Here is a 72,089-nt window from a genome sequence, read left to right on the forward strand (position 1 = left end):
GGGCGAGGACATAGGTTGTGTTGAAGCTGAAACTCGTAAAAATCCATGTGTTCTTCTTTCTCTTCTGTACTCTTTATTTTTCTTTTTACAAAAGATATAATCTGCGTGGTTGCTTTAAATTTAAATTCTGAATGTTTGGTTGTTAAATAGACTGGAAGGTAATTCGTTTTAAATAAATCAGCATTGATTGCGGAAATCGAAAGGGACTACGTTGGTCGATTATCCTTGACCTATTAATCTGAAAGTTTATTTAAAAACTGAACATTAAGAAGAAGAATAATTGTGATACAGGGCTTATACTGAGTTCAACAAATTTTCACTTATATATATACAGGTTTATTATTACATAAATTGAGTGTTTATTCTTGCTGTGTTGATTGTGATTGTTTCTAAGTTTTACAACTTAAAAGAACTAATCCTAAAGGGGCTAAATTTTTTAAAAATTCAATTCACCCCCCTCTTGGGAAGCTATTCCAATTTCAGTAATGTATGAACTGCCAAATTGTGTGAAGTGAGTGGTAATGCAGTGTAAATATATGTTATATGTATGAGATGAAGGCTATGTAAGAAATGCATTGATAATGAAATATTATAAGGATTATGTTGACCTTGTAGGTCGCACCCGTTTTGATAATGACAAATACTCAGGTATTTGACGATTGTCAAGTGTTTGTGCAGGCTTAAATGAATATCCTAAGGATGAATATCCCAAGGAATGACACTTGAAGCAACTAGAAGACCTTGAAAACTTTAATTTGTAATTCTAAATTCAATGATTGTAATATGGGTCTGTAATAGTAACTTAGGATGTGGTTTATATTTATCTTACCTGCACATCATGCATATAGGATATATGGTAAGCTCAAAATGACCGTAAAATGACCATAGGGACCGAATGACCAAGGTGTAGTCCCAAGAGGGGGGGTGAAATGGATTTTAAAAATTTCTTTTAATTCCTTTTAGGAATCTTTAAACTTCTTTTATTTCCTTTTAACCAATTCTTGATTTGTTTGTTACAAGAATTTAGTTTCTTTTATACAATCAACAACACAACTATGTAGACATCCAAGTAACCAAATCAATCATCCACAATTTGATAGTAAACAACTAAACCAAGATTAAAATACACAACACTTAGGTAATATAAGAATTTAATATGGTTGTTTATTTATATAAGCCTTGTGGATATGAATTTGAACCAATCCCTGTAGTGAATGATAATTTTATGCTTGCTGATATGGATTTGATTCTTCAATATGATTTTCAACAAAACATTCACAAACACACTTCTTCCCAATGTTCAGCTTTTAAATAAACTTTCAGTTTAATAAGTTAAGGATGATCAACCAACGTAGTCCCTTTCGATTTTCGCAATCAATGTTGATCAAACCAAAATAAATTACCTTCCAATCTATTTAACAACCAAACACTCATAATTTAGAGATTTATAAAGCATCCACGCAAGTTATAAACTTTGTTGAAAAGTAAAGAGTAAGGGAAAGAGAGACTGAGATCGGGATTTTTACAAGGTTTGGCTTATACCCAGCCTACGTCCTTACCTTTGGAAACCACCAAAGGATTTACTAAATTTGTTCCTTTACCGGGTGGAACAATACCTTTACGCACTCCTTCAGTAGGCTAGAGCCCGCCTCTCCAAACGATGTACCCTTGTTCGGTCACTCTTTCAATTAGTATAGAGCTTGTCTCTCTAAGCATTATCTCCTTACTTAACCAGTGATCCAAACAATCCTTGGAATCATCAATCTACAAGATACAAATCAAATATTTGTGTACAAAGAATTTGCTCCTCAGAGAGCTGATTAGTACAACAATTCGGCACTATAATATACTTCAAAGTAAATAATAATATGGAATTTAACTTGAAGTTCAAGGGAGTATATCACCGATTATTTCTTTCAATGATTGAAAGATTTAGAATTTGTAGCACAAGATTGGTGAGTAGAATCAGCAAGACCTCAGCAAACTTCGTAGACAAGATGAGAGTGAAAGAGCTTTTGAGTATTGAGAGCAATTGAGAGAATTTTTTGAATGCTGATATGAATTCTTGGTTCTTGGTTCAATGATCTTTGAGGCTTATTTATAGACTTAAAAAGGTATGTAACTTGATCCCCAAGTGACTTGGAGTATTCCCCAAGTTTTCACAAATTTTGAGCCCCAAGCAACCTCATTTAAAAATTTATCCGTAATAAAAATTTCAAAACAGCTGCATCATAGTTGACTATCAGGTCTTTGGCAGTTGGATGTCTTGTTATTTTAAAGGTACAGCAAGGTGGCAGTCACCTGATGGAACACATCAGGCGTCTGACAATGCAAAGACAGGCTTCTATACAAACATGGACAGTCGGCTATCAGGCTGTCAACTTCAAGCACCCTTTCGTCTTTTAGTCATAAATTTTTCTATGTAACTCCAAATTTGATGATATTGGTGTCAAAAGAAAGATAATATAAAATACTAAAACTTTAATGTTGAACACATTTTAAAATAAAGATGATTTGATAGATAAAAATGTACATTAACGTGGATGTAGAAAAAATGACAGCAATTGGGAAATCCTCTTTTTGGTTTTTTTTCATTCCAAAAATGATTCTAACCTTTTTGAAACAATTTTTGACCTTATAAAAATATTTTCCAAGTATGTTAAAAGGTATCTAGATCCAAGAAATTAACTTAAGAGTTTCATGCATCCATATTGAAATTCTTTGAAGTACTTACATGAAATTTCTTATAAACTCTTTCAAATTTTCAATTCTTGAATTCCTAGAGGTCTTTATGCTTATTTCATATTTCTTTGAGCTTTCATCAAGTTCTCTTTAATCCTCATGCTCTCATGATTTTCAAACTTTATCTTTAAATCTATTTTTGAATCCATGCTTTAAGTTTCATATTGATCATTCTTTTTTGAAATATAAGCTTTCATGAATCCTTTAACCTTGCATTCATCATTGATTCCTGAAAATACATCACTTAAACAAAGCATGTTAAGTTCTACTTATTTTTTAGCATCAGAATAGGATATGAAGGGATATTAGGCCTTGTAAGGCCAACAAACTCCCCCTTTTTGATGATGACAAATAAGAAGCAAAAATTGGAGTGAGCCTTAAAAAGACTCCTCCTTTCAATAAGCATCATTTTAACAATATTTGTAAGATCAATATTAATTTCAAAAACTCTTTTACAATCATACTCATCACTTCATTCAAGTTCAAGTTTATGAAACAATATCAAATACTTCTCCTCCTTTTGATATATATTATGTTCATGCTCAATTTTTGCTTAAAACTTCTCCCCTTTTTGACATCAATCAAAAAGAGAAAAAAATGATTAAGTTCAAATAAAATCATATTCTAATCATATCATCAAACATGCATATCAAACATATATAAACACTTAATTTATTATTTTTCAATATAGCATGTGTAGGGTGTTTTAATAGTCATATCTTTACTAACAATTTTTTCCCTTGTTATTCAAGATACCAATTGTTGGTTTTATGATACCAATTTAAAATTTTATTCATTATATCAATTTAAAATTTTATTAATTCATGATACCAATTGATTAAATAGGGTGACGATCATAATATAAGTAATAAGTTATAACACTCCCCCTGAATTCAATACATTCAGTTTTGTTACCAATTATGCTTTTATCATCCCATGTTTCAAAACATTGATTCACATCATATATCAAATATCAATATCATGCGAATATCATTAATTTCATACCATACTCATAGATATAATCATACTTGTCATGCTAAAAAACCAATTGAACTTTTAGATTGTGATACCAAGTGAGCTTTTAAGTTTTGATATCAATTAAAATATTCATGGATACCAAAGTACTTTATAGATACCAAAGTCATTATCACATCATGCATAGCTCATGGATACCAATATAACTATTTTATCTTTCATAGCTCATAGATATCAATATAAAGAGCAGTAAGTTTATCCATGTGATTCATCAATAGCATGCATGGTCAAGAATTAATCTCATATCAAAATTTATGCTTATGCTCAATAATCTCATGCTCAAATTTTCAACATAGTGAGCCATAAATTATCAATATAAGTCAAGTCCAGTCAAGTCATACGCATGTAGCATGTAGCATCTCATATAGGCATGTAAGCATGTAGCATATAGGCTTTCATTATCAAATATCTTTTTCTTAATCAAGGCACTTATGTAATAAGCTCAATTTGATATTTCTTAATATTTTTCTTAAGTTCCTATGATTTTGGCCAACAATGCCATTTTGAATTTGTTATAATAAGCTCTTAAACTCATATTTAAGTTTTTCTATTTCAACTAGTTCATTTGTTGATCATGAATTAAGTTACTTTCTCAATTTTAAAAGAGGTATGACTTAATCCATGAAGTTTCTCATTTATGAACTAGTCTTTCATCTTGGTATCCATACTTTCTTGGGTCCGGTTGGTTTAATAAAGGATGTTTCTTTAATTCTCCAAACATGTTTAGTCTTCACACCTTTCCTCTTAAATGGACATTCAAACTTTATATGCCCATTTTTCTTACATTGATAGCATATAGTGTTAGTGTAGGCATTAGAGGATGTGTAGCATAATCTTTGGATTCTTTTGAAAAATAACCTATGTAAAGATTCTTTTTCTTTTTATTTTCAATCCCATTAAATCCAATACCTTCTTTATTTAAGGTCATCCTTTGTGAGCCTTTCATTTTGTCAAAGTTTTCTTTTCCTTTTGTAAAGTTATAGATGATATTTTCTTTATTTTCAATTTGATTTTTAAGATCATTTATCTCTATCTCTTTCTTGTCGTCAACCTTCTTTAATGATTTCTCTAATTCTTGAGATAATTTTCTTACTTTATCCTCTAATTCAAAAATATATATCTTTCTCATATTGCGTAGAGGATAGGAATCAAAGGTCTTCTATCATTTTTTCATTTTTGCTTTCTAGTTTCTTGATTTTTAAATCTTTTTCATTTTCAGTAAGATTTTTAGATTCTAACTCCTTTGTTATGGCTTCATTCTTACTTTCTATTTTCTTGATTCTTGAATCCTTTTCTCTTTCAACAGTTCTAAGGGATTCTAACTCTTTCATTATACCTTCATTCTTATTTTTTAATGAAGTATTTTGTTTAGTTACTTTGATTAGCATCTTATATACTTTGAATAAATCATTTTGAAGTTCTTCATAAGATGACATACACTCATCATTGGATTCATTACTACAAGAATTATTTAAAGATTTAGATGAGGAGTTTTCCTCATCGTCCCAAGCCATGAGGCACGTATAAACAACCTCTTGGTCACTTGATTCATTTTCCGAACTACTTGTACTCATGTTGTCCCAAGTAGTGACTTTCATGGCCTTTTTGTTTTTTTTCTTAAACTCTTTCTTAAGTAGTGGACATTTCGATTTTATATGTCCAGCTTTATTACAGTTATAACATGTAGGAGTTTTATTCTTTGATTTTTTTTTTTTTTACTAATTTCTTCTTCTTTTTCATCTAATTCAGAATCTTGGTTTCTTCTTTTAAATTTGTTTTTCTTTCTAAGGATTTTTTCTAGCTTTTTAGATATAAAGGCTACTTCATCTTCATCCATCTCTTCTTCACTACTAGAGTTCTCTTTTGATGCTTTGAAGGCTATTGATTCTTGGGTTTTATTTTTTCCACTTCTATCATTCATTGTCATTTCGTATGTGAGGAGAGAACCTATTAGCTCATCTAAGGAAGTGTTTTTAAAGTTTCTTCCTTCAGTTATCATAGTGGCTTTTGATTCCCATATAGGTGGCAGCCCTCTAAGAATTTTTCTTATCATCTCATAAGTAGTGTAGGTTTTTCCTAAGGCATTTAGGGAATTTATTATGTGAGTGAACCTAGTGAACATATTAGTTATAGATTCATCTGAGTTCATTTTAAAAGTTTCATATTCACTTGTAAGCATATCGATCTTATTATCCCTAACATCTAAAGTGCGTTCGTCAGTTACCTATAATTTGTCCCATATTTCCTTAGCTAATTTGCAAGTCATTACTCTATTAAATTCATTAGCATCTAAAGCATAGTATAAAACATTCATAACACTAGAGTTAACTTGCAACATCTTATGATCTAAGTCTGTCATATCAATTTTCTCCTTGGGAACTTGTTTTCCATCGACTAGTTTAAAAGGAATTTGGTCACCTTCCATGACAACCTCCCATGCTTTCCAATTCATAGTTTGAAGATATATTAGCATTCTCTTTTTCCAAAAAGTATAGTTCAAACCACAAAAGATAGTTGGCCTAGTTGAAGATTGTCCTTCTCCAAAGGGAGCTACGCCTAAGTGAGCCATTAGGATCTTTTTATAGCTACTAATTAAGATTTTCTATAACCCTGCTCTGATACCAATTGAAAAGTAAGGTGTAGTCCCAAGAGGGGGGGTGAATTTGATTTTAAAAATTTCTTTTAATTTCTTTTTAGATTAAACATTTGAGAAAGAATAAAAAGTCATTTTTAATTTTTATATGCAAATCTTGAAAAACCAAAAAACAATGCAACATTTTTATAATTTTTTTTGAAAAATTTAAAAAAAAAATTACGTTCAAAATCAACACTGCTTAAAATTTTTATATAAACAAATTAAAACAGGACCAAACACACAAAAGGGCAATAGGCTATAGGTTCATTTACCCATTTCAACTTTTTTCTAGTCTCATCCTCTGCTACTCTTCTTTCTTGTTCCAAATATAAAATTGACTTTACAGGAAAATCTGGAAACCCTAAAACCACTGTGCAGTGTAGGAACCAAATCTGTGGGCACTGAGAGAGTGCTGCAGCTCCAACCCAATTAGAATCAGAGTTGCGAAAATTAAAAACAAAGGAAATAAACTTCTTTTATTTTCTTTTAACCAATTCTTGATTTGTTTGTTACAAGAACTTAGTTTCTTTTATACAATCAACAACACAATTATGTAAACATCCAAGTAACCAAATCAATCATCCACAATTTGACAGTAAACAACTAAACCAAGAATAAAATACACAGCACTTAGGTAATATAAGAACTTAATATGATTGTTTATTTATATAAGCCTTGTGGATATGAATTTGAACCAATTCCTGTAGTGAATGATAATTTTATGCTTGCTGATATGGATTTGATTCTTCAATATGATTTTCAACAAAACATTCACAAACACACTTCTTCTCAATGTTCAGTTTTTAAATAAACTTTCAGCTTAATAAGTTAAGGATGATTAACCAATGTAGTCCCTTTCGGTTTCCGTAATCAATTCTGATCAAACCAAAACAAATTACCTTCCGGTCTATTTAACAACCAAACACTCAGAATTTAGATATTTATAAAGCATCCACGCAATTTATAAACTTTGCTGAAAAGTAAAGAGTAAGGGAAAGAGAGAGTGAGATCGGGATTTTTATGAGGTTCGACTTATACCCAGCCTACGTCCTCACCTTTGGCAAACCACCAAAGGATTTACTAAACCTGTTCCTTTACCAGACGGAATAATACCTTTACACACTTCTTCAGTAGGCTAGAGCCCGCCTCTCCAAATGATGTACCCTCGTTCGGTTACTCTTTCAATTAGGCTAGAGTCTGCCTCTCTAAACAATATCCCCTTGCTTAGCCAAAAATCCAAACAATCCTTGAAATCGTCAATCTATAAGATACAAATCAAATATTTGTGTACAAAGAATTTGCTCCTCAGAGAGTTGATTAGTACAACCATTCAGCACTATAATATACTTCAAAGTAAATAACAATATGGAATTTAACTTGAAGCTCAAAAGAGTATATTACCAATTATTTCTTTCAATGATTGAAAGATTTAGAATTTGTAGCACAAGATTGGTGAGTAGAATTAGCAAGACCTCAGCAAACTTTGTAGACAAGATGAGAGTGAAAGAGCCTTTGAGTGTTGAGAGCAATTGAAAGAATTTTTTGAATGTTGATTTGAATTCTTGGTTCTTGGTTCAATGATCTTTGAGGCTTATTTATAGACTTGAAAAGGTATGTAACTTGATCCCTAAGTGACTTGGACTATTCCCCAAGTTTTCACAAAGTTTGAGCCCTAAGCAACCTTATTAAAAAAATTTATCTGTTATAAAAATTTCAAAACAGCCGCGTGAAAGTTGATTGTCAGGTTTTTGGTAGTTGACTGTCTAGTTATTTTAACGGGACAACAAGGTGGCAGTCGCCTGATGGAACACAGATAGACGTCTGACAGTGCAAAGACAGGCTTCTATACAAACATGGATAGTCGGTTATCAAGTTGTCAACTTCAAGCACCCTTCAGTATTTTAGTCATAACTTTTTCTGTTTAACTCCAAAATTTATGATCTTAGTGTGAAAATAAAGCTAAGAGAAAATTCTAAAACTTTTATGTTGAACAAATTTTAAAATAAAGATTCTTTGATAGATAAATATGTATATCAATATGGATGTAGAAAAAATGACAGCAATTAGGAAATCCTCTTTTTGGTGTTTTTCATTCCCAAAATGATTCTAACCTTTTTGAAACAATTTTTGAACTTATAAAAATATTTTCTAAGTATGTTAAAAGGTATCTAGGTCCAAGAAATTAACCTAAAAGTTTCATGCATCCATATTGAAATTCTTTGAAGTACTTCCATGAAATTTCCTATAGACTCTTTCAAATTTTCAATTCTTAAATTCCTTGAGGTCTTTATGCTTGTGTCATCTTTCTTTGAGCTTTCATCAATTTTTCTTTAATCCTCGTGCTCTCATGATCGTCAAGCTTTATCTTTAAATCCATTTTTGAATCCATGCTTTAAGCTTCATATTGATCATTCTTCTTTGAAATATAAGCTTTCATGAATCATTTAACCTTGCATTCATCATTGATTCCTAAAAATACATTACTTAAACAAAGCATGTTAAGTTCTACTTGTTTGTTAACATCAAAACAGGATGTTAAGGGATATTAAGCCTTGTAAGTCCAACAATATACATAAAAACCCACAAATACTATACTAGGGTTCTAATACCATCCTAATTACACATGTATATCCAAGCATTCATATTACATCCCAAATAAACCAAAACTATATTTATATACATATTAGTGTCTCATAAGCACTTACTTCAGGCAAAACTAACTAGTCCTACCTCGGAGGTCACTAGGCTTGGTTCCTTGTATTCCCTAAAATGTTAAAATTATTGGGGTGAAACACTTCTTAGTAAGACAGAATAAATTAGCGTCAGTGTGTGGCTAACATGAGTTTTAGTGTAAACAAATATATCCTCTTAATTTAACTCGAATGAAAAGGCATTTATATACTATAATTCACACCTATACAATTGAAAATGTTCTTTTTCTTCTCAAAACATGTTTTATCTCAATAAATTTCTTCGTTTACATAAATCTACATGCATGCATAAAAGAACCTTCTTGATTGGATAATCATATAACATCATGTATTAACCCCACATGATCGGATTATGCAGTCCGAAGACTAGACTTAGCCATGGTTGGCCTACCACGAGGCTAAGTCAACATACTATATATGTAAGTACGATTTGCCCACCCAGCTAGTCTGGACTCCAAAGGGTAATCTACTCTTTTCTGGCCAAATCGACTATCATTTGCCTACACTTTTACAAAAGTGTGGCTGCACTAACATATCTCTATAGCTACAGTATCGAACTTCCTTTACATCTTTGGTCCATCAGGGTTATTAAACTATATAATGCAATTTATAAAATAATACAGTAACATGATATCATTTTCACAATTTGGTATAAAACCATCACATTCACAAATCAGTATGAACCTATCATTGTGACAACCTGAATAAAACAGCATTTAAATAATAAAGAGGAAAAAGGGATTTAGCAAAGGACTCATCGATGAAGACAAGATTCATCGACGAGGTCATAAGAGAATTCATCGACGAATACTGAATTTCGTCGATGAAGAAATACAGAGAGAGGTTTTGAACCAACTGAATTTCGTCGACGATGACTGAATTTTGTCGACGAAATTATTAAAGGATTCGTCGATGAATCCAGTTCAATAAATATGGAAAAATCCAGATTTTACTTCATTGTTAAGCAAACATGTATCCTCTCTCTCTCTCCTCTTCGGTGCTCTCTCTCTCTCTCATCAATTTAGGGTAATATTTACGCCGGATCGACAATCCGAAGTCACCACGACGCTCCTGGGGAAGTTCTCTCCAAATCTGCTGGAGCATCTGCTGGAGCGGATCGTTGGTGAAAGCAAGTTGGAAATCGTCTCTGAGTTTAGGTAAGGCTTTTTAAGCCAAATTTGGTCTTATGACAGTTATAGGAAATGATATACACGTAGAAATACTGAAGTTTAATACTAGAAGTTTTTAGTTTTAGGGTATTGATCAAGAAATCCTACGGGGGTTAGATCAGGATATTTAGGGACTTTCTCAGTAGTCAGGTAAGGGAATAAACTAAAACAATTACTTTCCATGCAAATTATTATTAATTATGAGTAAATTTATTTTCAGAAAAACATATGTTATAATTCTATATTATGGATGAAATGTTCGTTTGGGAAATACTGCTATTATGTTGAAATGTATATGCATATATGAGATGCCATAGAAGTATGATTTTAGAATAAGAAGTATGATTTTATATAGCGCATGTGTGGCATGAATATTATTTTATGTGAACGTATTATCATATGAAAGATTTTATAAGCAAAGTATGTTTTTAGGTATTATGAAAAGATATGTTATGTTACGATGATTTTGACGAATACATGATAATTGATTTATTTTCAGAATGTATATACCTGAAATGATTCCAGTGTGAGGCCGTGTAATTATGTTATGTTCGGCATGAGGTCGTAATTATGATATGTTCGGCACGAGGCCGTAATTATGTTATGTTCGGCACGAGGCTGTAATTACGATATGTTCAGCACGAGGCCGTAACGATGTTATATATAACCATGTGTTATATGTTATCAGAACCCGGATGTTAGTTTAGTTTAGTTCAGGAGCTCGGTACCGTAGCTATATGTAGAACAGATATCTACGTTCAGATTAGTTCTAACCACCCCATGAGGGGGTGGGAGATGGATGGTCGATGTGGCTTTCATTAGAGTATAGACGTCCACCTGGTAGTCCGAACTAGGGTGTGGCGGGCTCATCGTACTTACAGACATATTTGACTCAGCAATGGTTGGTCAGCCATTATCGGGTCCCGCCTTCAGACTGCACAACTCGTCATGGAGGGTAATACATGACATTAGCTAACTATTCATCCTGGGTATATTTTCAGTATTACATTTATAACAGATGTTTTATGTATGTTATGATTTATTAACAAATATGAAAATATATGATTATCCAGTACGATATGATGAATGTTTATAGAGTTATAAAATGTACTGTATATGTATAAGTGCCTTAAATATTCATGTTGCCGCACAGCTGTATTTAGTTTATTTTCCTTTACTGAGATGTGTCTCACCTCCAACATTAATAATTTTTCAGGAGACTCTGAGTGACCGGCAAGTCGTAGCCGCCGTGGAGTCAGTGATATTACCCCGTTAAGAGGGTAAGAGTTTGTACTAGGATCAAAAGTATTTTGTGTTTGATCCTAGAGTTATTTTGATATTTTGGGGGATGTATATAAATACAGTATCATGATGATTGTAGTAAACTCTGGTATTATGCTTGATGGATGGATGATTTAAATTTTATGATTGCTATTGCTTAGGTTTCCGTTGTGATTGACAGGTGTCCCCATTACCCACGGGTTCGGGTTGACTTTTCCATTCATTATATTACATTTTATGTTAAGGAATTTGAGGGTGTTACATTTTGGTATCAGAGCCTAGGATACTAGGTTCTGTAGACTCTAGAGTGCGGCAGTAATAATACCAAAGTATAGGATAAGGGGATTTGAGGTCTACTTTTGTAGTCTAGATGCAGGACTTCCGTGGTGGTTTGTTTGGTTTTCCTGGGGTGACGATTTCAGGAAAGTCATTGTAAACTATCGTCGGGTTGGGTATCTAGGTTGTAGGATTGAGCCTTGAATTGAGATCAGGAGTAACGAGTTAAATAGGAGAATATACTATATAAGTTGAGTGATATGTATAGTGAAGGGGTTTTGAATTAATTTATTTTTCTTTCAAGATGGACCTTGGTGGCAATAGTGCCCACGCTAGTGGAAGTGAGGGTGCTAAACCCTCAGGCGCTATGGGTAGTGATTCAGATGTCGTTTTACGCAGCGTGGCATAAAATGTTATGGCAGAAATTGCCAGGAGTTCGAAGGAACCGGGTGGTCCATCAGTAGGTCATGGTAGTTCGATTGACAAGTTTATTAAGATGAGTCCTCCAGCGTTCTCAGGAGGGATAGATCCTGTAGTTTCTGAAAACTAGGTGCAAAAGATAAAGAAAATATTTGTAGTGCTACAGTGTTCAGAGGAACAGAAGGTGCTGTTTGCTACCTATAGACTGACTAGGGAGGCCGAGAGATGGTGGTCAGCAGTGAGACTTTTAAAGTAGCAGAGGGCTATACCTGTAAAGATTACATGGGAGCGGTTTAAAGAAATATTCTTCGACATGTATTTTTCAACCTCGTCTAGGGAGGCTAAGATTAAGGAGTTCCTGAATTTGAAACAAGGACAGCTATCAGTACAGCAGTACGCGGCGAGGTTCATCGAGCTATCCCGTTTCACCCCGTACATTATTCCGGATGACGTGAAGAAGATACGACAGTTTGAGAGAGGTCTAAGGAGGGAAAGTTATAAGCAGGTATTGATTCTGAAGTTGCAGGATTTTTCTGAGCTAGTGGATAGAGCCACTATAGCAGAGATTGGTGAGCGATTGGAGGTTGAGGAGTAGACGCAGAAGAAGAGATCCACACCTTCTGGTTCCCAACGGGTGGTTGGAAGCGGTTCATGGAAGAGAGGTGGCTATTATAGAGACCAGATACAGGAGATCGGGAATTGCGGTTTCCAGGGTGTGCATCCATCTCCATCTTGCCCATCTTACGGGAAGAGGCACCTGGGGGAGTGTCGTGCCGGGCGAGGTGTCTACTACAGGTGCGGGGAGCTAGGACATATGATAAGGGAGTGTCCGATGCAGATTGGTGCTGCTCCTGCTCCTAGACCTGCACGAGGAGGTTACCAGGCACCACGAGGAGGCCAGCAGAGGAATATGGCTCCAGCTAGGGTTTTCGCTTTGACGCCGAGCGATGCTGAGGCGGTCGGCGATATGGTGATAGGTACTGTTAGTATGTTTTCATTTAAAGTTATTGCACTTTTTGATTCTGGTGCCACACACTCATTTATGTCCTTGGGGTGTGTTAAATTATGTGGGGCGAAAACGCAATCATTAGAGGTTAAACTGTTAGTGGTGACACCGACCGGGTTAGTAGTAAGATGTAGTAGGGTGTTCCGTGGTTGTCCAATTGATGTTCAAAGGAGGATTTTATCTGCTGATTTGGTGGTGCTGGATATGCACGGGTTTGACATTATCTTTAGCATGGATTGGCTAGCAACTAATTTTGCTATTATAGATTGTCGTGCAAGAGAAGTGATAATCAAACCTCCACGGAAACCATAATTCAGATTTACAGGGTCATAAGTGCAATCCTTACCTCAGATGGTCTCCGCAGTTCAAGCGAGGAGACTGCTTTAGAATGGTTGTCTGGGATTCGTGGCTTTTGTGAAGGAAATGTCACAAAATGAATTAAAACTTATCAATACGTCCATGGTGAAAGAATTGACAGGCGTGTTCTCAAATGAATTACCAGGTTTGCCGCCTGGTCGTAAAGTAGATTTTCCCTTTGATCTACTTCCAGGTATAGCGCCTATTTTTAAAACACCATATAGAATGGCGCCGGCAGAGTTGGCGGAACTGAAAGACCAGTTGCAGGATTTGCTTGATAAGGGTTTCATACGACCTAGTGTATCTCCATGGGGAGCTTTAGTGCTGTTTGTAAAGAAGAATGACGGGTCTATGAGGATGTGCATAGATTACAGAGAGATTAATAAAGTGACAATTAAGAATAAGTATCCTCTACCCCGTATCGATGATTTGTTTGACCAGCTCCAGGGTACACGGGTGTATTCCAAGATCGATCTTAGATCAGGCTATCATCAGGTAAAGGTGAAAGTAGAAGGTGTATCGAAGACGGCTTTCAGGACCAGGTATAGGCATTATGAGTTTCTTGTTATGCCATTTGGTTTGACGAATGCTCCTACGGTATTTATGGACTTGATGAATGGAGTCTTCCACCAATACCTATACCAATTTGTGGTTGTTTTTATTAATGATGTACTGGTTTATTCGAGGAGCTATGAGGAGCACGAGATACATTTGAGGTGGGTTTTACAGATGCTCAGGGAGAAGAAGCTGTATGCAAAGTTCAGCAAATGTGACTTTTGGCTCGAGAAAGGTGTTTTTTGGGGCATGTAATTTCAGGAGACAGAATTTCTGTAGATCCCAATAAGATTGACGCGGTAGTGAACTGGGCTAGACCGAGGAATGTTCAGGAAATTAGGAGTTTCTTGGGTTTAGCTAGATATTACCATCGTTTCGTTGAGGGGTTCTCAACTTTATCAAGGCCTCTAACACGACTGACGAAGAAGAATGCCAGATTTAAGTGGAACGACAGCTGTGAGCATAGTTTTCAGGAACTGAAGCAGAGACTAGTTACAGCGCTAGTACTAATTATCCCATCTGGGGGTGAGGGGTACACTATTTACAGTGATGCGTCCTTAAAGGGACTTGACTGTGTATTGATGCAGGATGGCAGGGTAGTGGCATATGCATCTAGACAATTGAAAGAGTACGAGAAGAACTATCCTACCCACGATCTTGAGTTGGCTGCAACGGTGCATGCATTGAAAATTTGGAGGCATTACCTATATAGCGAGCAGTGCGAGATTTTCTCTAACCACAAGAGCTTAAAGTATTTCTTCACCCAAAAGGAATTGAATATGAGATAGAGAAGGTGGTTAAAGTTGATTAAATATTTTGATTGTACTATCAGTTACCACCTAGGGAAAGCAAATGTGGTAGCTGATGCGCTGAGCAGGAACTCTGGAGTATCAGCGTTGGCAGCTATAGAGATCCAGCATCTGATCATGATGGATCTGAGAGACTCGGCATTGAATTGATAGAGAGTAATACTCCAATATGTATCGCCAGCTTAATGGTACAGCCTACACTATAGGAAAGAATTAAAACTGCTCAGAAGGAGGATCCAGAATTGGTAGAGGTGATGGACAGAGTGCAGAGTGGTCAGGGGGAGAAATTCTGCATTTCAGATGACAGAACTTTACGATTCCATTCCAGATTGTGTGTTCCTGCTGATGCTGACATTATGAGGACTATTTTAGATGAGGCTCACAGATCTTTGTATACAGTTCATCCCGGTAGTACAAAAGTGTACAGGGATCTGCGAGAGTTTTACTGGTGGAGTGGAATGAAGAGGGAGATTGTCGAGTATGTAGCCTAGTGCTTGATGTGCCAACAGGTAAAAGTTGAGCACCAGAGACCACCGGGTCAGTTGCAGCCACTACTTATTCCAGAGTGGAAGTAGGATCATATATCCATGGACTTTGTTTCAGGGCTGCCGTCGACATCGCATGGTCAGAATGCGATTGGGTGATAGTAGATCGATTGACTAAGTCTGCCCATTTTCTCCCTATCAAGATTAGCTATTCCCTCAGCCGATTGGCAGAGATTTACGTTCAGGAGATAGTTCGTTCTCATGGGGTGCCTATATCGATTGTATCAAATCGAGACCCGCGATTCACATCACGATTTTGGAGGAGCTTGCAGGAAGCTCTGGGGTCTTAGTTATCGTTTCGTACGACATTCCATCCTCAGTCAGATGGACAGACTGAGAGGACGATACAGACACTAGAAGATATGCTCCGAGCATGTATTTTAGACCTTGGGGGTAGTTGGACTCAGTTCATGCCACTAATAGATTTCGCGTATAATAACAGTTATCAGTCCAATATTGGCATGGCACCGTTTGAGGCCCTGTACGGTAGGAGATGTCGATCTCCTTTGTATTGGGATGAGATGGGTGAACAGCGAGTTGTGGGTCCAGAGATGGTGCAACAGGCATACGATAAGGTTCGGCTTATCAGGGAAAGAATTAGTGCAGCTCAGAGCCTACAGAAGAGTTATGCCGACAATCGCCGTAGGAATTTAGAGTTTGATGTGGGTGATCACATATTTTTGAAGATAGCTCCATTAAAAGGAGTTATGAGGTTTGGTAGGAAGGGTAAACTTAGCCCTAGGTTTATCGGTTCGTTTGAGATTTTAGAGAAAGTGGGACCGGTGGCCTACAGGCTGGCTTTGCCACCTACACTATCCAGAATACATGACATATTTCACGTATCTATGTTAAGGAAATACGTCCCAGATCCTTCTCATATTATCAGCTATGGTGAGATTGAGTTCAGTGACTCGCTAGTCTATGAGGAGGTACCAGTGCAAATTTTGGACAAAAGGAAACGGGAATTATGTAGTAAGAAAATTCCTCTGGTAAAGGTTCTATGGAGGAATCACGCAGTAGAAGAGGCTTCTTGGGAGCTCGAGGAGTAGATCAGACAGAAATATCTACAACTATTTCAGGAAGCCTAAATGTAATCAGAAAATGTAAGTAAATATGTGGTTGTGTTTTACAGGTTCATGTAATGTTCTAGTAGTAAGAGGTATTTTGGTTTGGGGGAAATTTCTTTGAGTATATGTAATCTCCCAGAACTTGAGTTGTAACCACATTATTCCTCTGCCATAAGTGAGGGTAAGTAATAAAGTAAGTAGACCATTTTTCTTAAGGGATGATGAACTATTTGAATAGTAAATTTCGAGGATGAAATTTTATAAGGAGGGGAGAATGTGACAACCCGAATAAAATGGCACTTAAATAATAAAGAGCAAAAAGGGATTTAGCAGAGGACTCGTCGACGAAGACAAGATTCGTCGACAAGGTCATAAGAGAATTCGTCAACGAATACTGAATTTCGTCGATGAAGAAATACCGAGAGAGGTTTGAACCGACTGAATTTCGTTGACGAAGATTGAATTTCGTTGACGAAATTATTAAAGGATTTGTCGACGAATGACGTGGCTCGTCGAAGAATCCAATTCTATAAATATGGGAAAATCCGAAATTTACTCCATTGTTAAGAAAACATTTATCCTCTCTCTCTCTCCTCTTCGGTGCTCTCTCTCTCTCTCTCTCTCTCTCATCATTTTGGGGCCATATTTACGTCGAATCGACAATCCAAAGTCACCACAACGCTCCTGGGGAAGTTCTCTCCAAATCTGCTGGAGCGAATCATTGGTGAAAGCAAGTTGGAAATCATCTCTGAGTTGAGGTAAGACTTTTTAAGTCAAATTTGGTCTTACAACAGTTATAGAAAATGATATACACGTGAAAATACTGAAGTTTAATATTCGAAGTTTTTAGTTTCAGGGTATTGATCAGGAAATCCTACGAGGGTTAGATCAGGATATTTAGTGGCTTTCTTAGTACTCAGGTAAGGGAATAAACTAAAACAGTTACTTTCCATGCAAATTATTATTAATTATGAGTAAATTTATTTTCAGAAAAGCATATGTTATAATTGTATATTATGGATGAAATGTACGTTTGGGAAATACTGTTATTATGTTGAAATGTATATGTATATATGAGATGCCAGAGAATTACGATTTTAGGATAAGAAGTATGATTTTATACAGCGCATGTGTGGTATGAATATTATTTTATGTGAACGTATTATGATATGAAAGATTTTATGAGCAAAGTATGTTTTCAAGTATTATGAAAAGATATGTTATGTTACGATGATTTTGACGAATACATGATAATTGATTTATTTTCAGAATGTATATAACTGAAATGATTCCGGCGCGAGGCCGTGTAATTACATTATGTTCGGCACGAGGCCGTAATTATGATATGTTTGGCACGAGGCCGTAATTATGTTATGTTCGGCACGAGGCCGTAATTACGATATGTTCGGCACGAGGCCGTAACGATGTTATATATAATCATGTATTATATGTTATCAGAACCCGGATGTTAGTTTAGTTCAGTTCAGGAGCTTGGTACCGTAGCTATATGTAGATCAGATATCTATGTTCAGATTAGTGCTAACCACCCCACGAGGGGGTGGGAGATGGATAGTCGATGTGGCTTTTAGTAGAGTGTGGACGTCCACCTGGCAGTCCGGACCAAGGTATGGCACGCTCATCGTACTTACAGACATATTTGACTCGATAGTGGTCGGCTAGCCATTGTCGAGTCCCGCCTTTGGGCTACAAAACTCTTCATGAGGGGTAATACATGACATTAACTAGCTATTCATCTTGGGTATGTTTTCAGTATTACAGTTATAACAGATGTTTTATGTATGTTATGATTTATTAACAAATATGAAAATATATGATTATCCAATACGATATGATGAATGTTGACAGAGTTATGAAATGTACTGTATATGTATAAGTGCCTTAAATATTTATGTTGCCACACAGTTATATTTAGTTTATTTTCCCTTACTGAGATGTGTCTCACCCCCAACATTAATTAATTTTTCAAGAGACCCTGAGTGATCGGCGGGTCGTAGCCGCCGTGGAGTCAGTGATATTACCCCGTTAGGAGGGTAAGATTTTGTACTAGGATCAGGAGTATTTTGTGTTTGATCCTAGAGTTATTTTGATATTTTTGGGGATGTGTATAAATACAGTATCATGATGATTGTAGTAAACTCTGGTATTATGCTTGATGGATGGATGATTTAAATTTTATGATTGCTGCTGCTTAAATTTCCGCTGTGATTGACAGGTGTCCCCATTACCCACGGATTTGGGTTGACTTTTTCATTCATTATATTACATTTTATGTTAAGGAATTTGAGGGTGTTACAATCATATTCGTAAATCGGTATAAAACTGTCATGTTATAACTCTGTATAAAACTGTCATACTATAACTTTGTATAAAACTGTTATATCATAACTCTGAATTAAACCATATCTTTGTCTATATAATACCATAAAAACCAACAGATTTAGTTATGCAGTAATAGTCATTCTTATGCCATACAACTTAAGTGATAATTCATAATATAATTAACTGTCCGAGGAAAATATATTTTATTGAAAACAGAGGTATGATCATCTCCATTATTTTATTTTAACTCATAATATAGGTTTTACATTTCTATATGCTTGATTCATTTAGAAAATCATATATTACATTTCTGTATACATATACACTAATCTAATAGATTCAAATTTCAAAATAACTAACATAATCTATATTTATAAGAAAAAGGAGATGATTACCCTAGTCACTTTAGTTTTTCCCAAATATGTATATAATAACCAAAAATTTTCAATTCCATATGCCTGATTTATTCATAAAATCATATATAACATTTCTGTATGCATATACACTAATCTAATCGATTCATATTTCAAAATAATAAACATAATCTATTCCCCTTACCTAATCTCTAGAGTAGTGCTTAGGATACCCAAACAACAAATCCGTTTCGGTTAAAATGCTAAGGATCGGGGCTAGGATCCTGAAATGGTGTTTGTTTTTCAATCTTGCCTAAAAATGAAGAGAAATTGAGGAGAGAGAGAGAGAGAGAGACAGAGACAGAGAAAATTTCGCAAAAAAAAAATGAGCTAATATCCTATTAATAGGCTGCTGCCCCATACAAAATCGTCGACAATTTTCCTGTAACCGTCGACAGTTTGGTTTTTAACCAAACCATTTCACTGCATATTTACCTTTAACGCCTCTTGGTAATTTGAAACTGTCAATGATTTTTCTGAGCTTCACAAAACCATTGATGGTTTGGTCTACACCAAACCAAAATTTTCCCTTATTATTATTATTATTATTTTCAAGGTAAGACTCAATAGGGAGGGGGACAGAATCTTGAGTTATTTAAATAAAAACTATTTATATTATTATTTTATGTAGTAAATAAAAGTTGATTCCACTTGCTATGCACATTCCTCAACCAAGCTTTCCTAAAGGGCACAATTTAGAAAAAAAAAACATTTTACTCCTTTCTTTTATTCATTGTGAATTTACTTCCAAAGTAGCTTCAAAAATCAAAAAACGTTGCTTAAGCCAAAATTTAAAAAAAAAAAAAAAAAAAAAAAAAAAACACTTTTAAAAAATAGGATTTTAAAATTTTTTTTAAAATAATCTTGGAATTCCTTCTTCTATTGGAGTTTCAAATTTTCTTAAATTCCAAAATGAAATTTAAAATTACCAGAAATTGTGAAAATTGTGCTTTATCATATGTGTGTGTGTGTGTGTGTAAAATACAAATACGTGGACAGTCACTCAGTCAATTTGAAACTTCTGAAGCCCAATTGAAATTCACTCTCTCCAAACAAGGCCCAATTAGACCTCAACCCCTTAATGCTTATGTCGGCCCAATTAACCTTGTAGGCCGAAACGAATCAATTCCTCAAATGAACTGCAATTGAAATTTAATTTGCATGTTTGAGCCCAATTGTCAAATTTGAGGCCCAATTGAGCATTCGTACTGCAATCCAAGCCCAATTGAATTTTAAATTCTAAAAAAATTCCTAATTAAATCTCGATTCCAAACTGGCGTTGCAATTAAATCTCAATTTTTTAACTACTATAGCTGGAGCAAGTGGGTTGCACGTGAAAAAAAAAAATTTTAATTATTTAGCGTAAAGATAATTTTTTTTTTTCTCAATTGGATATATTAATTAATGCACATTTCACTTTTGAAATATTTTATGAAAATAACTTGTCCACAGCCCAAATAGATAGTAATGAACAAATAGAATTTAAATGACAATAAAGCTTTGACTCGAGCTTTGAAATGAGCATTATCCCTTATCATACCTATCAAATTTGTGAAGTAAAAATTTCTTTTATGACCGTTTTGCGGTAGGTGGGATTTTGATATAAATTTTATGTCTCCTTTGCAATGAGGGCTTCAAATGCATATTTTTAGAAAATAAAAAACCATAATCACTTAAAAAAGAAATCACTACATATTACAATGAATTAAGAACTATTTAAAATATTAAACCAGTTAGAAAAGGGATTAGAAACACATGCTTAGTGTCTTTAGCTCCTAAGAAATTATATAGGGGATCTCCCACTCCACGTGTCCGTGTGTCTGTTTCATTAATGTTAGATAGCATGTGACAAATTGGTCCTATACTTGTTAATATCAAAGAGGGACCCATTTTCAGTAAGTGTATATGTAATGACCTGCTATTTAACTGGGGGTCTTTTTTATTTTTATTTTTTATACTATAACATTTATAATGCTCTGATACCAAACTGAATTAAACCCAACCATCAACTTAAGTAGCAAGAAGCGGAAATAAAATAAACATAACCATATATAATTATATACAATACCAGAGTGCTAAAATGTTTCCCAAAATATACATATATGACTATTTCCCACAATATCCTCAATTGGCTAGGACTATACAAAAATATTCACTTTATTGCCAGGGCAGTACAGAAGCCCCTCTACCTGCGAGTCTAACTCGCTCGCCTGGCTGGATCACCTAAAAAATATTAATTTAATGGGATGAGACGACGCTCAATAAGACAAAATATGCTATTGCTAGTGTGTGGCATTTGAGTTACAATACTATGAAAATCTATTACTATATAATCATGTATGACTAAATCTATAATTACAATACCGGTAATATAAACCATCACTTTTTCCTTATTGTTTAACGTATCTGCACTTTAGGTTTCTACTCAAAATACTTCTAATATAAATATATATATATATATATTTTCTGTCTCTGTAAATCTGTATAAACATAGTAATAACTAAAAACTTTCCTGTGGATAACTATGTGTCATGATTTAACCCCTCATGATAGGGTTGTGCGGCCCGTAGGCGGGATCTACCCTGGCTGGCCGACCAGGGTAAACCATTATACTCCCTCAGTCAGATCGGTCACTCCTCAACCCATATCTGATGGGGAGTCTATCCACGTCTGGGCACGATCAACCTACTACCACGTATTATCTGAATAGGTGGTTGCACTCTAAACTGAATATCTGTAGCTACGGTACCGTGCTCTGTTGTATGGTCCAACAGGGTCTGATACTATATAATATATTTCTATATACAACTATCTGATTTACCATGATTCTAAAATAATTGTATTAACCATGACACTAAAATAAACTGTAAATGTGTCAACTATATTTCTGAACTGAACTGTAATCTGTAAGTCATGGTACTGAAAACTATATAATCATGGTATTATGAAAACTATAAAACATATCCACTAGCTGTATATTCTGTAAAACATATCCTGAAAATACTGCAAAACATGCTTTTCTACTATATTTATATTCTTAATCCACACAGTAATTTAATACATAATATTCGTGATTAATAAACTGTACAAAGTCCTGCTATGAATAATAACCTGGTAAAAATATACATTTCATATTGGAAATCATTTTAGAACTACCTAGCATAACATATTTCTCTTACCTAATTTCTACTAAAATCCCCCTACTGAGACGGGTCCTACACCTACAGGGTTCTCCACTCAATACCCTAAAAACCATATATCCCAGAACAAAGCGTCACTATTTCAACGTCTACAGCATTTCGTACAATTGCTGGAAAGTCAAATTCCAAATAAAAGACCTTACCCTAGATTTGGGATGAATTCCAACTTCGTCTCATCGACGATCTGCTCTGACAGACTTGCAAAGAACTCTGCCAAGAGTGTCGTGGTGGCCTCAAATCGTCGATCCGGTGACTGCTGGAGCCGAAATCAAAGAAAGAAGAGGAAGGAACCGTAGAGGAAAGGAGAGAGAGAGAGAGACTGCGGCCGAATTTCTGCGATTAAAATCAGTTTAGGGCTATTTATACTATGGGATTCATCGACGAGCCACATCACCTCTTCAATGAGTCCTGTAGAAAGTTCATCAACGAACCTGCACCCTCGTCGACGAATTTTAGACTTCCAAAAATCCTCTCTCAGCATCTTCTCATCAATGAAACGGGACCTCGTCGACAAGATCCTAAAGAACCCTCATCGACGAAACCCTTGTGTTTGTCGACGAGGCCTGGGGAAATTTCTTGGAATTATTACCTCCAAAATGCAATGTCGTCGACGAAGTCAGCTGCCTACTTATGTTACTGTTTCAATTTCTCTCTCTCTTTATTATTTAAATACAATTATTTTTCGAGTCGTTACAGTATAGTTAAAAAAATAGGCACACAAACACGTGGAGAGGGAGGTACCCTGTACAATTTCTCCTAACTTCTTCTTCAATTGGGAAGGTTACTTTTTTATACGCTAATCAGCATATTGGCTCGGTAGGAAGCACTCTTATTACATGTATTACATTAATAAGAATGCCTAAGTAGCTAAATGATTAATTCAAAAGTTCCCTATTGGATACGAAAGAGTTGTGAAAAAATATTTAATCAATAGAGAAATATAAAATTTGAGTCTGATCATTCTGACTTTGAATGAAAATTTTCCTTCACAATTAGATGTACAGATACTCTTATGTTGCGTTTGGGAGTATGTACTTTGGATCTTAGATTTGGGTTTGGGAGAATTTTGGACAAATTTTAATACAACTTTGTATTAATATCTTATCCAAATTCAATACAAATCCAAATCCAAGGCCTCTCCAAACATGAGGTTAAAGTTATTTCACAATCCATGAGTTAGAAAGTTTAGTAGTAATATCTCATCTTTTTTCTTCTTGTTTCCTCCTCAAATGGAGGTACTTTGGTAGTCAATGTCCCTGGCCATGCAGTTACTTCAGTTATTTCTTAAACTTAGTACTCTGCAACAAAATTAATGAAACATACAAATTTTTAAAAAGAGTTAAAAATAAAAATTTTAGGTTGAAATGATATTTTTTTAAAAAAAATATAATATATAATTTATTTATTGTTAGTGTACTTGCAATAATTGTAACGACCCGAATAAAAATGGTATTTAAATAATAAAAGAAAGGGGAAATGGAAACTGGAAACAGAAGGAAGCAGTCGACGACATTGAACTTTGGAAAGAATAACGGAAAAGGGGATCAATAGGGCTTCGTCGATGAATCCCCCGTATTTTTCGACGAAGGCTTAAGAGAATTCGTCGACGAACACAAGGGACTCGTCGGCGAGAAAATACCGAGAGGGGTTTTTGAGCCGACTGAATTTCGTTGACGAGGAGTGGATTTCGTCGACGAAATTTGTGAAGGACTCGTCGACGAAGGACGGGCTCGTCGACGAATTCCGCTGTCCTATAAATATGAAAAATCTGGATTTAACTTCCTAATTAAGCTATTCTTCTTCTCTCTCTCTCTCCCCTTCGGTTCTCCCTTTTTCTTTCGTCACTTTCTAACCAGATCTTCACCAGATCGACAATCTAAAGTCACCACGACGCTCCTGGGGAAGTTCTCTCCAAATCTGCCGGAGCGGATCGTTGGTGAAAGCTAGTTGGAAATCATCTCAGAATTGAGGTAAGGCTTTTTAAGCCATATTTGGTCTTGCGCTAGTTATAAGAAATGTTGTGCGCATGAAAATACTAAAGTTTAATACTGAGAGTTTTCAGTTTCAGGGTATTGGTTAGGGAATCCCTCAGGTGTTAGACTTGAATACTTTCGGGTAAAAACTTTCTACTCAATATTTGGGTTTTTGAAAGTTGAGGAAAGTATTATATGCTTAGAAATACTGAACTTTAATACTAGGAATTTCCATGTTCAAGGTGTTGAGTTGGGAACCTTACGGGTGCAGGGAAAATTTTCTTAGGGGCTTTACAGGAATCAGGTAAGGGGATAAACTAAGTTAGTTTGTTTTAAGAAAATGTATGTATATATATTTAGCATCTGATTTGCGGAAAATGTATATATATATATATATATATATATATATATATTTATATATATGTTCTATATTTGCAAAATACTGTGAAAATGATTGTATGATCGAATATGTGAAAATCCGTTTGTGTGGCATGAGTATAAAATGTTGTGAAATACTGTTTTCTATGAATGTGGATGATATGGATTTTTATGATGGAAAACCGGCGTACGAGCCAAGATTTTTACATGTTTTACCGGTGTACGGGCCGTGTTATGTGACTGTGATTTGCCAACGTACGGGTTGTGCTATGATTTGCCGGCGTGCGGGTCATGCTATATAACTGTGATTTGCCAGCGTACGGGTTGTGCTATGATTTTCTGGCATACGGGCCATACTATGTGGATGTAATTTTCCAGCATACGGGCTGTGCTATGATTTACCGGCGTACGGGTCGAGCTATGATAAAATGTGTAGTACTGGCATACGGGCCGATGATTTTCATGAAATACGTGTATGTGCAAATTGATATGATTGGTTTGGTAATTAATGATATGAGATATTTATGTATCACGATTTTAGTATATGTATATGATATCAGAACCTGGTTGGCTTGGTTTAGGCTAGCACTTACACGGTACCGTTGCTATGTGTTCATGGTTTTCTTGATCATGATATCTGTATTGTTAGCTTTACCGTGATCCCAAGAGGGGGGGTGAATTGGTATTTTTAAAATTTAACCCCTAGGTGTTCCTTCTAATAGCAATATGTTCACAATCCTATGGTCAATCTAATGCGAATAATGTAAATATATTAGAAATTAAATGAAGCAGTTTAATTAATCGCACAAGCACCAGAAAGCAGTAAATAAAAGGTGACACGCAGATATGTTATTGAGGTTCGGCCAACTGCCTACGCCCTCGCCTTGGCTAACCAGCACAAGGATTATCACACTAACTTGCTCACTTGAACGGGTGGAGCGGCACCTATACAAACTAGGTCAAATTATCACAGGGCTAACCTCAACCTTTACACCAATCCTTACCAGGCTGGATTACCGCCCCCTCAGGCCACGCTTGGAATCTCTCAGATATACAATCAGAAGGTACAATAAATGGGTGTTTTCATGTAAAACAAATTTGTACCACAAATGCGCACAATATTACATACACCACAGATGATTTAATAATGTAAGCTCAATGTGGTCTTAGTAGTTTAACTCTCAAAGATGTATTCTATCAATGTAGTGAGTACGTGAGAGTATCAATAATAATCTGTGTATCTCAAAATATTCAATCAAACATGTCTACACATAACACCAAGCAAGTCTCAAGAATATCAATCAGAGAATATCTCAATCACACAAATGTGTATATGCTTGGATAGCAAAATAGATAATCTTTGTTTTCGGCAAATGATATATATACTTGTATAAATATTACCACAAAGATTAGTGTAGCAAGTACAAATATCTTTTCACAAATAGTTCAATAAATTCCACAAGATATTTGAGTAAGCTTGAAATATGTTTTTGCAAACTAAAAACAAATACAAACTTCCAAAGATATTGCAATGATAATGCAACACTCGGAAGTTTACCACAAGTCTTCTTAGGGTAGGCTTATTAGCAAAGCCTCCTAAGAAAACTTAGGTTATGCTCTCGAGAGAAAAATCGATTCAACCACTTCAAACAATGAGAGCAAAACCTTTTAGAATATACACTCAAAGCACTTACAAATGATTTTGAACTTGAAGAAGTAAGCTAGAGTGTTTGTAAGAAAGGTATGAGCAATACGAATCAAAAGGAGTATTTTTGCTTGAGAGAGAAATCTTTAATCCTTTTTCGCTAATCACTCTTTAATTTTCCCAAATGAAACAGTATATATAGACATACCAAAATATTTGACCTCTGGGGACCTATTAGGGATTGTTGGAAAAGTTTAATGATACTTAAACCAATATAACCCTGTTTAACATTATTAACCGCGGTAAAAAAATAGGAGCAACCCGAGAGGTCCGGTCGACCATAAATGTTTCGGTCAACTAGGATTCAAATGGTTCGGTCGACCAGGGGACATTTGAACTGAAAGGCTCGGTCGACCGGAGAGGGAGATTTTCCAAACTTCCGAGGTTTGGTCGACCTGGCCTTTTTGAACTGTATGGTTAGGTCGACCGGACCGCAGGGAATTCTCCTGAGGACCCTCCGGTCGACCAGGTCATTGGAGTACAAAAGTGGTCGGTCGACCGGGAGGTCAAAATGTTGACTCCCAGGTGGTTTGGTCGACTGGGATCAAATGAACTGTAGGGTCTCGGTCGACCAAGACTTTGGTCAACGGTTGACCTAGGTATGGTTCGGTCGACTAGGCCAAAAATGAACTGATTTGGCCGGTTGATCGAAAGTGCACCAAGTGTGCATTTCGGTCCCGTCTTGGCAAAATCAAGCCCTATTTAAGTGCCTAACAATCATATGTATACATGTGTGTGTCCTAGGGTCACTTGGGTCCAAAATAGAGACACCGAAAAAGTCCAGTGTCGGTCGACCGAAGGGTACACCCTAAGGTTATACTAAAGTGATTTTGCATTATGATTTGTTTTGAGCTTACAAGATAAACCATGCATGTGATGTGTATGCTTATTACAAACCGAATACCCTAATTACTATTACAGACAAATATCACTAAAGATTATTACAATTAAGAGCATGAGTTTGTCTTCAAGCTTTGAGCTTTCACGTGCCATTGATGATATACTAATATGAACCTGCACATGAACTAGATATTTATTAAATACAAGAGTATTTGTCATTATCAAAACCAGGGCGTGACCTATAAAGTCAATGTGTATTAACGCCGCTGTACGGAGTGGTGTGAGATTGGATGGTCGTTGTGGTTATTTTTCAAGAAGTGTGCTGTTATCGCCCTTGGTGTACGGACCAGGTCTGGTAGACCCATCGGACTTACATACTAGACTATTGACTTGGTAGTAGTCAATCAACCATTATCGGGTCCCGCCTTCGGGCCACACAACCCAATAATGTGGGGGTAATACATGACAACAGCCAGCTAACCTACCAGAGATGTTTTTATGTTATTATTATTATGATATGAGATGAGAAGTATTTATGAAAATGCAATATGTTCTGCCATATTTTGATATACATATGTTTTCCGACTTGATATACAGTACTAAATATGATATGTAAGGTATATGTAGAACACGGAATACTCATGTTGCCACACACTGGTATTAGTTTATTTCCCTTACTGAGAGGTGTCTCACCTCTAAATTTTATCAACTTTTCAAGAGCCCCAGACGGGAAAGCGGGAAAAGCCCCGCAGGTTTAGTGTTGTTTATCTGCCCTCTGTGAAGGATAAGTTTTGTAGGGACAGTTAGCTTTTGGGGAAATGTCCCTAGATATGATTTTTGGGATGTATATACTGAGATACAGTGATTGTAGTAACTCTGGTGTTGTAATGCATGTTATGATGAGATGTATATGATTATATGCTTTCTACTGCTTAGGCTTCTGCTATATATATACTCTGTTATATCGCTGGTACCCACGGGTCCAGGTAGATGGTGACCTGGTGAGCTGGAATGTATGACGTTGTTATTATTATAAAAAAAATAATATGTGGAAATGAGCAGGTCTTGACAATAATAATAATAATAATAATAATAATAATAATAATAAGACTTTTAAATTCGATTCTCATAATCTTATAAAAATTACAATACTTAAGTAAATAAATTTGAAGTGTCAAACCAATCTAAAAAATGTCATTGAAGTCAATTACAAACTACAAATGTTAGGTACATTTCGTACTAATTATCAATTCTGACATAATGTTAATGCTCAATAGTTTGTACATTAGTCATTTGCCCAAACCAATTTATAGTTGAATAAAACAAATACATCATTTCGAAATGAAGTTAAAGAAGCACAACTTGTTCAAAAATTAATAATATAACGATCGAACAAAACTAAAGAAACTCCATGACATTCAATTGGAAAAGGAAAGGTGTCCAATGATAATCAATTGAAATAGCAAAAGGTTTAAGGACATTTAGATAAGATTTAATATGTTTGGACATAATAAGAATTAACTTTTAAAATAAAGATTATTAAAAAATAGTATCACTTAGCTAGGACTACAAATTTCTACCTTTTAAGAGTAGTTAATTTATGCTCCTATCTAGCCAGGGAGAAATTCAATCACAACCAAAAGATATCAAAACATTCATGGCGAATCTGAAAAATGTTTTCAGGTGCTAACAAAGATATAAATAATAGAAAAGTTTTCCTATTTAATTAAGGAAAAATTGATCAAGACCCTTTGATCATGATTATAATTATAGTGGCATTGACAATGACAATAATAACAATAAGGATCATCCCTCATTGCTTTTAAGGGCTTATTTTTAAAGATAAATTAATGGTGTTTGATCATCATCGTATCCTCCCTTGTGCCAATTAAGATTTATTCAAATTATGCATGTCCTCACACTCCTCTCTCTCTACTTCCCAGTCAAATTAAAACTGACCATTTGCACCTGTGCACCGCAAGCCCTTTAACTACTTGCAATGGATTCTCCCCTGCGCTGCGGGTTTCCATTTCCACCAAAGTATCAAAAACTCCAAGGTAAGCTCTGGTCGACGAAGGCAGAGGGCACAAGGCATGGCATAGTAGACTAAATGGGTAATATCTATATATGGTACGTAGTTGCATGTTATTAATGAGTTTAAATTTGCCTACATAGCCAGCTTGGCGTGGACCAACATAGTTTCTCTCTCTCTCTCTCTCTCTCTCTCTCTCTCTCTATATGTACATTGCATGTATGTACGTCTCCTCCTATTCTTCTTTTTCTTCTTCTTCTTCCTCATTGTACACGAAACAAAGTCATTTCTTCTTCTTCTTCTTCTTCTTCTTCTTCCTCATTGAACACGAAACAAAGTCATCAACCAAAACATGCAACAAGTGAAAGAAGGAAAAGCATCTGAATTTATATAAAAAGAGGTTCACAATGATATCCTCTTGGTACTAGACTAGCTTGCTAGGGCGAGTGCAGTAGTCTCCAAGCAATTCAGATAATTATTTGTTTTGACTGCGGGTCGAACCTTATTGTTTTTCATCTAATGAAATGTGTGTCGTGGTATTAAAACTTAAACTTATATAGTCAAATATCTCCATAGCGCATGCATGCTCCATGTAAAATTGCATTAATTAGTACAACAGCACTGAAAACACAAGCGTTGACTAGGAGGTAATAGACCAGGCCGGTCAGCCTAAAAACCAAAAATTCCTACCAACCACGGCCTTAAATTGAAGAGATAGAGGACTAGGAGGAGAGATGCAGCTTAACTGGCATATGGATGGCATTGGGCTACGAGCCGGCCGGCTGGTCAGCCTCTTTTCTTCCTCCCCCCTCCCCTTTTTCTTTCTTAGTTTTCTTTAGTCGTTAATTTCTTTGTTGATCTGTCTGCCCCATGCATGTGCATGAAGGGATGGAAGCAGAGGCATATATGCATGTTGGGATGCTTTCGATCAATTTCCTCTATCACTTTTTGACTTGGGAGCCAAGTTGGTCGATCATCATGGCCGCAGCTTTTTACAAAATCTATAATATACAGAGCAAAAGGACAATGCAATCGGTGACTCGCCAACTGGGAGTCGTCACTGCGTGCCGCTGATGGATGGATTAGTAATTTTGAGCCCCGCAATTAATATATTCCCAAGTGTGAATGGAAACTAAAGTGAAAAACGGAAAGAAGTGTTTTGCCCTTTTGGATTTGTGGGGGTAGAAATCATCATTGCTGAGCATCAGCATCAGCATTAGCATCATTCCTGTGGGATTTGCACCAGCCTGTGTTCACACATTGGCTGCTCATCGGTAAAACGACTACCCAGATCATTAATTAATTCTTGTTATTAATTTTTAGGATTATGTTTCCTGTTCACATTTGATCCAGAATACGAACCAAGATTTCCCCCAAGAATCTCTGCCTTCTGGGAATATTAAATGCATACATTTACACATATTTATGAATAAAAATAGTACCACTTCAAATGAGAAATTATATACACCTGTAATATGTGACAAATTAAAATATATGACAAATTAATCCTACATTCATTAATATATAAGAGAGATCCATTTCTAATTAGTGTATAATTAACAAAATAGGTACATAGAAAATTAATATATAATTTTCTCACTTCAAAGTGCAAGGCGGCTCACTTCAATGCATACATATTATAAATACAATTTATGGTTGTGTATACGAAAATGGCGTCACTTCAAATGATGCCTAACGAGGGAGGACTTTTAATGAGTGGGAGCATTATTGCTTGTGTTTTAAGATCTTTATTACAATATTAATACTTAGAAACACTCATTATCGCATGTTTTTATAACATCAATTTAGTTAGCAGTACTTAATTAAGATGAATAAACACAGTATCAAATAATGCTATTACACAAATTTCAAAATTTATGAGTAGATACATCTTTCTAAGCATTGCCCGCACAACAAAGATTAAAATAAATTTAAAATATGTCATAATAGTCTAGTATGGGAAAGTGCCATAGACGACGATTCATTTTCAATACAATATTTAATACTTTTTATTTTTAGCTTTTTGAAATTTCTAAAAAATGATAAAATGTAACTTTTAAAATATTTAAGTTGGACCTTCACACTCTTACTTTAGGTGTGTGTCACCTACTACTATCACTCTGAATTCGAGTGACTTTAAATATTTAAAAAAAAAAAAAAACTCAACACTACACCTACTATATATCAATGAATATTTTCAAATCCGGAGGTGGAGCAATTGTCCTTTGCTTATTAGGTTGTACCTTACTTCGTTCATGACTAAAACATAAACATAGAATGGTGTCAATATCACAATATCAAAGCAACCACACATTAGTAAAGGATAAAATTAAAACATAATCTTAATGTGCATTTAAAGCTAAAAATAAATCTACTGTGTAGGAGGACATGAGCCTGTCCATTCATAGAAAGTCGAGGGAGACTTTGCTTATAAGATCAGAGCTTACCTTAACCACATGAGACACCTAAAAAGACAAAAGCATGAGGCATGCAAGTCAAAGAACAATACCTTGCATAAGTGAGAAAACAACTCTCGACATCTATGTAATTGGTATCATCTACAAAATTGTTATTAAATTATGAGATAAAGGATAAAAATCGACTGTAAATCCTCCCTTGATTAGACAAATCACAATGGTGTATAAAAGGAGAGATTAGAAATCTTATGTCAGTTGAGTCTAAGCAAACTTTGACTTGTAATGACATAACTCACTCCATTCACATAAGAGACTTTTGAAAGACAAACGGCGAAACCTGTGAATTAAACAGACAATACCTTGTACAGACTATAAAACTTTTGACATGAAAACTTTGAATAACCTTCAATACAACTAAAAATATTGCTTCTAATTCTCTAAAGCCAATGGGGGTGCCACAAAGAATTCTCTTCTTCGCAAGGGTGTAGAGGATTATTCTCTACGCACATGTTTGTATAAAACAAATTCTATCAGCATCACCATCACTAATCTTGAGTAGCTAAAATAAATATTGCTTCTAATTATATAAAAAGGGAATAAGCCACATAAAATTCTCTTCTTGGAGACTATCCTTTACACACATTGCATGCTAGATATAGAACAATTTATATAAACCACATAACCATCACATTAATGGAATACTTATATCTAATTTGAACAGCCATAACAAACTCTTTTTGTATGAACATATATATAAATAAAAAATAAAATTAATCATTTCCAATCCCTCAAAAGAAGAGTGTTCTTAATTGGCTACATAAGAAATGGTGTCTTCAACCAAGTTTGTTTAGCTTCTTATGCTCACGTACAACTTCTTGTCTTATGTACATTGGGTCAATAATGATCATGTAAATACTAATATAAATTTTATTCCCTTAGAACAATATTGTCCTAGACAATTCATGAAATGACTCTTTAATCATATTGTTATTTTCATGTATTATTGTTAAATTTGCATAGAAAACTCTTTAGAAAAAGGTGAGTGGTCATTATCTTGCAAAACTCAAATTATTCTAAACATGTCTCCCTTACCAAATTCACAACAATGCAGAAGTACATGAACAAATAAATTACTTTGCTTAATTTGTATTTGATGCTTGTAAACTTGTTTGTGAAATCATATTTTGCTTTCTAGTTATGTCGAATAGTAATTTACTTTCTATTAACTAGTTATAAGTAGTGTCGCATACATTCACACATTTCATTCAAAGAAATCATTATTAATTCGATTTAAAAATGACTTTGACCTCCTTCCTAATCCCCCATCTCAAATATAATAAATAATATCTAGGCTTGTGAAAATAATATAAACATCACCAAGAACAAAAATACAAATAAATAGTCTGAGGGGAAGAATCATTATATATATATTGCCTTAACCACATCCCGAAAACATGAAATAAAATTTAAAAATATTTTCGACATTTCACATACAAATGCTTGAAAAGTAAATACAAGATGATATTTTTGTATTTTTTTTTTTGAAAAATATATTTTTCAAGGTGAGAACAAATGCTAGACGCCGCATTTTGAATGGACCAACAAATTCTGCTAATGAAGAAATAAAGACCCAAAGCCAGTAACCCTTTTCTATTTCAATAAATCAACCAATTCAACTCTTCACCATTAACCAATTACAAATACAGGATAAAGACCCAGTATGATATAAAAGCAGGAAGAAGAGAAAGAAAAAGGATGAGGGGAAGAACCAATCTCTTCTAAAAAGTACAGTTATCCAGAACAAGATGGGTGCTTCCGTGTCCTGATTCAGTAAAGCCCTTCGTCAAATTTCTTGCACTTTAATGCTTCAATGGAATCTAACCATCCCTTTTGCCAAACTAGTTCAGGAAGCAGAGAGAAGGATAGATAGATGTTTCACATATTTGCAGGAAGAAAAGAGGTAGAAGATTTCCTCATTTGTTTTAGGATTCTCCACAAACGGATCCAGAATCCTCCCAGTGCTGGACTTGCTTTAGAATGGTGCCATTTCTTCCCTCACCAACACCTGTTTAGACTAGGCTTTGACATAGCTTCCAATAAATAATTGTTAGTACCTGCAGCCTGCAAATAATTCCCATCACCCAATTTCTTTCCCTCGTAACCAAATTGGCTTCAAGCTTGGACAGGTAAAAGAAGAATAGGACCTTCTGAAAATTGGACGAGCGCTTGCTGCACAAAAAGAAAACAATGCCAGCTTGAGATGGATACATGCGCGCACGTGTGCAGCCGCACACGCACAGATACTAAGTCGAGATGGGGGCAGAGATAGAACAAATATATGGATTAAAAACAATATATGATTTAAAATAGTATAGGCATCTTTCCTCTTCAGGTTTGAATGTTTAATTTCCTCGCAATTGTCTTAGCTTCATTTTAAGCCAACTAACATGACTTGATCCGCTATGTCATTGAATAACAAGAAGACTGAATCCAAGCTCTCACATAGACTCACCAATTGAAGAATAACAACAAAACTTGTCCCCCATCAAAATTACCCAGGTGTATTTTTTTACATATTTGGGGAGGGGGAGGAGGGGGGGTGCGCACTAAGAAATGAATATGGGAGCTAAACCTATTTGAAAAAGAAAAGAAATGGTCAACACAACTGCATCAATACAACGTAGACACTGATATTCAAATCTCTCATAATTAGACACAATAATTCAATTAAAAAAATTGGGAGGAAGCTGAGGCCCTAGCCAGGAAAGTGAAATAAAACAAGAATTAAACTATTTTAGATTCTTACACTATTTCATATTTTAGTTTCACCCCAAAATTGCTGTTGCTCTGCTTGGCAACATATGTGCAAACACATGGTATAACAAAGGCAAGTCCAATCCAATAAAGAACAAGGCCCAAGCATGAAAGCAAGTTGATTTATTGATACAACAAAAAGAAAAAGTACCAAATTAGCTTTACTTTCATCATTTTGTACCAATCAACTTGCGACAAACAGCAAACTCAAGTGTGCCTTGAGCCCACACTGTCTCTACCTTTTTTCCACAAGAATACAAAACATGCTAGATAATCCTAGTAAACACACTAAACCAGACCCTTGCAGCATACACCGATCACCCATTTTGCATGGAATAAAATCATAAGGAAGCCGGGGGGAGGGAGGGCATGGATCATATATTCTCTCTAACCTACATCATCTACCCTATCTTGCAAACAGAGAGTTGAATTACAGGATTTTGTTTTTTTTGGGGTCTTGGATTCAATGCACAGTATTACGTAAACAAAAACCATGGAAATAATTGTTATTTGAGTAATTGAAGAGGCATGCTACTCGCAAGCAACCAAAAAAGGAAAAAAAAGAAAAGAAAAAAGAAACATCAATGCTCAATGCAGGATGCTTATATCCAACCAACCAACCATCAGAAATACATAAGCATGTGAGAATTACACAACAAATGCAGCAGCAAAAATTAACAACAATAAATTTAAGTTAACAGCTGATGAACCTTCAATTCAGTAGAGTCGCAGAACACTTCTTGCAATGGAATGCGAGTTATTTGGGCGATTTTTGCCAGATGCACTTCTCCGGCTGCCCCTCAGCGGTGTCAAGTAGAACCTCAAGAGTCCATTCTCAACATTGTTAGGAGAATACCGGGCGCTCCGGTTCCGCTCCAGGACAAACTCATCCTTCCTCTTCTTGCCATGCCCATTTGTCTCCAAGCTGCTTTTCCTCACACCCCCAAATGATCCACCAATGTTATACAAATTCCTGGAGCTAACACTGCTGTTGCTCCTAAACACTTTCTTGTTGAAGGCCCCTCTGGCTTCCCCATTGCCTTCCCTCCGAAATTCCTGCCAAGACTCCGATAGTGACCTCTCAACCCCATTTATCCTGCTAAACCTGTCTTCATCATCATCCTTGCCCCCACTTCGTCGATATATCAGACCCCAAATGTTCCATGCCTTCCACCGGCGGGACTTCTTTGATCCTTTCCGGTCACCATTTCCGATCACCACTGACGCAGCATCTCTGAAACCCATTTCAAAGCTTTCGGAACAGTCATCTCTGAGAGAGTTCGAGTTTGAATCCCTAAAATCTCTGTCTGCCCCCAACAACTTTGGTCCCTGTAAGTAATCCATGGTCGCCGGCGATACCTTGGCATTTGAAACTGACTTCATCTCATCAATTTCAGCCACAACCGCCGCAGCTGTCTTCCTTATGGAACTTGACCGATCAAGACTCTTCCTACGCCGGGAGGACGAATCGGAGTAGTAATCCCTTGTCTGGGCCGACCCACCTGGTACCGTCTCATCCTCATTGATGCAGTTCATTGGTGCTTCAACCGGAATTTGATTATCAGTTCTCGAAACATGCACAGGAGCATCCTCAACGACAGATACCATTGGAGGGAGACGGGGAAGAGTCCTTCCGACCAAATACCCGTCCCAAGAAGCCCGAGGCTCGTCGAAAGAGTATCGCGGATCATCGAACGATATTCGGGCGGCATCGAGCGAGAACCTCGCCGCATCAAGCGAGAATCTTGGATCTGTATCGCAAGATCGCCGGCCATACCCGTAATCGGCGATTTCGGACTGTGTGTCCCGGTACTGGCGCCCTAACGGCTTCTCGACTGGCAGTGTAGCAGACCCACTGACACTTCCTTGCTTCTTAAGCTTCTGCTTTCGCCTCCATTTCTGCAATTTCTTACTAAACACCGACGCCGCTGACCAGAAGCTCCCCGCAATCTCTTTGAAATCTCTCCCCGCAGGCTTCTTGCTCTGAGAATCGAGATCTATGTGATCCTTCATAGTCTTCAAATCTTCTTCCTGCTGCTCTTCTTCCTCTTCTTCCTCTTCCTCCTCCTCTTCTTCTTCAACAATTTCTTGTACTCTTTCCTCCACAACCGCCTCCCTCACATTTGGCACCTCCTCAGAAACCCTAATTTCATCAGTGTCGTCCTCGTCCTCCTCTTGGTCCTCATTTTCGTTCTCGTTTTCGTCCTCCTCTTTGGACTCGAACACAGGACCCGCGACGGACGAAGAACCAATGTTCCTCGTCTCGACCTCAATGTCTCCACCCCAAGGTTCCTTCTTCGAAGCCTTGCGCTCGTCGTCTTGGCTAAAGAGGGACCAGAGAGTGTTCCGAACTCTAACGTCACAAGACTTTCTCTGCGGCTCGACGACACCGGAGAATCCCTCGCCCTTGGAGGCCGAGAACGACTTCGTCCTCCGAAGCTCAGCGAAGAACGAAGACGAGGGCTTGTTGCTGGTACTGTTACGGTGTGCACTATTACTGTTACTCCTGTCTCCCAAGCCCAATCCTCCGCCGCCGCCGGAGGACCCGCCCTTGAAAATGGCCTTCAGGGCGGCGGCGGTGGCAGACGAGGAATTACCGGCGCCGGCAGACTTGCGAAGGACCAATGACTGATCTAGGCCGGCGAGGCGCTCGCAGAGGCAGGAAGGGCAGAAGCCGGTGAAGTGCTCATCGGGGTGGCGGTCGCAGCTGAAGGAGGACCGTGGCGGCTGGGGCTGGGGCGGTTGCAGTTGCGCCGGAGGGGGCGGTGCTTCGGCGGTGGGATTCATTACCGGCTGCGTGAAGCTCCTCTGCTCATGTTAGAACATTGTAGGCCGTGTGAGATAGAGAATGGAAACTGAGAATGAAGGTTTTAGAGTGTGAATGTAAATGTGCTTCACTGCGCGTGCGGAAACTGCTCTTGGTTCCAACGGACGCAGTGAAAGAGAGAGAAAGAGAGAAAGCGAGCGAGCGAGCGAACACAAGAACACAAGAAAATCTCCTGGAATTAGAAAACCGCTCGTCACCTTCCCACTTCCTCTCTCTCTCTCTCTCTCTCTCTCTCTCTCTCTCTACTTTTCTTTTTTTATTTTTTATTTTATTTTTCTTTCTTTTTCCCGTTGATGATGCTTCCTGCTCTTGGGGCTCTCAATGTCGAAAAGACGGTACTGCCCTCGCAGTTGAACCCCGCTTTCGGTTTTAATCCCTGGGTAGGCAGCTGCTTGGCAAACAGGGGAAATTGGAAGGAGGGTATTTCCTCTTCCATTTTCTTTTTCTCATGGTTTCTTTCCTTGTTTCTTTTTATAATTTTCTTTTGGAGGATGGAGAGCTTTCGATTTTCAAAGATTCCTGTCGAGAGAAAAAAGCAAAAGCAAATCACGCCATGACCTCTCTCTCTCTCTCTCTCTCTCTCTCTCATATTTCGCTTTCTTTCTTTTTCTTCCTTTTCCTTTTCCCTGTTTGGGTTCTTTTTGTTTTGGTCATTCTTTCTTCTTTTCTTTTTTTCCGTCAAAATGGTTTCCTCCATTGTTGTATAGTTTTCCCACTTTGGATTTATTATGTACCCAAACCTGAACCCCTGAGGGGATGTTTGCACCAGGACAAACACGGGCAGGGCCAGTGGGGGTCACGCAGCAGACCACCATCAGGAGGTCCCATCTCATTCCGGCCTCAATACGCCGTCGCTTTACATCATCCCAACTGCTTCTAAAATGAGGTTATCTCCACTGTCCCCAGTACGCATTCTTCCGATCCCCTGCAAAATCCTTTTCCCATGTTTGGTGCAAATGGGATTTCTATTCCATGGTCCGGCTTCTCTTTCGCTCCATGCCCGCTGTACTAAGTTGAAGACAATTTTCCCCCCACTTATACCATACGTCCTTTTCCCAACCTACCTTCAATCTTCACTCTAATTACGAAAAACTCCATTTATTTTTCTTTTCTATTTTTTAAATAATTACAAATATTAATGTTATTTATTTAAGTGGAAAATGATAAAGCTATTATTCCAACATATTAGTCTCCTGTTTAAAGGGGCTCGGATAAATTTTTTTATAAAAAATTATTCATTTTAAATACATAGGTGAGTTAAAATTTTTCTTTTACCCAAGAGATCTTAAACTCAAATTTATATTATATAGTATCAAAATCTATTGAAATTTGATCAATTTCACCCAAATCTAAAATTCAAAATTCATGCTCCCAAAAGAATTCTTTATGTCAATTAATATAATTGAATTAAGAAGTGAAGGTTGAAGGGAAAAAAATATGATAAAATTTAAAGATAACTTGATGAAGATGATGGTTTGGCAATAGGTGATAGTATACTCAAATACCCTTTGGACTATTATGAATAATTATACTAAGAACATGGTGTTGTTTGTGGCTCTTATACTTTGTTTGTTGGTCTAACAAGACTTACGACTCTTATTTTGATGATAACAAATCAAAGGAATTTAACATGTTTTGGTTCAAATGGTGATGTTTCAAGAAACAAATCTTAAAAGTTCAAGATCAAGTAATCTCAAGAGTACCTTAAAAAGTCTACATCAAATGATCACAAGAACGCATTGAAAGCTTACATCGAAAACAAGTTCTAACAACTTGAAATTTCTGCTATATTTCTTTTTCCATATAAAAATTATCATATTAACTCTGATACTAATGCATACTAATAAAATTAAAGCCCACCCGGACCCATAGGTACCAGGGATATACCTGTCTATACATACATATCGTATATGCAGCAGAAACTATAATTTACACAACCGTAAATATATACAATACTAGAGTTCTACTATGTCTATAAATACACAAATATTCATCCCCAAAGAAAACCATAATATCCTAGGGACATATCTCTAAAAAATCCATCCTGAACAGACCCCACGACTTACCCTTCAGACAAGGTAGTATAAAATAATCTCCACTGCCTCGGAGCTCGGTTCGCTCTTCTATTCGAGTTTCCTGAAATATTTATTGTAACAACTTGCCTATTTTACCATAAAATTTTTTTTATAACATACGTAATGATTCCCATAATATACTAAACTGACATAATTATGATCAACCTGGACCCATGGATACTAGGGATATACCTGTCATACATCTCTGATACCTAAGCAGCGGAAAACATAAATTACATACGTACCTTCCAACAGTTACAATACCACAGTACTACTAATATATCAAATATATATCCCAAAAGACCAAAAAGATAAATCTAGGATTATAATCCAAAAACCATCTGACCCTAACTCAGTAACTCACCCTCCCACCGGGGTAGTATAAACTACCTTTACTGACACGGAGCTCAATTCGCCTATCTAGCTGGATTTCCTGAAATGTTTTGTAAGTTGGGGTGAGACACCTCTCAGTAAGGGAAATAAACTAACACTAGTGTGTGACAACATGAGTATTTTCGTACTATACATATAAACAGTATAATAAGCATATTTGGTAAAAATCTGTCTGTAGCAAAACTGAGTAAAACATGATTTGTCATATCATAATAAGACATACTAGATTTATGTATATAAAAATCATCTTGTATAATTGTACAATACTGAAATAACACTCAGGATGGATAGTTAGCTAATGTCATGTCTTACCCCCACATGACTAAGTTGTGCAGCTCAAAGGTGGGACCTAACAATGGCTGGTCGACCATGCTAGATCAATCATAAGCCTGTAAGTATGATGGGCCTGCCCCTCCTGGTCCCAGATTGCCAAGGGAACATCTCCACTCTACACTGAAGCCACATCGACTGCCATCTCCCACACTACTGGTCATGTGGTAGCATTATCATAATTCTGAACATATAATTACGGTACCGTGCTCCTAAAATTAAACTAAACCATACCATCTGGGTTTTAATAACATATAATATATTTCATATACTGAACATAACTCTTTCATATTTCATAATAATATCTAACATGATAATATTTCATGAATTCTGTCTTATTATACATGATTATGACATCTGCACCAACATGAATTACAACATCTGCGCCAACATAACATGACATGAATCACGACATCTACGCTGACATATCATAATATACTAATCATGATTTCTCTGTACTAATAAACATTATATTCATAAAATCATGGTTCCTATTGTAAGAACCCGAACCGTGATAAGGGGTTTATATATATAAAGAGAGGGACATTTTGGAAAAAGGGCAGATTCGTCGACGAAGCTGGATTTTGTCGACGAAGCCTTTGTTCTTCTCGTCGATGAAATTCAGAGACTTGTTGACAAAGAGAAACCGAGGAGTTTCGGAAAATGGGAATATCTAGATTCGTCGACGAGGCCACAAATTTGTCGACGAAGGTTGTGTAAATTTGTCGACAAGGACACCATTTCGTTGATGAAATTGCCCGGGTCAAAGGGCTATAAAAGGAAATTCTCATTACTTCTTCATTAAGAAACTTAGATTTTATCTCTCTCTCTCTCTCTCTCTAAAACTCTCCCTACTCTCTCTCTCTCTCTCTCTCTAGATTTCTTTGCCGGTTGTTGACCGAATTGGAAATCTAAAGTTACCACAAGGATCGTGGAAGAATTCTCTACAACTTCTACGGATCGGAATCTCATTTCGGAGATTTTCGGGTTTTGGCGAAAAATCGAGGTAAGACTCGGTTTTCAATTCTGATCTAATAGTTTTGTAGGTATCAGTCTTGTGAGTATATTTTGTACTGTGACTTGTAGGTTTTGGAACTCGGTTCGCTGTTTAGGGACCTTGGAGTTCGAGACTTGTGATACGGGGTTAAGGTAAAGGGAACTATGTTTATATTAGTTATTTTTGAAATCAGATTCGGTGGAACTGTGGTCCACGGTCTCGTGTGTGTTTTCGCTACTCATTTGGGGGGATTTAACAGGGAAAACTATGGGTTTTTCATTATTAAAGTTTTGGAAAAAAGGGGGCGACGGATTGAATCCTTGGTTTTGATGAAAACCTATGTATATTGATTTATACTGCATGATTGGGATGGTCGTGCCTTGACTTATTTAAACTGTATTTTTTTGAAAAACCATGATTTAAATTACCAAATGGGTGTGGTTTGTTTGGTTTTATGAGCATGCATGTGTGTGTGATATGTTGAATTGCTAGTAGGAACTGGGTTCTGAAATTGTTCCAAGTACTGAGAGTGTCCGGCTCTATATCCGAGAGCATGTGTTTATCGCCTGCCACGTAGGTAAGAGTGTCCGGCTCTATATTTGAGGGCGTGAGCCTATACCAACAGATCAGGACAAAGGGTGTGGATCCACCAGTTAGTGCCGGTACGATGCCATGTGAGTTGGGGACTAGCCATGTGCCGGTGGCGCCGTGCTTTGCAGGTTGGCTGAGCTAAAGCCGGATGTCGCAGACCAGCTTTGGGCCGAAGGGTGTGACGACACCGGGTTGCTGATCATGTGTGTGTGTGTGTGTGTGTGTATACACTGTGTGAACTAGTACTGGATTGCATTCAACTGCGTGTATGTTGTATCATGATAACACTCAAATGCCACACACCGATATAACTTGTGTTCTTCCTTATTGAGAGTTGTCTCACCCCTACTGTATGTACATTTTTACAGGTCCTTCGAGTAACCGGAACTAGCGTCCTGATGTAGGAGCGTAGTGGTTGGTGTACTGCGTTTAGCGCTTGGGTAAGTGCTAGGACTGTATTTTTGTTGGGCTACCATTGTGAGTTGTATTTGGGCACCCAGTTTGTACATTTTGATAGAGCCATGTTCTGCTTTTGTATAGAATCTGGTATGGTACTGTATATGATGTTACAGAATGACCTTTTCTGCGGCGTATATGATTGTGGTTGGATGTGTTTAGGGTGCCTGGGAACCCCATGGGATTGGACCCTCATCCATTGTACTGTATTTTGGGATGTTTTATTAGATACAGGGACATGTTAGGTTACATTCTCACCCCCGGGTCCCATTTCCGGGTTCGGGGCGTGACAGCTTGGTATCAGAGCTAACCAGGTTACTAGATCTTGTAGACTTGGTTAGGCTTAGTTGTTAAGTACATACCAGAGTATAGGATGTGGATATGGGTAGAGTTGGTTGAGGGTTGTTTGGTTGCTAGACTGGTAATTGTCGACGGTATTCCATGTTTTTCATGGGATGACGATTCCAATAAAAGTAGGGCAGATCATTGATGACTTTCGTGTCGGTGTGATAGGATAGACCTAGACCTGGCAGGGAGTAGTTAACATGATTAGTATAGATCATTGTATTAACTGTACGTGTTGTAGGGATACTGATAGATTCCTATTGTGTTGTAAAATGGAGCCCAAGGATAATAACCTGGGAAGTGGCTCCGAGGAGACTGCGAGTGATGAGTCTCCTTCTGTGCCTCGAGGTTTGACGAGGCAGGTGTTACGAGAGATCGGGCAGAGTGTGAGGAGACGCGAGCACTCTCCTACTGCTGCAGGGTGCACAATTGAGAGGTTCACACGCATACATCCTCCGACATTCTCCGGAGGACCTGACTCGATGATAGCAGAGGATTGGGTGGAAAAGATTGAGAGGATCTTGGAGGTCCTGCACTGCACGGATAGGCAGCGAGTTCTTTATGCTACCTTCCAACTGTCTGGGGAGGCAGGTCGATGGTGGACTGTCGTGAGTCTACTGGAGAAGCAGAGAGATAGTCCTGAGGAGATGACGTGGAGCTGTTTCAAGGAGGTGTTTTTTGACAGATACTTCTCTGCTTCAGTACATGATGCGAAGGCAGATGAGTTTTCTATGCTGACTCAGGGGAGTATGACGGTGCAGGGGTATGTGGCTTGATACATAGAGGTGTCCAGCTTTGCACCATGTATGATCTCGAGCGAGTATGAGAAGACTCGAAGGTTCGAGAAGGGTTTGAGGAAGGATATCTGCAGACTGGTGGGTATGCTTCAGATCCGTGAGTTCTCGGTGTTTGTGGATAAAGCCACGGTGATTGAGACTGGTATCCGAGAGGATGAGGTGGATCAAAAATCGAGGAAGAGGACAGTACCTTCTAGTTCTCAGACAGGATCTCATCAGGGATCATGGAAGAAGAGGAGCAAGGGCTCGAGCTACTGTCAGAATACCGAGCGCCAGGATTCTCAGGGGAGTAAGACTAGTGGTCGTTGTAGCAGCTGCCACAGGCAGTACGAGGGTGAGTGCCAGTCATTTGAGGGTAACTGCTACAACTGTGGCCAGCTAGGTCACATGGCTTGTGATTGTCGAGCACCGAGACGAGATGTGCCTGTGTTTAGTGGGAACCGAGGGAGTAATTAGATGCCTTGGGGGACCACTCAGACGAATATAGCTCTGGCCAGAGTATACTCTCTTACTCTAGTGGATGCTAAGCATGCAAGTATCGTGGTGATAGGTACCTTATTATTGCTTTCGAATAAAGCTTCTGTGTTGTTTAATTCGGGTGCAACCCATTCCTTTGTTTCTGTAAAATTTGTGGGACGGTGTGGGGTTGAGGTCCGAGATATGGATGAGGTGTTATCTATTACTACGCCATCTGGGAGTGTATCTTTCTATAGGAAGATGTTGATAGACTGCCCAGGGGAAATTCAGGGAAAGCTGCTACCGGCAATCTTGTGGTATACGATATGTCGGGGTTTGTGTCATTCTAGGGATGGATTGGTTATTCTCCAGTTATGAGAAGGTGGTAGTTTTCAGACCTCCTGGGGAGCAGGAGTATGAATTCATGGGATCGTGTGTGCGTTCAACGCCACAGATTCTGTCGGCACTACAGGCGAGGAGGCTACTCTTGGATGGATGTCAGGGGTACCTAGCTTGTATGAAAGAACCACAGTGGGATAAGTTGAGACTCGAGGACATTCGGGTAGTCAGCGAGTTCCCAGATGTGTTTCCAGATGATTTACTTGGTTTACCTCTAGATCGTGAGGTGGAGTTTGCGATAAAGTTGCTGCCCGGTAAGGCACCAATCTCTAAAGCTCCGTACTGTATGACTCCAGCAGAACTTCAGGAGTTGAAGGAGCAGTTACAGGAATTACTGGACAGAGGATTCATTCGACCTAGTGTTTCGCCCTAGGGAGCTCCAGTACTGTTTGTGAAGAAGAAAGACAGGTCGATGCGGATGTGCATTGATTACCGTGAGATTAACAAGGTATCTGTGAAAACCGCTATCCTTTACCTTGTATAGATGATTTTTTGACCAGTTGCAGGGGACGCGGGTCTTTTTGAAGATTGAGTTGCGGTCAGGATATCATCAGGTGAGGGTGAGTGGAGGATGTAACGAAGACTGCTTTCCAAACCAGATATGGCCACTATGAGTTCTTAGTCATGTCATTTGGGTTGACGAATGCCCCGACGGTGTTCATGGATCTGATGAACAGGGTTTTCCATAAGTACCTAGATCGATTCGTAGTGGTATTCATTGATGACATTCTGGTATATTCGAGGAGTACGGAAGAGCACGTAGAACATTTGAGGTTAGTATTACAGATTTTGTAGGGGAAGAAGCTGTATGCTAAACTGAAGAAGTGTGAATTCTGGTTGAGTCAGATTGCATTCTTAGGCCATGTGGTTACTGGGGATGGTATATCAGTTGATCCTAACAAGATTGAAGTTGTGGTCGACTGGGTAAAGCCGAAGAATGTGCAGGAGGTTCGGTGTTTTCTGGGATTGGCGGGTTACTATCATCGGTTCATAGAGGGTTTCTCTATGTCTGGACCTCTAACACGATTGACCAAGAAGGGAGTACAGTTTGAGTGGACCAGTGATTGCGAGCAGTGCTTTTAGGAGTTGAAGCACCGATTGGTTACTGCTCCAATATTGACCATTCCTTCGGGGGATGGTGGGTTTGTGATTTATAGCGACGCTTCTCTGAAAGGTCTGGGATGTGTGCTTATGCAGTAGGGTAAGGTAGTAGCGTATGTTACTTGGCAACTGAAGGAATATGAGAAAAACTACCCTACGCACGATTTGGAATTGGCTGCTATGGTATATGCATTGAAGATGTGGCGACATTATCTGTACGGGGTGCAGTGTGAGATCTTCACACACCATAAGAGCCTTAGGTATTTCTTCACACAGAAGGAGTTAAACATAAGGCAGAGGCGGTGGCTAGAATTGATTAAGGACTATGATTGTACGATCAGTTATCACCCGAGGAAGGCTAATGTGGTAGCTGATGCATTGAATCGGAAGTTAGGGCCTACGGCTGTATTTGCGATTGTAACTCAGTGTTACATCAGACGGGATTTGGAAAACTCAGGTATAGAGTTGGTGGTTGGTGATCATTAGGCTTATCTTGCTGGTTTGGTGGTCCAACGGACTTCGTTTGAGCGTATAAAAGCCGCGCAGGCTAGTGATGCAGAGTTGGTGGAGGTTAGGGAAAAGGTACAGCAGGGACTGACTACAGAGTTTAACATCTCTGAGGGAGGTGTACTGAGGTTTGGGACCAGACTGTGCATTTCGAACGATGATGAGATCAAAAAAACGATTCTAGAGGAGGCGCATCGTTCTATATATACGGTACATCCTGGTAGTACAAAGATGTATCGGGACTTGCGCAAGACCTTCTGGTGGTCTGGTATGAAGAGGTAGATTGCTCAGTTCGTGGAGCAGTGTTTGACGTGTCAGCAGGTAAAAGCTGAAGATCAAAGGCCGACAGGGCCATTGCAGCCTTTGCCTATTCCAGTGTGGAAATGGGAGCATATTTTCATGGATTTTGTGACCGGATTGCCACCAGCGCTTCACGGGCCAAATTCTATTTGGGCGATCGTGGATATATTGATGAAATCTACTCATTTCATACTGAAGAAAGTTAGCTATCCTTTGAGTAGGCTAGCAGAGTTGTACGTGCAGGAGATTGTGAGAATGCATGGGGTACCGGTATCCATTGTGTCAGATCGAGACCCGAGGTTTACTTCTCGATTCTGGACGAGCTTGCAGGAAGCATTGGGGACGAAGCTTACTTTTAGTACAACATTCCACCCCTAGAATGATGGTCAGTCGGAGAGAACGATTCAGATATTGGAAGATATGTTGTGAGCTTATGTGTTAGACTTCGGTGGTAGTTGGACACAGTTTATGCCACTTGTAGAGTTCACCTATAACAACAACTTCCAGTCTAGTATTGGGATGGCACCGTTCGAGGCTTTGTATGGTCGGAGGTGTCGATCTCCTTTGTGTTGGGATGAGGTTGGTGAACGTCAAGTGTTAGGACCTGAACTTATGCAATAGGCATTTGAGAAGGTGGGTTTGATCCGGGAGAGGATTAGATCAGCTCAGAGTCGGCAAAAGAGTTATGCGGATGTTCGCCACCATGAGTTAGAGTTCAAAGTGGGAGGTAAGGTATTTTTGCGTATTGCTCCGATAAAAAGAGTGATGAGATTCGACAAGAAGGGCAAGTTGAGCCCGAGGTATTTCGGACCATTTGAGGTACTTGAGCGAGTGGGTCCGGTAGTTTATAGAGTTGCATTACCTCCAGCACTTTCGAGGGTCCACAATGTGTTTCACGTATCCATGTTGAGGAGGTACGTGTTGGATCCTTCACATGTTATTAGTTATGATGAGTTGGAAATTGGGGATACTTTAGCGTATGAGAAGATACCTGTTCAGGTTCTGGATCGTAAATTTCTGAAACTTCATACCGAAGAGATACCATTAGTGAAGGTATTGTGGCGAAACCACGAGGTTGAGGAAGCTTCTTGGGAACTGGAAACGGAAATATGCCGGAAGTATCCACAATTGTTTTGAGCACTTGGACATGATCCTGCTGTGGGTTGGGATAGGTGGTTAGTTGTCGAGAGTGTGTGTATACTGTGAACTCCTAAGACTATTGTATATGTAACCACGGTATTCCTCCGCCATAAGTGAGGGTATGTATGTGTTGACCTTATTGGTCATGCCCGGTTTTGATTATGACAAATACTCATTGTATCTAATGAGTGTTTGAGTTTTTGTGCAGGAACTAAGAATGATAAGATCAAGATGTGCACAAAGCAAGTAAAGTCCGAAGACCAAAGTTTATTCCATATTGTAATATATTTAATTGGTCTGTAATAGTAAGTAGGCATTTGGTTTATAATAAGCTCACACACACATCACATGTATGATTTCCTACGTAAGCTCAAACTAACCATGAATGAGAATGAACTTCAGAAAGACCTTAGGGTTTTCCCGGTCGACCGACACCAGACTTTTTCGGTGTCTTCAAATTGCACCCCAAGTGACCATAGGACACAGACATTTACACAATTGTTTGTTAGGCACTTGAATAGGGCTTGTATGTTTCGAAACGGGACCGAAATGCACACATGGTGCACTTTCTGTCGACCAGCCAAGTTAGTTCAAAAGGCTCTGGTCGACCGAAACCTCCTGGGTCAAAAGTTTGACCACCTGGTCAACCGAACCATAATAGTTTAAAAAGCCTCGGTCGATCGAAACCCTTTTTGGTCAACTTTTTGACCACCTGGTCGACCGAACCAGGTAGTTCAAAAGGCCTTAGTCGATCGAAACCTCCTTGGGTCAAAAGTTTGACCATCTAGTTGACCGACCACTTTTGTACTACAACTACCTGGTCGACCTGAGGGTCCTCGGGAGAATTCCCAGCGGTTTGGTCGACCAAGCCAGGCAATTCAAAATGCCCTAATCGACCGAACCTTGGAAAATTGAGGAATCGCCCTCTCCTGGTCCACCGAGCCTTTAGTTCAAAAGTCCCTTGGTCGACCGAACCATATGAGACTTGGTCGACCGAACTTATTCTGGTCGACCGGACCTCTCGGGTTGTCATGATTTTTTTACCGCAGTTAATATTTTTTAAACAGGGTTAAAATGCTTTAAACATTTGTTAAACTTTTCTAATAACACCCAATAGGTCCCGAACGGTCATATTTTCTCCCATGTCTATATATATGAGATCATTTGAGAAAATTAGGGGTGATTAGCCTTTGATTAAGGAAGAATTCTCTGAAAAATAAAAACCCTATACTACTCATTTTTGGGCCTCATTCACTCAAGCTTACCTTTTATTTTCATCTACATCATTTGTAAGTGGATTGAGTGTGTGTTTGGTAAGGTTTGCTCTCCGTATTTTATTTATTTGACATAATTTTATTTGAGAGCAAAACCTAAGGATTCTTAGGGGAGTTGGTTGATAAGTCTACCCTAAGAAGACTTTGTTGGATCTTCCAAGCTTGCACCTTCATTGCAATATCCTAAGAAGATCTTATAGTATTTTGTTTGCAAAATTTTTTCAAAATCATTTTCAAATATCTGGTATGCTAAATTGATAAATATATTTGAAGAGATATTTGTTTATGAGATAGTGGTATTTGTTGCAATATTATTTCACTCATATATTATTTTCTGAATACAAAGATTACGCATTTTTGCAAACCGAGCTTATACTTCATTTGATACTCACATGCTTGAAATATCCTGCTGATTGAAATACTTGAGACTAGATATCTTTGTGTGAACTTATTTATTGAACATATCTTGTGATACAAAGACTGTTTGTTTGTCACTCTCACGTACGCATTACACTGATAGAAAATACCTTTGAGAGTTAAACCATCTATACCACATTGAGCTTACATATTGAATCATATTGTGGTGTATGTTATTGCGTGCATTTGGGTACATATTTGCTTTACACGAAAGCACAATCACTGTACTCTCTGATTATATACACATTTGTTGTATATCCAGGCACGGGCCTAAAGAGGGAGACTAGCCTTGGAATAGTCCCGGATTGGCTTAGACCCAGTTAGGAAAGCTAGGTGCGTCATCCTGTGCCTGTGTTAATTTGACCTGCTTGTAAACGATGCCGCTCTACCCTTAAGTGAGCTATTAGTGGAATCTTCTGGCTTGCGATCTAGAGGCGAGGACGTAGGCACAGTTGGCCGAACTCTGATAACATATCGTGTGTTTGTTTATATTTCTACAGTTTATACTTACCGCACATGTATGTTATGGGTGAATGATGTGTATGACTTAATTTCCACATTATACTTTTCTACACATTTGGAAATTGTATAGACTGACCCTAGGTTGTGTATATACTATTGTTGGGTAAATTAACCTAGGTGAAAAAGTTTTAAATTCCAATTCACCCCCACTCTTGGGAATACACCAATTCTAACAGTATGTGTATGTGTATGATGGGACTGCGCTGTGGTGATTGCCAGTTCGCTCTTGAGTTGTGTCTATGTGTTCAGTTGTATGTATGATTCTGTGAATGAGAGATGACAAATTTCGAGGACAAAATTTTTGTAAGGAGGGGAGATTGTAAGAACCAGAATCGTGATAAGGGTTTATATATATAAAGAGAGGGACATTTTGGCAAAAGGGCAGATTCGTCAACGAAGCCAGATTTCATCGACAAAGCCTTTGTTCTTCTCATCGATGAAATTCAGAGACTCGTCGAAGAAGAGAAGCCGAGGAGTTTCGAAAAACGGGAATATCCAGATTCGTCAATGAAGGCTATGTAAAATTCGTCGGCGAGGACACCATTTCGTCGACGAAATTGCCCGGGTCAAAGGGCTATAAAAGGAAATTCTCATTACTTCTTTATTAAGAAAATTATATTTTATATCTCTCTCTCTCTAAAACTCTCCCTACTTTCTCTCTCTTTCAGAGATTTCTTCACCGATCGTTGACGTCGAAAATTTGAAGTTACCACTAAGATCGTGGAAGAATTCTCTACAACTTCTACGGATCGGAATCTCATTTTGGAGATTTTGAGTTTTGGAAAAAAATCGAGGTAAGGCTCGGTTTTCAATTCTGATCCAGTAGTTTTGTAGGTATCAATTTTGTGAGTATATTCTGTACTGTGACTTGTAGGTTTTGGAACTTGGTTCGCTGTTTAGGGATCTTGGAGTTCGGGATTTGTGATACGGGGTTAAGGTAAGGGGAACTATGTTTATATTGGTTATTTTTGAAATCGGACTCGGTGGAATTGTGGTCCATGGTCCCGTGTGTGTTTTGGCTATTCATTTGGGGGGATCTAATAGGAAAAACTATGGGTTTTTCATTATTACAGTTTTGGGAAAAAGAGGGCGACGGGATGAATCCCTGGTTTTGATGAAAACCTATGTATATGTTGATTTATACTGCGTGATTGGGATGGCCGTGCCTTGACTTGTTTAAACTGTATTTGTTTGAAAAACCATGATTTAGATTACCAAATGGGTGTGGTTTGTTTGGTTATATCAGCATGCATGTGTGTGTGATATGTTGAATTGCTAGTAGGAACTAGGTTTCGAAATTGTTCCAGGTACTGAGAGTGTCCGGCTTTATATTTGAGGGCGTGTGTTTATCGCCTGCCACATGGGCAAGAGTGTCCAGCTCTATATCCGAGGGTGTGAGCCTATATCGGAAGATCAGGACGAAGGGTGTGGATCCTCGAGTTAGCATTGGTATGATGCCATGGGAGTCGGGGACTAGCCATGTGTGGATGGAACCGTGCTTCGCGGGTTGGTCGGGCCAACGCCGGATGTCGCGGACCGGCTTTAGGCCTAAGGGTGTGATGACACCAGTTTGCTGATCATGTGTGCGTGTGCGTGTATGCACTGTGTGAACTAGTACTGGATTGCATTCAACTGCGTGTATGTTATATCATGATAACACTCAAATGCCACATACCGATATAATCTGTGTTCTTCCTTACTGAGAGGTGTCTCACCCCTGTTGTACGTACATTTTTATAGGTCCTTCGAGTAACCGGAACTAGCGTCTTGGTGTAAGGAGTGTAGTGGCCGGTGTACTGCGTTTAATGCTTGGGTGAGTGCTAGGATTGTATTTTTGTTGGGTTGCCATTTTGAGTTGTATTTGGGCACCCGGTTTGTACGTTTTGATAGAGCCATGTTCTACTTTTGTATAGACTCTGGTATGGTATTGTATGCGATGTTATAGAATGACCTTTTTTCGCTGCGTATATGATTGTGGTTGGATGTGTTTAAGGTGCCTGGGAACCCGACGGGGTTGGACCCTCATCCATTGTACTGTATCTCGGGATGTTTTATTAGACACAAGGACATGTTAGATTACATTCTCACCCCCGGGTCCCATTTTTGAGTTCGAGGCGTGGCACCTATATTGTTTTAAAATTGCCCTGAAAACTACTATATCATACTTGATCTGAGAAAAACATATTATTTTGATATACATAATTATATGGAAATTTAAACTCATGCCACATAGAAATGTGTAACATTCTGAATGTAAAATCTGTTCCAAAATCGTAATTTCTGAATAAGCACGATTAAATCATATCCCTGTTCATAGTAGTATTTCCCAAACATAATTATATAATATACATATTTTCCTTAAACTTAATGTTGTAGAATAATAAATAATTTCATGAAAAATTCTGACTTAGTTTATCCCCTTACATGGCTTACTGAGAAACCCACAAAACACCCAATCCTACACCTGCAGTGTACCTAGCACAACACCTTGAAATTAATATTTTCCCCTAACAAACTTCTGTATTATCTTACCTCACATATTCTCCTCAGTCCAGAAACACCAAATACCCAATAAAACTAAAATTAACTAACTTACCCAAATTTTGGGATGATTCCCAAACTTTCCAAATCGAATTTTCGCTTCAGCTATGTTGTAGAGAATCTCCTTACGATTACCATGGTAGCTTATGATCGTCGAATCGAGGAGAATCGGAGCTGAAAACTTAGAGAGAAGGGAGAGAAACCATGTAGAGAGAGAGAGGAATTGAAAAAAATAAAATTTTCTTCTGCTGGAATCGATTTTGGGCTATATATAGAGTGTTGTCCACGTGGCTTCGTCAACAAGCCACATCTCCTTGTCGACAAGTCCAAGAAATAGTCTCATTGATGAATGCCTACTCCTCGTCGACGAGATTCAAACCCTGAAAAAGACCCTCTCGGTAACTTCTCATCGACGAGACATGCATCCCAGTCAATGAGACCAGAGCCCTGCTCGTCAACGAGACCCTATTGAAAACTCTTTCAAAAAATCATTTTCTCTCATTTATTTTATTATTTAATTACTATAATTCTTTGGGTCTCTACATTCTCCCCTACTTATAAAAATTTTGTCCTCAAAATTTTACTATCTATATTGAAACCATCCTTTAAAGGAAATAAGCTACTTATTTTATTACTCACCCTCACTTGTGGCGGAGGAATACCATGGTTACATTCAGGGTTCTGGGAGATTACAAATACTTAAAATAAAATTCTCCCAAAACTAAAACACTACCTACCAACTGAAAATTATTACATATATTGACTAACCTACATAAAAGAAACATTACACATTTACTTGTATTTCTTCTTGATTATTGCTATTCCTCGCTAAATAGATGCGGGTATTTGTGTCTTATCTCTTCCCTAAGCTCCCAAGAAGCTTCTTCCACTGCGTGATTCCTCCACAAGACTTTTACTAATGGAATCCTCTTACTGCGCAATTCTCGTTCCTTCATGTCCAGAATCAGCACAAGAGTTTTCTCATAAGCCAAAGTATCACTAAGTTCTAAATCGGTATAACTGATTACATGGGAGGAATTGGGGATGTATTTCTTTAACATGGAAATATGAAATAGGTCGTAAATTCTAAATAAAGTTGGTGGTAAAACTAGTCGGTAGGTAACTGACCCTACCCTTTCAAGAATCTTGAAAGGACCAATAAACCTAGGACTCAACTTACCCTTCCTCTCAAATCTCATAACCCCCTTTAGTGGTGCTATCTTCAAAAACACATGGTCTTTTACTTCAAATTCCTATTCCCGGCAACGCATATCGGCATAGCTTTTTTGCTGACTCTGAGTTGCACTGATTCTTTCTTTAATAATACGAACTTTTTCGTAAGCTTGTTGCACTATTTCTAGTCCCGACACTCGCCTTTTACCTATCTCATCCCTGTATAGAGGAGAACGACACCTCCTACCATAGAGTGCCTCATAAGGTGCCATGCCGATGTTGGCTTGATAGCTGTTATTGTATGCAAACTCTACCAGCGGCATATACTAGGTCCAACTACCCCCAAAATCCAATACGCACGCCCGCAACATATCTTTTATTATCTGAATTACCCTCTCAGTCCGGCCGTCCTTCTGAGGATGAAATGTTGTGTTGAAAGATAACTGAGATGCTAGAGCCTTCTGTAAACTCTTCCAAAATTGTGACGTGAAACGTGGGTCTCAATCTGATACTATAAACACTGGCACACCATGTGATCATACTATCTCCTAAATATATAATTCTGCCAGTCTGTCCATGGAGTAATTGACTTTAATAGGAATGAAGTGATCGGTCTTCATCAATCTATCAACGACCACCTAAATAGCATTATGACCATGTAGTACTAGCGGTAAACCCATCACGAAATTCATAGATACATGATCCCACTTCCATATTGGGATGTAAAGAGGCTGCAACCGGTCAGTCGGCCTCTAGTGCTCAGCCTTTACCTACTGGCACGTTAGACATTGCTGCACAAACTCGGCAATTTCCTTCTTCATACCGCTCCACCAGTAAGACTCTTACAGATCCATATACATTTTAGTACTACCTGGATGAACCGTATACAAGGACGTGTTAGCCTCCTCTAAGATTGTCCTCTTGATGTCCATATCTGCAGGCACGTACAACTTGGAATGGAACCTCAGGGCCCCATCATCAGAAATACTAAATTCCTCTCCCTGTCCTTCCTACACCTTAGCTATCAGCTTTGTTAATTCTACTTCATCTCTTTAAGCGGTCTTAATCCTTTCATATAAAGTAGGCTGCACTATCAGGTTGACAATAAATGACTAAGGATCACTCTCTACCAACTCTACACTGAGTCTTTCTAGATCCATCTAGATCGGATGCTGAACATCTATAGCTACCAGTGCTGGTCCCACTGATTTCCTGCTCAAAGCATCAGCTACCACATTTGTTTTCCCTATGTGGTAACTAATAGTGCAGTTATAATCTTTAATAAGTTCCAACCACCCTCTTTATCTCATGTTCAGCTCCTTTTGAGTGAAAAAGTACTTCAAACTTTTGTGATCGAAGAATATATCGCATCTCTCACCGTACAAGTAATGCATCCAAATATTTAATGCATGTACCACTGTAGCCAATTCCAGATCGCGGGTAGGATAATTCTTTTCATACTCTTTCAACTATCAGGAGGCAATAGCTCCAACCCTACCATGCTGCATCAATACACAACCGAGTCCTTTCAAATACGCGTCACTGTAAATTATATAAACATCACCCCATGATGGGATGATAAACACTGGTGCAGTGACAAGCCTCTGTTTTAGTTCCTTGAAGCTCTGCTCACAACTATCATCCCATTCAAACTCGAAATTCTTCCTGGTCAGACGTGTCAGAGGCCCTAATAATGCTGAGAATCCCTCAACAAACCGACGATAATAACCTTCTAGCCCCAAGAAACTCATGATTTCTTGAACATTTTTCAACCTAGCCCAATTCACTTGTAATAACCCAAGAAATTAATCAGGGTCTCCTCGATGAACATAGGGGATTCGTTGACGAGGGTACATGAGGATCTCATCGATGGGGACACGTCTCGTCGACGAGAAGATATCGAGAGGGGGTTTGTGGCAGTCTGAAATTCATTGACGAGGGGTGTAGGTTCATTGACGAACTTCTTCAGGGACTCATCGATGAGATGACGTGTCTCGTCAACGAACCTGAGGCTATAAATAGCTAAAACCTAGATTTTTGGTAGAAACTGGCGCAGGAAATTTTCCCTCTCTCTAAACGTCCTTCTCCCCTTCTCTCTTCGATCCTGGCTCCATTTCTTGCCAAATTGACGATTTGAGGCCACCACGACGCTCCTGGGAAAGTTTTCTGCAAATCTACCTGAGTGGATCGTTGGTGGGAATGATTCGAATTCCATCCCAATTTTAGGGTAAGACATTTTATTCAGTATTTGCCTTTCCTATAGTTATATAAAATGTTATACATAGAAAAATAGTGATATTTTATTCTAAAAGATGTTGTTTTCAGGGTGTTGAGTGGGAAACCTTGCGGGTGTAGGATCACGCATAGTGGGAGGCTTTTGTCGAAATCAGGTAAGGGAAATATGTTATGTTAGGAGTTTTAACCATGTCATCAGAGATTTTATGTATATACATGTATACTAGTTTATTATTTAGTTTTTATAGAATAAGAGTTTTTAATGTATGTGTGGCCTGAGTAGATATTTACCTGATATAGAATTTTATACAACTTTTCTAGCATATCTTGTTATACAGTATATACAGGTATAGACAAATATTCACAAATATTTATCAGACAGATATAAACAGATTTTATTCAGTTCAATATATTACAGTATTTACAAAATACCATATTTCCTAATACCATAACACTCAGTTTATATAGACAGATTATACAGATAGATTATACAGACAGGTTATACAGACAGATTATACAGATAGATATACAGCTATAGCATCCTGATGTTATAGTTATATTATTCAGTTATACAGTATTTTTAGTACAGAATTATAGAATTATAGTGTTATGGTTATTTTGGAAACATGATGAAAATAGTAAAGATAATTATAGTATATATATTTATACAATATCAAATCCCGGAGAAAATAGTACAGATAGGTACAGTTTATAGAGCACGGTACCGTTGCTATTTACAGAATAGAGTACAACCACATATCTCAAATAGTGTGTGGGTACCGTCAACCATGCTCGGAGTGGATGCAATTCCCCAGTTTCTAGGTTGAGGGGGCCGGTTTGATGAGGTAGCAGTCCAGTTTCGTGCCTAAGAGAGGATTCAGTATGGACGGACTGAGGAAGGGTAGAGTACAGTGACTTACCTAATGGGCCAACCAAAGTAAAGTCCCGCCTATAAGCTGCACAACTCTGTCATGAGGGGTCAAATCATGACATACAGACTTCCAAGAAAAAAGCACAGTTATGTATATGTATACAATTTTACAACATTTTATAAATATAGTTTGATATTAGCAGTATGAGAAATAGAAAATTCAGATGATACAATTATATTTTAAGCTATGATAAATGTAAGATATATCTCTACTAATTTGCTAGCTTATACAGTTTCAAATGTTATTATTATAATTATGCAACTTGGTCGCCACATACTAGTAATAGCATATTTCCACTTACTGAGCATCGACTCATCCCATTACTTTAACATTTTTCAGGTGAATTAGCAAGGCGAGCAGATCAGGCTCACAGATAGAGTGATCCCTTAATTGCCTTGTGTATAGGGTAAGTGTGAACAGAGGGATTGAGTTTTGAGGAGATGGTACTGGTATATGTAATTATAGTATGGGAAATATTGGATTCTAGTACTGTATGTATATATGGATGTATAATTTTATATTTTCCGCTGCATAGGTGTGTCTGTATGTAGAGGAATACCTCAGTGCCTATCTGAGGCCTGGGATGTTATAGTAAGGGTATTAGAGTAATTTCATTTATTTTTTAGAAAAAAAAATGAAGTAATTTTTGGGTCTTTACGAGCTGCATCAATCTTTCTAGGATCCACTGAAATTCCATCCCTTGGTATAATATGCCCCAGAAACACAACTTTTCTAACCAGAATTCGCATTTACTAAACTTGGCATCCAATTTCTTTTCCTTGAGCATCTGAAGTACCAGCCGTAAGTGTGTCTCATGCTCCTCAAAACTCCTTGAGTCGACCAGTATATCATCAATGAAAACTACAACGAACTGGTTTAGATATTAATGAAATACCCGATTCATTTAAATCCATAAATACTGCTGGTGTATTAGTCAACCCGAATGACATCACCAAAAACTCACAATGCTTGTATCTGGTTTGAAATGTTGTCCTTGGTATGTCCTCTACCTTGATTTTCACCTAGTGATAACCTGATATGAGGTCGATCTTGGAATAGACTTGCGTACCCTGAAACTAATCAAATAAATCATCTATACGGGGTAGAGGATATTTTTTCTTAATGGTTACCATGTTTATCTCCCCGTAATCTATGCACATCTTCATATACCTGTCTTTCTTCTTTACGAATGGCACTGGTGCTCCCCAGGGCGATATGCTAGGTTTGATAAACCCTTTATTTAATAGATCTTGCAACTAATCCTTTAATTCTCCCAATTCAGTTAGAGCCATATGGTAAGGATCCCTAGAGATCGGCGCTGTCTGTAGAGGTAAATTTATAGCAAAATCTACCTCGTGATCGGGAGGCAACCCTGGTAGCTCTTCTGAAAAAACATTTGTAAATTCCCTTACCAATGGTGTACTGTTAAGCTTCGATTCATTTTATGATGCCTCCTTTACAAAATCCATAAACCCTTGACATCCATCTAGGAGTAGCCTTCTTACTTGCATAGCTAACACTAAATGAGGTGGGGAACACATTTGCGACCCCACAAACCTGGATTCTTGCTTACCTGGTGGTTTGAAAAGAACCTTTTTCAGATGACCATTAATATTAGCATAGTTAGCTACCAGCCAATCCATACCCAGTATTATGTCGAACCCATGCATGTCAAGTACAATTAGATTAGCAAGTAGTACACTCACCTGAATTTTTACTAGATAGCCCTCGAGCACCCTTCGACACTTTACCACTAAGCTAGCCGATGAAGCTACTAACAATTCTACATCTAATTACTGAGTCTTGCCTTTAGACAATTTAATGAAATTCACAGACACAAAAGAATGTGTTGCACCTGAATAAAAAAAAAACAATAGCATTGCATGATAAAACAGTAAAGGTACTTGTCACGACGTCTACGGTAGTGTCAAAGTCTCTTGGCGTCAAAGCATAAACCCTCACTGGGGCTACATTCCTTTACTGATCTCCATGAGGCACCTGGTAACCTCCCCCAAACTACCTGGGAGCAAGAGTAGTACCAATAGGTGTAGGACAATCTTGTGCCAGATGCCCTGATCATCCATAATGATAACATACACCTCTCCCTGTTCGGTACTCCCCCAGATCCCTCTTTCCACATACCCTACATACAGGGTAGGTCTAAGCACTCTGAATCTCATGGCCCCCAATCTTATGCCTCCGACCTTTGCCGTAATTTCCTTTCCTCTACTGACCCCGACCACAACCCTGCTGGAAGCCTGAAGGTGTGGACCTCTTCTTCTATCCCTGCTCCTCTGCACCCATCCGCTCACCAGCCTCAGCCAAGGCTGTTCTATCAACTAACTAAGTAAAGTCCTGTATTTTCAACACCATAACTTGTCTATAGATCTCACGTATCAAACCCCTTTCAAATTGTCTTACCTTCTTTGCTTCATCGGGTATGATAAACGAGGAAAAATGGGATAAATCGATAAACCTCGCTGCGTACTACTAAACTAACTGCTATCCTTGCTTCAGATTCAGAAGCTCCTCCATTTTGGTCTCTATAATAGTGGCTGGGAAGAATCTGTCGAAGAACAAATCCTTAAAACGACACTAAGTCATTTCTATAGGCACTACCCTATAATTTTCGAGTAATTTTACCGAAGTCCACCACCTCTCAGCCTCCCTTGTTAGTTTATAAGTGGCGTATAAGACTCTTTGCTCTTCAGTGCATTGTAGCACCGCCAAAACCTTCTCTATTTCCTATATCTAGTTTTTGGTGACTGTAGGATTAATTCATCTTGAAAATTCCAGAGGATTCATCTTGGTGAACTTCTCTATCATGCACCCAAGGACTGCAAACAATCTGCCCTATTCTCTAAAGGTTTGTGCAATCTCAACCATGACTTGCTAAGCTACACTGCATAATACGACGTCTGGATAACCTCCGCCTACACCCGAAGGTCTAGCTCCATCATTGCCACTCGTATGAGCACTACTACCTCCAGGGTCCATACTGAAAAGATAAAGACATGACTTATCTAACCCAAAAATCATATCATCCCTCTATCTTAACATCCTTATCCTAATTCAAGATTTAGTCCTTCACTTTAGAAACACAACCCGACAATAGTTTTGTAGTGACCCGAAGAAATTATAATATTATAAATAATAATGGAAAGGAAAGGAAAGAGGTAGCAGGCTTCGCGTTCATCGATAAAGTTACAATTGGGCTCGTCGACGAGGGTACATTTCGTCGACAAGAAAATAACGAAGGATAATTCTCTCATCTCTGAATTTCATCAACGAGAAACATAGTTCATTGACGAACTTCCTTCATGACCTCTTCAACGAGGTGACATGGCTCGTTGACGAAGGTCAGTGTATAAATAGCCCTAAACACGATTTTTTGACAAAATTTCGGCGCATAATTCTCCCTTTTCTTTCCCTTCGATTTTCCACTCCTATCTCTTAATTTCTAGGTCCGCCTACCATCTGATTGACGATTCGAAGCTACCACAACACTCTTAGGGAAGTTCTCTGCATTCTGTTGGAGTGGATCGTCGATGGGTCGAGTTTGGCATTCATCCCAAATTCAGGGTAAGGCTTTCTACTCAGCATTTGACTTTTTGACAGTTGTAGAAAGCATAGTATGTGTAGAAATACTGAAGTTTAGTTTTGAGAAATGTCGTTTTCAGAATGTTGAACGGGGAACCCTGTGGGTGTGGGACTGCTTATTTTAAGGGCTTCTCAGGAATCAGGTAAGTGGATAAACTAAGCTAGTTATTTTATGAAAATGTATGTATGTTATTACAACATCTGATTTCAGGAAAATAAATATACTTATATATGCTTCATGTTTGAGAAATGCTGTTGTAAAAGGATGATATGTTTAAATATGTATGAAACCTATTTCGTGTGACATGAGTACAAATTTTAATGAAATACTGTTTTCTGGGAACATAATAAAGATATGGATTTTTATAATGAAAAACCAGCGTACGAGCCAAGAATTTTATATGATTTGTCAGCGTACGGGCTGGGCTATGGATATGATTTTTTGGCGTATGGGCCGAGTTATGGATATGATTTGTCAGCATACGGGCCAAGCTATGGATATGTTTTTTGGCGTACAGGCTGAGCTATGGATGTGTTTGCCGGTGTACGGACAAAGCTATGGATATGATTTGCCGGCGTATGGGCCAAGCTATGATAAAATATGAAATGCCAGCGTATAGGCTGATAATTTTCATGATGTATATATATATATATGTGAAATGATGTGATGATATTGATTTGGCAATTAGTAGTATAAAATATTCATGTATCATAGTTTCACTATATGCTATATGTTATCAGAACCTAGTTGACTTGGTCGAGGCTAGCACTTGCACGGTACCGCTGCTATGTGTCCGTGATCATCACGATATTGTGTTAACGCTTCTGTACGGAGTAGCGTGAGGATGGATAGTCGATGTGGTTTTAAGAAATGTGAGCATCCCTGGTGTACAAACCAGGTCTGGCAGACCCATTGAACTTACAAACTGTACTATTGACTTAGAATGGTCGGCCAACCATTGTCAGGTCTCGCCTTCGGGCCACACAACTCAATCATGTGGGGGTAATACATGACAATAGCCAGCTAACCTACCAAGATTGTTTTCGTATTATTATTATATGAGATGAATTGTGGTTATGAAAATGCAGCATGTTCTGCCATGCTATGACGATATATGTTTTCCCAAAAATGATATAATAGTTTACTAAATATGTTTATATATGATTTATGTATAACACGGAAAACTCATATTACCACACACTAGTATTAGTTTATTTTCCTTACTGAGAGGTGCCTCACCACTAATTTTATGATCATTTCAGGAGCCCACGATAGGAGAGCGGATAAAGCTCTGCTAAGGTAGTTATTGCTATTCTGCCCTTTTTAAAAAGGGTAAGTAGTATTGATAGGGTTAGATGGACTTTTTGAGAAGTGGCCCTAGGACATCTTTTGGGTTGTTTATTAAGTATATATAAATACAATGGATGTAGTAACTCTCGTATTGTGATGAGTGATGATGGGTATATGATATTTTATGATTTTATGTTTCCTGCTGGTTAGGCTTCCATATTGTGTTTTTGGTATGTCCCTGGTACCCACGGGTTTAGGTTGTTTATGACCTACTGGATTTGATATGTTGATATTGTATTTTATTACTTTAAATGGAAAAAAATATGTGGAAATTAAGCAGGTCTTTACAATTTGGTATCAGAGCCTAGGTTGCTAGGTTTTGTACACTTTAGAGTGCAGCGAAAATGATACCAAAGTATAGGAAAGTGGTTTAAGGTTTTGTTCTACAATCTAGAGGCAAAACTTCCGTGGTGGTTTTTGTATTTTTCTTGGGGTGACGATTTTAGGAAAACCATAGTAAACTATTGTTGGGTTATGTTCCTAGAATGTGGGGCTGGGGATTAGAAATAAGCTAAGAGCATTGAGATAAGAGGCTAGGCTAAGTGGGTATATTATAAGGATAGGATGGTTGAGTTGCATTTTTTGTTTTTTAGGATGGATCCAGGAGGAGGTAGTGCCCATACGAGCAGCAGTGATGGGGCAGGGCCCTCACGTGCAGGTGGGACAAACTCTGACGTAGTATTACATAGCGTGGCTCAGTAGGTTATGGCTGAGAGAGCCAGGTGGTCCATCTGCAGGCCATGGATGCACTATCGAAAAGTTTACGAAGATGAATCCTCTGGAATTTTCAGGAGGGGCTGATCCTGTAGTCGCTGAGAACTGGATGTAGGAGATTAAGAAAATCTTAGTCATGTTGCAGTGTATGGAGGAACATAGGGCCCTCCTCGCCACCTATAAATTGACGGGAGAGGCCGAGAGGTGGTGGAATTTTGTGAGGCTTTTGGAGCAGCAGATGACACTGATAGCCATGACTTGGGATCAGTTTAAAGAATTGTTCTTCGATAAATATTTTCCAGCTACTGTTAGGGAGGCTAACGTGGAGGAGCTCCTGAGTCTAAAGCAGGGATAGTTATCAGTCCAACAGTATGCAACACGATTTATTAAGCTCTCTCGCTTCGCTCTGTATATTGTACCTGATGAGGTGAAAAAAGCGAGTGAGGCAAAGCATATTCAAGTAGGTGGTAGTTCTGTGAATCCGGGATTTTGCTGAGTTAGTCGATAGAGCAGCCTTGGCAGAGGTTGGTGAACGTCTGGATGCAGAGGAGCAGGAACAAAAGAAAAGATTTGCATCTTCGAGCTACCAACAAGGTCCTAGACAGAATCAGTGGAAGAGAGGAAACCATGGTAGAGGATGGAGGCAGGAGATTGGAGGTCGTGAGGTACAGGAAGTGCAGGGTTCTCTAGTCTACCAGACTTGTGGAAGGAGACACTAGGGAGAGTGTTGAGCAGGTGGAGTTGTCTACTACCGCTGCGGTAGGCAGGGTCATATGGTGCGAGATTGCCTTACACCACCAGATGTAGCTCCTACTCCCAAACCATATAGGGGAGCTTATTAGGTGCCACAAGGGGGCTAACAGAGGAATACGACTCCAGCTAGAGTGTTCGCTTTAACGCCAATTGATGCTGAGACAACCGGTGATGTGGTGAAAGGTATGGTTAGCATGTTTTCTTTTAAAGTTATTGCATTATTTGATTCAAAAGCTACATATTCTTTTGTGTCTTCGGAGTACACTAGACTATATTGGGCAGAAACACAGTTGTTAGATATTGAACTTTTGGTATCTACACCGGCTGGGTTAGCAATGAAATGTAGTAGGGTGCTCCGGGATTGTTCAATTGAGATTTAGGGGAAAATCTTGTTTGCCAATCTAATAGTGCTGGATATGCATGGATTCTATGTGATCTTCGACTTGGATTGGCTAGCAGTTGATTTTGCTAGCATAGAGTGTCATTCACGAGAAGTGATATTCAGACCTCCGGGATGAGTAGAATTCAAGTTCGTAGGGTCATGAGTGTAATCCCCGCCTAAGCTAGTTTCAACTATCCAGGCCAGAAGACTACTACTGAGTGGTTGTCAGGGGATTGTGGCAGTTGTAAAAGAGATGTCAAAGAATGAATTGAAACTTGCTAGCATGCCTGTAGTAAAAGAGTTTACAGATGTTTTTCTAGAGGAGTTACCAGGCTTGCCACCTAATTGCAAGGTAGATTTTCCTATTGATCTACTTCCAAGTACAGAACTAATTTCCAAAGTCCTTTATCGAATAACACCAGCAGAATTGGTGGAATTGAAGAATCAGCTGCAAGATTTGCTAGATAAGGGTTTTATACGACCCAATATATCTCCATGGGAAGCTCTAGTTCTATTTTTAAAGAAGAAAGACGGGTCTATGATGATGTGCATAGATGATAGGGAGATTAATAAAGTGACGATCAAGAACAAGTATCCTCTGTCCCGTATAGATGATTTTTTTTACCAACTCCAGGGTGCACGGGTGTATTCAAAGATTGACCTCAGATCTGGCTATCATCAGGTAAAAGTGAAAGCAGAAGATGTCTCAAAGATGGCCTCTAGGACCAGGTACGGGCATTACGAGTTCCTTGATATGCCATTTGGTCTGACGAATGCTTTTGCTATATTTATGGATTTGATGAATAGGATTTTTAATCCATATTTGGATCAATTTGTTGTTGTTTTTATTGATGAGGTACTGGTCTATTTAAGGAGTTATGAGGAGCATGAGACGCACTTGAGGTAGGTTTTGCAGACGCTTCGAGAAAAGAAGTTGTACACCAAGTTCAATAAATGTGACTTCTAGCTTGAAAGGGTCGTGTTTTTAGGGCATGTTATTTCTAGAGATGGAATTTCTGTGGATCCTAATAAGATTGAGGTGGTTGTGAATTGGGCTAGACCGAGGAATGTCCAAGAGATCAAGAGTTTCTTGGGGCTAGCTAGGTATTACTTTTATTTCGTTGAGGGATTCTCAACATTATTAAGACCTCGAACATGACTGATGATGAAGAATGTTAGATTTGAGTGGGACGACAGTTGTGAATAAAGTTTTCAGGAATTGAAGCAGAGGTTAGTCACAGCACCAGTGTTGATCATCCCATCCAGGGGTGAGGGTTATGCCATTTACAGTGATGCGTCCTTGAAAGGACTTGGCTGTGTATTGATGTAGCATGGCAGGGTGGTGGCATATGCTTCCAGACAGTTGAAAGAATATGAAAAGAACTACCCTACCCATGATCTTGAATTGGTTGCAGTAGTATACGCATTGAAGATTTGGAGGCATCCTATATGGCAAGCGGTGTGAGATCTTTTTTGACCACATGAGTTCAAAGTACTTTTTCACTCAAAAGGAATTAAACATGAGGTAGAGAAGGTGGTTAGGGCTAATTAAGGATTTCAATTGTGCCATCACTTATCACCCATGAAAAGCAAACGTGGTAGCTGCTGCGTTGAGCAGGAAATCAAGGGAATTAGTGTTGGCAACTGTGGAGATCCGGTATCCAATTATGATGGATCTGGAGAGACTCAGCATCAAATTAGTTGGAAATGATTTTCAGGTATGCATCGCTAGTTTAGTAGTGCAACCTACTCTACAGGAGAGGATTAAATGTAACGACCCGAAGAATAATGATATTTAAATAATAAAGAGGGAGGAAAATGGAAACAAAAATAGAAGGAGGCAGCAGACTTCATCGATGAATGCTTCGCATTCGTCGATGACATTGCATTTTGGATATAATAACCCAAAAAATTTTCCAAGCACTCGTCGATGAACACAGGGGGTTTCATCGACGAGGGTTCTTCAAGATCTCGTTGACGAGGTCCCATCTCGTCGATAAGAAGAAACCAAAAGAGGATTTTGGGAAGTCTGAAATTTGTCGACAAGGGTGCAGATTCATCGATGAACTTTCTATAGGACTCGTCGATGAGGTGACATGCTCGTCAATGAATCCTGCAGTATAAATAGCCCTAAACTCAGTTTAATCACAGAAAAAATCAATGCAACTTTCCTCTCTCTCTCTCTCTCTCTCTCTCTCTCTCTCTCTCTCTCTCTCTCTCCTACGACCTCTCCTACATCTCTCTTCAATTTTGGTCTTGCCAGTCACCAGATCAACGATCTAAGGCCACCACGATGCTTCTAGAGAAGTTCTCTCCAAGTTTACCGAGGCAGATTGTCGGTGGTATCGAGTTAAATTTCTTCCTAGAATCAGGGTAAGACCTTTTATTCAGTTTTTGGCCTTTTGGCAGTTGTAGGAAATGATGGAGGTAAAAAAAATAATGATATTCTGTTCTAGCGAATGTTGTTTTCAGGGTGTTAAGTAGGAAGCCCTACGAGTGTTGGACCAGTATACCATAGGGGCTTTTCAGTAGTCAGGTAAGGGAAATAAGATATGCTAGGAAACTTCATTATGATTTCAATACAAAATATAAGTTGTTATCAAATTATTATTTAAATTATATATACGATTTTTAGAGCCTGATTATGATAATATTTATTAGTGTGGCTTAAGTTGATTAAAGTATAGTATCGTATTTATATAGACTATAAATACCGTATTTACAGTTTATGAACAAAAATACCATGATTTTTACATGCTTATAGAATAAAGGACTTTCAGTATGCAGTATACTCAGAAAAATATATTTTTAGTAATTTCAGAATAATCAGTTTTTCAATAACATAATGCCCCAATATTTAGTTATATAGATAACAGTTCAGTTATACAGAAACTAGATTTTCAGTCAGTTTATTTAGAGTTTCAGATAAATTCTATGGGGTTATGGTTATGGTTATTTTACAAACCACAGTAAAAACAGTATAGTACAGATATCAGTTACCTATATAATATCAGACCTTGATGGATCAGACAGTAGAGCACGGTACCATAGCTACAAATATTTAGTTTAGAGTGCAACCACTTTACTCAGATAGTAAGTGGTATGAGGTTGATCGTGCCCACGTCGGGACAGGCTCTCCATTAGATATGGATTGAGGGGACTGATCAGACTGTTGGAGTTCAGTTGACTTACCCTGGTCGGCTAGCCAGGATAGGTCCTCGCCTTCGGGCCGCACAACCTTGTCAAAAGGGGTTAAATCATGACATACAACCATCGAGGGAAATTTTCTTAAATTTTATAAGTATAAGTAGATTTCTAGAAATAGTAGAAGTATTCTAAAAAGTAAATTTATATAGTTTTAACATATGTTATTTATACCAGCATTACAATTTCAGTTATCCATGATATTATTTCTAAATCAGATTATTAATATAAAAATATAACTCAGTAGCCACACACTAGTAATAGCATGTTTCGTCTTATTGAGCGTTGGCTCATCCCAGTATTGAATTGTTTTCCAGGTATCAGCTAGGCGAGCAGAGCAGGCTTGCAGGTAGAGGGGCTGTTGTGCTTCCCTTTTGAGAGTGAGTATCATTTTGAGTGGCATGTCTTGTAAACCCTTGGTATCTATAAGGGTAGTTGTCGAGAGAACAACAATGTTTTTATATTGTGGGATAATTTAACACTCTAGTATTGTATTACGTGTGGTTTTATTTTATATGATTGACCTTCCGTTGTTTTGTTTAATGATTGAGTTTAAAACTAGGGAAGAAGATTTTATTTTATTAGCAAGTCGTTTCAATTTGGTATCAGAGCCTAGGTTGCTAGGTTTTGTAGACTTTAGAGTACAGCGGAAGCAATACCATAGTATAGGGAAGAATTTGAGGTTTGTTCTGTCGTCTGGTTACAGGATTTTCTGTGGTGGTTTCTCTATTTTTCCTGGGGTGACGATTTCAGGAAAACTATAGTAAACTATCGTTGGGTCGTGGTCTAGGTGGCAGAACTTGATTTTGAGTTGAGATTGGGGAGAGTAGTTAATTATAAATATAAGATTTGAGTAAAATGAAATAGATAGGGTCTGTGCAGGAGATAAGATTCTTAAGTGTGTTCTTATTTTTTAGGATGGATCCACGAAGTAGCGATACAAATGCTGGGAGGGATGGAGCAAAACCTTCTAGTATAGGAGGTGCCAATACCGATGCAGTACTACGCCACGTCCCCCAGCAGGTGATGGCTGAGATGGTTAGGAGCTCTGGGGAGCATGGCTGTTCGATTGAGCAGTTTACGCGGATGAATCCCCCATCTTTTGCTGAAGGAGATAACCCAATTGTAGCTGAGAATTAGGTCAAGGATATCAAAGAGATGCTGTTTGTGCTTCCTTGTTCGGATAAGTAGAAGGTGGTATTTGCGGCTTTTAAACTGATAGGGGAGGCGAAGTGCTAGTGGAGATCAACGTGACTGATAGAAGAGCAGAGGCCGGTTCCAGTACCAGTGACATGAGATCAATTCAATGAGCTGTTCTTCGAGCGATATTTTCCTTCTATCATTCAGATACGAAGGTAGCTGAGTTTTTACATCTGGTACAAGAGCAGATGACCGTATCCCAATACGCAACTCAGTTTATCGAGTTGTCACGTTTTTCTCCACATATAGCACTTGATGAAGAGAAAAAGGCTAGGAAGTTTGAAGAATGACTGAGGCAGAACATGTTTGAGCAGGTGATTGGCTTCAGAGCTCAGACATTTACGGAGGTTGAAAACAGAGCTGCGATAATTGAGAGTGGTATTTAGAAGGGTTTAGCAGCTCAGAATCAGAGGAAGAGGCTGACACCTTAGGGTTACTAGGCTGGCTCTAGTAGGGGTCCATAGAGAGGAGGCTGTGATAGAGGAGACCAGAGGTAGATAGCAGGATCTCGGGAATACCAGGGTATACAGACCTTTCCAGTGTGCCAGACATGCGAGAGACATCATTCGGGGGAGTGCCTGGTAGAGAGAGGTGTATGTTACTATTGTGGGAGACCCGGCCATATGGTATGTGCATGCCCAGGGCCGTAGGACCAGGTTGCAGCTCCCAGGCCGTATCAGGGAGGACATCAGGCAACTCGAGGAGGATATAAGGTGCCTTGTGGAGGCCATCAGAGGAATGTAGCCCTAGTGCGAGTTTACGCTCTGACGCCGGGTGATGCTGAGGCTACTACAAATCTGGTGACAAGTACATTTACTGTTTTATCATAGTCGATTATTGTTCTATTTGACTCAAGTGCCACTCATTCCTTTGTCTCTGCATCTTACATTAAATTATCTGGAAGTGAGACCCATTTGTTAGATATAGCATTGTTAGTAGCTACACCATCAGGATCAGTGATGAGATGTTAAAGGATACTTAGAAGCCATCCAATAGAAATTCAGGGGAGAGTGCTACCAGCAGATCTGATTGTATTTGATATGTGTGGGTTTGATGTTATACTGGGTATGGACTGGTTGGTTGCTAATCACGCCAGCATTGATTATTGTTAGAAAGAAGTAATTTTCAGACCCCTGGGTGAGCAGGAATTCAGATTCGTTGGTTCACGGGTACGTACTCCACCGCAACTAGTGTCAGCTATACAGGCAAGCAGATTACTCTAGGATGGAAGTTAGGGATTTGTGGCTTTTATAAAGGAAGCATTGGAGAATGAATTGAAGCTTGACAGTACCCCAGTCGTGCGAGAATTGCCTCTCGAACGCGAGGTGAATTTTCCTATAGATTTGCCTCTAGGGACATCGCCGATCTCTAAGGTTCCTTACAGTATGACTTCAGCTGAATTGGGAGAATTAAAGAGCAATTGCAAGACTAACTAAACAAGGGGTTTATACGACCTAGTGTAACGCCATGGGGAGCTCCAGTGTTGTTTGTAAAGAAGAAAGACGGGTCTTTGAGGTTGTGCATTGATTACAGAGAAATCAATAAGGTTACTATCAAGAATGAATATCCTCTACCTCGTATAGACAATATGTTTGATCGGCTCCAGGGTACACGTGTATATTCTAAGATTGACCTCATGTCAGGGTACCATCAAGTGAGAGTCAAAGTAGAGGATGTTGCAAAGACAACCTTCAGGACCAAATTTGGGCACTACGAATTCCTCATTATGCCGTCTGGTCTAACGAATGCCCCAGCTGTGTTCATGGACTTGACGAATAGAGTTTTTCACCAGTATCTTGACCATTTTGTGGTAGTTTTTATTAATGATATTCTGGTATATTCGAAGAATTCTGAGAATCATGAGGGACATTTGAGGCAGGTATTGCAGACACTTAGGGAGGAGAAGCTTTACGCCAAATTTAGTAAGTGTGAGTTCTGGCTTGAGAAGGTTGCATTTTTAGGCCATGTGATCTCAGGAGACAGTATATCAGTGGATCCCAGCAAGATTGATGCGGTGGTGAATTGGGCCAGGCCGAGTAATGTGCAGAAAGTCAGGAGTTTGTTGGGGCTGGCAAGTTATTACCATCGATTCGTTGAGGGGTTTTCATCTTTATTAGGACCTCTCACGCGTTTGACCAAGAAAAATACCAGATTCATGTGGGATGAAGAATGCGAGCAGAGTTTTCAAAAATTAAAGCAGCGGCTCGTCACCAATTCTGACAATTCCATCAGGAGGTGATGGGTATGTGATTTACAGTGACGCGCCTTTGAAAGGGCTCGTTTGTGTATTGATGCAGCATGGTAGGGTGGTAGCATATGCATCTAGGCAGTTGAAAGAATATGAAAAGAACTACCCCACTCATGATCTGGAATTGGCTACGGTGGTACATGCACTGAAGATCTGGAGATATTACCTATATGGTGAGAGGTGTGAGATAATTTCTGATCACAAGAGTCTAAAGTATTTGTTCACATAGAAAGAGTTGAATATGTGCCAGAGAAGGTGGTTAGAACTCATCAAAGATTATGACTGTACCATCAGTTACCATCCAGGTAAAGCAAATGTGGTTGCTGATGCTTTAAGCCAAAAATAAGAGGGTACAGCGTAGCTAGCAGCAATAGTTCAGCACCCGATTCAAATGAACTTGGAAAGGCTTGGCGAGGAACTAGTAGCAGATGATCCTTAGGCGTTTATGGCCAATTTGGTTGTATAGCTTGCATTGTATGAAAGAATTAAAGCTACTCAGAGAAATGATCCTGAATTAGTGGAGGTGCTAGCCAGAATTCATGATGGTCAAGGAGAGGAATTCAACATTTTTTACAATGGGGCTTTGAGATTTCGCACCAGATTGTGGGTGCCTATAGATGATAGTATCAGAAGGACAATTCTAGAAGAAGCACACAGATCTCTATACATTGTTCATCCTAACAGTACGAAAATGTACAAGGATCTGCGGGAGTATTTCTGGTGGAGTGGCATGAAGAGAGAAATAGTAGAACTTGTGTAGCAGTGTTTGATGTGGCAGCAAGTTAAAGCTGAGCACCAGAGGCCGCCTGGTCAGTTGCAGCCACTTTTCATTCTTGAGTGGAAATGGGACCACGTATCCATGGACTTTGTTACTGGGCTACCACCGATGCCGCATGGTCAGAATGCCATTTGGGTGATTGTGGATAGGCTAACGAAGACGACTCATTTTCTGCCTATTAAAGTTATCTACCTTATGAGTAGATTAGCAGAGATTTACATTCAGGAGATTGTTCAACCCCATGGAGTGTTGGTATCCATAGTCTCGGACCGTGATCCACGTTTACATCGTAGTTTCGGAAGAGCTTGCAGGAGGCACTAGGGACTCAACTAGCATTTAGCACTACTTTCCATCCTTAGACAGACGGCCAGATAGAGAGAATGATTTAGATACTTGAGAATATGTTGTGAGCATGTGTACTGGATTTTGGGGGTAGCTGGACTCAATTTTTTTCAATCACCTCTTTTCTGGGATGAAGTTGGCGAGAGGCAAGTTTTGGGTCTAGAGATGGTTCAGCAGGGGTGCGATATATTTTGACTCATTCAAGATAGAATCAGTGCAGCATAGAGTCGGCAGAAGAGCTACGCGGATACTCATCGTCGGGAACTGGATCTTGAAGTGGGTGATCATGTATTTTTGAAAATAGCACCATTGAAAGGGATCATGAGGTTTGGGAATAAGGGTATGTTGAGCCCTAGGTTCATTGGCCCCTTTAAGATACTTGAGAGGATTGGGTTAGTGGCTTATCAGCTAGCTCTACCACCATCTTTATTCAGGATTCACAACGTATTTCATGTCTCTATGCTAAGGAAATATGTCCCAAATCCTTCCCATAACATTAGCTATGCAGAATTGGAACTCAATGGTGACCTAGCATACGAAGAAGCCCCGGTGCGGATTCTGGATAGAAAAGAACAGGTATTGCACAACAAAAGGATCCCGTTAGTAAAAGTCTTGTGGATGAATCACACTGTAGAAGAAGCCTTGTGGGAACTTGAAGATGAAATCAGACAGAAATATCCCCACTTATTTAGTGAACCCAACAGTGATGTATAGATTAGAGTAGTAGTAATTTTATTTTGTTTTGTATAATGTAATTGTAATATGGAGTATAGGATAGGTAATGTTTTGGTTTTGGGAGAATTTTCTTTTTATAGTTGTAATCTCCCAGAACTACCCATGTAACCATGGTATTCCTCCACCATAAGTGAGAGCGAGTAATAAAATAAGTAGACTGTTTTGCCTTTAAAGGATAATGAGATATATAAACAGCAAATTTCGAGGGCGAAATTTTATAAGGAGGGGAGAATGTAACGACCCGAAGAATAATG

At 38.4% G+C, this 72,089-nt stretch overlaps 1 protein-coding gene across 1 annotated transcript; it reads right to left on the reverse strand.

Moving 5' to 3' along the window:
- Positions 1-33,529: 33,529 nt before the first annotated feature.
- On the reverse strand, positions 33,530-38,175 carry LOC131168442 (protein OCTOPUS). The gene is made up of 2 exons (XM_058127870.1): positions 35,431-38,175; positions 33,530-34,135 (listed from the first exon to the last, which is right to left on the reverse strand). The coding sequence occupies exon 1, from the start codon at positions 37,505-37,507 to the stop codon at positions 35,438-35,440; it is 2,070 nt and encodes a 689-aa protein (XP_057983853.1). The 5' UTR covers positions 37,508-38,175; the 3' UTR covers positions 33,530-34,135; positions 35,431-35,437.
- Positions 38,176-72,089: the final 33,914 nt, after the last annotated feature.

Source organism: Malania oleifera, chromosome 11, assembly GCF_029873635.1.
Source record: "Malania oleifera isolate guangnan ecotype guangnan chromosome 11, ASM2987363v1, whole genome shotgun sequence".
In the NCBI taxonomy this organism is placed as follows: Eukaryota; Viridiplantae; Streptophyta; class Magnoliopsida; order Santalales; family Ximeniaceae; genus Malania; species Malania oleifera.

What these genes read in the sequence shown, in the direction of transcription:
- LOC131168442 (XM_058127870.1), bottom strand. Translation starts at nt 37,507, where the DNA reads ATGAATCCCACCGCCGAAGCACCGCCCCCTCCGGCGCAACTGCAACCG.